Raw genomic sequence first — 71,262 nt, forward strand, 5'->3', positions numbered from 1 at the left:
CAGGTAGGCCGCGTGCAAGGCAAAAGCCCTACCCACTGTACTGTTGCTCCAGCCCCTGTACCATCTCTCTGGTCCCCGGCTTTTTTTTTTCCTCTCCCCTTTCTAGGTTCTCAGCTGGGTTTCTACAACAGAACATTAACAAGGGGAAAAAAATCACAGTTGGGCTGGAGCCATAGTACAGTGGGAAGGGCATTTGCCTTGCAGGCCACTGACCCAGGTTCAATCCCTGGCATTTCATATGGTCCCCGAGCACCACCAGGAGTGAGTCCTGAGCACAGAATCAGGAGTAACACCCAAACCTCACTGGACGTGGCCAAAAAATGAAAGAAAGAAAGAAAGAAAGAAAGAAAGAAAGAAAGAAAGAAAGAAAGAAAGAAAGAAAGAAAGAAAGAAAGAAAGAAGAAAGAGAGAGAGAAAGAAAGAAAGAAAGAAAGAAAGAAAGAAAGAAAGAAAGAAAGAAAGAAAGAAAGAAAGAAAGAAAGGAAGGAAGGAAGGAAGGAAGGAAGGAAGGAAGGAAGGAAGGAAGGAAGGAGGAAGGAAAGAAAGAAAGGAAGAAGGAAAGAAAGAGAGAGAGAGAAAGAAAGAGAAAGAAAGAAAGAAAGAAAGAAAGAAAAAGAAAGAAAGAAAGAAAGAAAGAAAGAAAGAAAGAAAGAAAGAAAGAAAGAAAGAAAGAAAGAAAGAAAGAAAGAAAGAAAGAAAGAAAAAGCAAGCACAGAAGTTGGTTCACATGTATGCTTCACCTAACTGTGGAGAAGCTCAGAGATGAAAACCTTAGAAGGCGTGGCTGGATCCGTGGCGTTTGTAGAACCAGGACTCCAAACACTTCAGCCAATTCCCCTCTAGGTTCTTCAGAGACTGCACAAACAAGCACCAGGCAGCGATGAGAAAATGAGAATTTCACCGATTGATGATTGCATCCCTGTGATGTATGTGGGAGAGACTGAGGGAAGCTGAGTAGCTCGCCTGGTGGTCTGAGACGCCTCGCTTAACTGAACTAACGCAGAAGACCACGGGAGAAGAAAAGAGCAGGACAGCGGGCAGCTGATCCGAGGAAGGCCCTGGGGAAAAACGCAAACAGACAGAGTCCAAGGGTCACGTGCACGCCCTGCGGCCACTCTCACACCTGCTACTGCCCGGTCCTTCAGTATGGCGGTGTGCACCGCGGTATGGCCCTGAGCACCGCCTCAGCCCAAACAGTGCAGCCCCCTAAAGCCCTGATATTGAGTCGAGGGGCCCTAGGTGCCTGCTCGGGGGAGCAGGGGGGTTCCCTTGAAACATAACAAAAGGCCAGGGCCAGAGCAATAGTATGGCGGGGAGTGTGCATGCCTTGCACGCGGCTGACCGGTATCCCATATGGTCCCAGGCATGAGGCCTGAGCACGAGAGCCAGGAGTAAGCCCTGAGCACCACTGGGTGTGGCCCCGCCCAAACCAGCAACCAACCAACCAAACAAAACTAAAAGCCTGTGGTTTTGAGTTCTCTGCTCTATTAATTACTCTTCCCAAGAGACAACCCTCAGGGGAACAGTAACATCTGTTTTTTCTTTTTTGGGGTCACACCCAGCGATGCACAGGGGCCACTCCTGGCTTATGCACTCATTTGCCTTGCACGCGGCCGACCCGGGTTCGATTCTTAGCATCCCATATGGTCCCGAGCACCGCCAGGAGTAATTCCTGAGTGCAGAGCCAGGGAGTAACTCCTGTGCATTGCCGGGTGTGACCCAAAAAAAAATTTTTTTTATTGAATATCCGTGATAGACCGTCACAAAGCTGTTCATGATTGGGTTTCAGTCAGACAATGATCCAACACCCATCCCTCCACCAGTGTACATTTCCCGCCACAAAGTCCCCCGTTTCCCTCCCACTATCCCCCAACACCTCATCCCGACCCCAGTCTCCTTCTATGACAGGCACTTTTCTTCTTTCTCTAGAAGGGACCTTTTGGAAGACCCACTGATATGCTGATGGCTCGGGGAGCCTGCTCCCTCTCTGCTTCTGCACACGTACGTCTGTTGTTGTCTTGGGGATATATCTGGTAGAGGTTGGGATTGCTTGGGGGCCATTCATGGCAGTGGCAGGAGACCACATGGTACAGGGGATTAAAACAGTCTCAAGTATGCAAACTGGGTGCACAGCCCTTAGAGCTATTTCCCTGACCAGGGGTGGGCATGGCCCAAACTTTTCTCAGTGGAGGAGACAAAGTCAAAATCTGCCTTAGAGTCTCATCTTTGCTTACCGTCCCTTCCCTGGTGACAATCCACAATTCACACCCCACCCCTCTTCCCCCACCCCTTCCCTCCCCTGCACATATCCCCACTGTTCTGGGTGACTTGCTTTGTTTTCTGTTTTGGGGGCCAACACCCCACTGTGCTCAGGGCAGGGCTGACTCCTGGCTCAGAGCTCGGAACGGGAAACGGAGATAACGAAGCGGGGAAGCTCGAGGCAGAGCCGCTGGGTGATCCGTTCTGGGAGATGGGCAAGGATGCACAGGCCAGACGTCATAAGAACAGGGCGAGAGGGCAAGGGCGATGAGGTGGCTCGAGCAGGAAGGGAACGGGCTCACGAGAACAGTTAGGAAATGCCTATATGGAGCTTGAAACAAATCGCATGAACGGACTGTCCCAGCTTTGCATGCCTCAGCAGCCGTGGCAGCCAGCACTGTGTATGGGAGATGAAGAACGTTTTCCTAGAAACGAGGTGGCCCGTGGCTAGCCTATAAAAGCTCTTCGTGTACTGCGTCCGAGGCTCATTCGGTTTCGGGAAAAGCCAGGTCAGCCCTCAGGCCTAGAAACCGAGTTGCCTCCCTTATACTGACTGTTCCTGGGTCAGATTTCCCTAACAAGATCGGAGATCACTCCTGGAGGGGTTCTGGGGACCATGTAGGGTCGGGGGGTAAAACCCAAGTGCCCTCCTGCTGTATTATTATAGCTCAGGCCTGTTCTGTATGTCTGAAGCCACATGGTGACTTAACCAGTCTTTCTGGAGTCCCCCCCATCCCCAGGAGACATGCATGCTATTATTAAGCTTCTTTTCAGTTTCTCTAATCAATCTCTGTAGCACTGTTGCACTGTTATCCCGTTGTTCATCTATTTGCTCGAGCTGGCACCAGTAACGTCTCCATTGTGAGACTTGTTGTTACTGGTTTTGGCATATTGAATATGCCACGGGTAGCTTGCCAGGCTCTGCTGTGCGGGCGGAATACTCTCGGTAGCTTGCCGGGCTCTCCAAGAGGGACAGAGGAATCAAATCCAGGTCGATTACTGGGTTCGTGCAAGGCAAACCCAGGTGCAGGGCAAACGCCCTACTCACTGTGCTATTGCTCCTATTTACCAGTCTAGAAGGTAGTTATGGAAGACTTCGTTTCAATAGCTAAATTACTATTAGCTCCAGATAATAATATTAAAGAGGCATATTTGGGGGTGAAGTTTTCGGATTCTATCCTTAGTCAAGGTTGATTTTTAAGACCTCTGTAATTCATACTGATTTTTTTTTTAAGTGGGAGGTACTGAGGGCTGACTCCTGCTCTGTGCTAGGGGGATCATTCACTCCAGGTGGGGCTCAGGCCACCATACGGGTTGCAGGGGTGTGGACCCAGGTTGGCTGCATCCCAGGTCAGCACCTTAAGTTCTGTACTGTGTCTCCAGTCCCACCACAATTAATTTTACCCATCTAAGAAAGTATTAAACGAGCAATGAAACAAAAAGCTTTTCGCAGGGATGGGAGATATTTTTACCAATTGCTTGACAGCAAATATGCATATACAGTCAAGATTATAAAACTAAGTATATACACTATACACGGACACATATTTTAAATAACCACAGTGGATACTATTCAAGTCAGACAACTCCTGTCGCACGTGTGTTAAAAGTAGTCAAGTGGATTGCTTAGGGGGGTTACCTGGGAATGGAAGACACTTGCTGCTTCTTGGGTTCTATCTGAGGTCATAATTCCTCTCCCTCGGGGAGGGGTTCTGTGCCTGGGTCAAGCAGGGTCTCTTTCGTGTGAAGCTTGCACCGGACCACTGAATTCTATCCTAGAGCTACATCCCTGGCCCCGAGGAGGGTTTCTAACGATGAACCCCTAGCAGAGAAGGGAAGAAGGGGCAGAAGGATGGGGAAAGAGCAAGGAGACCCAGAGAGTGTGGATTTCGGGACCCAGAAACCTAGGAAGATCAGAAGTACAATGGATCAAAGCCAAGCACCTTTATTCAATATGGGGCCTCATTACCTGTCCCCCCTTTGCCATAATCGCTACCCATGCAGGAAAAAAAAGGGCAATAAAGGCGGTCCAGGCCAAGGAGGGTGTAGGAGAAAATGCAGAGACTGCATGCTTTGTTGGAGGGGATCAAAGTCAGGGCCACCTACACGTCAAGCCCTTCAAGAGCTGTTACCGAGGGCTATACCCCACACCCTGAAGTTGCTTATTTTTCAACCGCAGGAAAAGCACTCATAAGGCAGAAAGCAGCGAGCTGGGCTTCCAGGCCTGGCTTCTAGAATGCGGCTAAGAATCTCCGTGTAGGGGCATGGTGTGTTCTCAAAGTGAGATGATGCCAAGTAGGAGGGAAAGATTCGTCTGTCAGGACCTCAGGGGGGACTGGCTCTGGAAAACTACCATGCCATCCCCTGAGCATTGCCACCTCCCCCTCTCCGGCACTGAACTTGACCTTCTGGATTTTACCTTCTTCTCTCCAGACCCTCTCCCACTCCTCACCCCACAACTGCTGAATTCAGAAAAGATTTAAGAGAAAGGAAAGGAAGGGAAAGGAAGGTAGGGAAGCGCCCAGATTATGGGAGGGGTCTTCTACACTAAGCAGGATTTCCTGTTTTATCTTGTGATACTTTTATTTATTTATTTATTTATTTATTTATTGGTTTTTGGGTCACACCTGGCGATGCACAGGGGTTACTCCTGGCTCATGCACTCAGGAGTTACTCCTGGCGGTGCTCAGGGGACCATACGGGATGCTGGGAATGGGACCCAGGTTGGCCATCTGCAAGGCAACCATCCTACCCGCTATGCTATTGCTCCAGCCCCTTGTGATACTTCTCATGCCTAACTTTGCTTGCGTCTCCAGGACCCCTGGTGGGCATTTGATGATCGTATCCTACCTACCACCTGGTAGGGTGTGGGCGGCCAAGAAATATTTAATGAAGCTGAATGTACCCGATCGCTCACCCACGTCACCAACATCAAGGCCTCTGGCCAAGGGAAATTTATGGAGCTGAAATTAACCCAGTCGGTCACCCATGTCCCAAGCACCAAGGCCATATCTGGGTGGGGTTTGGGGACGGGGGGGAGGGGGGGGAGAGTTGTACCGGAGAAGGGAGGTGGTGCTCAAAGGGAGGTGGTGCTCAGAATCTCTGAAAGAAACCTCAAACGCATCTTGCAGTCAAAAAAAAAAAAAAAAAAGGAGCCTCCAGCATACAAACCCCACTGGCCGGATCCGAAAGCCAGTGCATCACCGTCGCCTTTCCGCCTCTTCAAGTCGGGGCTCCCAGCCCGCTGCTTCCCCCGGGGGAGTCGGCCCGTGAGAAGAGAAAAGGAAACGAATTTCTAGGAACCTCGAGGTCGCGTCGCGGCGAAACAGAACCGAGAGAGCCAGCGCCGGGCGCCGGCTGGGCTGAGCGTCCCGCGGACCCCGACCCTCCGGGATCTGATCTCCGGGGGAGCCGCCCCGTCCAGGTGCTCTTCCCGGTCCCCGGCACCCGGGCCCGTCCCCCGGGGCTCGGGCTCGCACCCGCGCGCAGCAGGGCTAAGGAGGGCGGCGGCGGGGAGGGCCGGGGGTCTGCACCCCGCGGCGACCACTCTCTCCGCCGCGACGCGTGCAGGTGGGGGACCTCGCCGGCCACCCCGGAAGCCCCGGGAGGAAGAGGAGGAGGAGGAGGAGGAGGAGGAGGAGGGTGGGGGGAGGCAGGGAGCCGCGGGAGGTGTGGGTCGGGCTGTCCGGAGTTGCGCAAGAGCCCCCGGCCGCCAGCTCGGGGCAGCAGTCCCCGCGCGTCCCGCCCGGCCCCAGCCCGAGGAGCGCGCGGCCGCCGCGCCGTCGGGGGGTGGGGGTCTTCCCGCGCGCCCCCAAGCCCCGAGCCCGCCCGCCCGGCCGCTTTGTGACTTCACGCGTTTCGCAAGCAGCCCGGCTCGCCGCCCCGCAGCCCCGGCCCGCCCGCCTCGCAGCCGCCCGCAGCCCCGCTCCGCTCGGCGCCTCCCCGCCCCGTCCGGGCCGCCCCGGGGCCGCCCCCTGCGCGCCCCCCGCCGCCCCCAGGCCCCGCGGAGCGCGGCCAGCCCCCGGCGGCGGCGGCGCGATGCTGTGTTTCCTCCGAGGCATGGCCTTCGTCCCCTTCCTCCTGGTGACCTGGTCGTCGGCCGCGTTCATCATCTCCTACGTGGTGGCCGTGCTCTCGGGGCACGTGAACCCCTTCCTCCCCTACATCAGGTGAGCGGCTGGGGGTGGGGGTGGGGGGCGTCGGGACCGTCGGGGGGAAACAGAGAGAGTCGGGTTGGGAGGAGTCCAGGATGGGCATCGAACGCTCATGAGCTCTGAATCTCCAGAACACCTGCTTGGCAGATTTGGGGGGGGGTTGGTTTCGTTTAAGGGGTGCTCAGGGGTCACTCCTGGCTCTGCACTCGACCCCCCGCCCCGCCCCCCATCCCGCTCTGTGCTGGGATGCTGGGATGGAACCCTGGTGGGTTTCGTGCCAGGCAAGTGCCCGACCTACTTGGTCTCTGCTTTTTTATTTTTCTTTTTGGGTCACACCCGGTGATGCTCAGGGGTTACTCCTGGCTGTGCACTCAGGAATTACCCCCGGTGGTGCTCGGAGATCATATGAGATGCCGGGGATCAAACCCAGGTTGGCCGCATTGCAAGGCAAACGCCCTACCCGCTGTGCTATCACTCCGGCCGGAGTTAGGGTTTCAAGACACAAGGAAAGGGACTGTGGGGAGGTAGCCCAGGGGGTAAGTGAATGCTTAGCATGCGGGAGACCTAGCTCCACTTACTTGGTTCTGAGCATTGCTGGGAATTGGTCCCCAAGCACACAGTAAAATGAAGACACGAGAAGGAAAACAGCAGGCAGAGTAGGCCCAAAAGCAGCTCAACAGGGTGATGGTTTTGCCTGTGCAAGGAGTGGCCAATGCATGGATGGAACTTTTGCATCAAGGCCCCAGTCCCGGGCTTGGTTCCCATCTCTGTCCCAGATGTCTTCAACTTGCTTCTCTTTTCTGAAGTGGAATGGATCCTCTAGGCAGAGAGAGCGCCACTCTCTTCCTGCCGTGCCTTTGATCCACAAAGTCGTCATCGCCTGATGCAGGATTATTTGAGTGTCAGGAACAGATAGCCCTTGATAGCACGCTGACCAGGCCCTCAAGAGGTTTTCTTAGGGGGCGGGTGTTGTGAGAACTTCAGAAGTCGGGAAACGAGTTGAAAGCAATGAGCGAGCTGACAGCCCCTTTGTGAGATACCCAAGTCACAGACATACGGGGAAGGAAAACTGAGCAAGGGAAGGGACCCTCAGGGAGAGCAGGCTGGTGGAGGGCTGCCTGGTGGCGGTGACAGACACAGGTATTGCTTGTCTGCTTTTGCAGAGCCTGAGGGCGCCAGCTCTGTGTGTAAGAGCACTTGGAACCTTTGCCCTTCTCAGGAAGCCCTTGAAGTGAGGTCGCCAGTGAGTCGGAGAGAGATAACTAACAGGCAGGCAGGATGCAAAAAGCATAAGGTGAAGAGAACGACAGCAGGTCACGCTCCTGGCCCAGAGCGGCCTGGCCCAGAATTCTCTGCCTTTGGTCCCCTCTCTTCTGAGAACTGATTTCAGTAGCTCCCCCACCTCCCCGCCAACTCTCTGGCCACTTCCGGCCTCCTTCCTGTGTCCTAGCTTCCAGGTCACCCTCCTTCTCCTCGCCTTTGAGCTATGCTCTGCCAGAATGCTTGTCCCACAATCTCTAAAATTTATCTCGTACCTTCTTTTGTTCACATACCGCGACCATTTCTCTCCCAGTTGCCCCATGGTATAGAAGTCAGTGTTGCTGACGTCAGTGTTGCTGACGGCCAATTTTCATTTTTCTTTCTTTTTTTTTTTTCTTGGTGACCTTAGCTGTCCTGGGGATCATGCATGTGTGGGGATTCATTCACAGCAAGTGCTCCAGCCCTTTAAAGCATCTTTCCTTCTATCCCCCACTGCAAGTTTCATTTTTAAAAAATTTTTTAAATTGTTTTTTTGGGGGGAGGCCACCCCTGGTGGTGGTCAGGGCTTACACCTGGCTCTTTGTGCTCAGGAATCACTCCTGGCAGGCAGAGGGGACCATATGGGGTGCTGGGGATCAAACGGGGGGGGGGTGTTGGCCATGTGCAAGGCAAACACCCTCCCCAATGTATTATTACTCTGGCCCCGGAAGCTTCATTCTTAATCATTCTCCTCGCCACCTATTACCTTCTAATAAGCTATTAGATTTACTTGTTTATTATCTTAACTACATCTCCCTCCCTGGAAGATTAGATCCTCAAAAGCTCTCATCTGTTGAGCAGTTCTCTTACATGTGGGTGGGGAGCTAATTGGAATCATCGGGGCTTGCTTTTGCCGGGCAGACCATATGGGGTGCCAGAGAGGAAAGCCCCCCAACCCCTGTACTATATCTCTCTTGGATGAATAGTTCTTGGCCAATCACTGTGGGCACTCGTTCTTTGCTTTAGGGAAGGGAATATCTCCTTAGGGACCCCTTCCTCTTGGAAAGTCTTTTTACACAGTGGCATTATTCAGCCAATCTGTTATGTCTTCAGCAAGGCAAAGCAGGTTAAATGAGCGCTATTCCGTTTTAGATAAGCGGTCCTTGGAGAGCCCCCTGGTCCTGTGTGATATTCAAACTGGTTTCCTTCTTGGCTATTCTCTCCTGGAGACGTTGTTGTTCTTCAGTGCAAGTGTGGCGCTAGTTCCTTGATTAGAAGGATGCTCCATCTCTCAAAGAGAACAGACACCCAAATTAAAATTGACCCGTGTCCTTTTCCGTTTCCAAAACTGGCAGAAAACCAACTAGTTGATCGCACAACTCTATTGGTGAGACACTGGGTAGCAAACTCTAATTGCTACTGGGAGTGTCAATTATTTGAAAGCTCTGGAGGGATTTTAATCTTCTTAAAATTGAATATATATATGTATATATATATATATCATGGCATTGCTTTTAATAACAAAAGATTAAAGACAGAACAAATGTCCGTTAATAGCTGACTGGCTAAATAAATGTGGTTTATCCGAAGAATGAATCAAGTGACAGTTCTTTCTATATACTTTAAATTGGTACATTGATATAGAAAAATCTGGGGTTGGGGGAGTGTAGTTCAGTGGTGGTGTGCAGCTTTACACTGCAATCTGGGGCACACTATCATATGATAGCAAAATGCAGACAAACTCTGGCTTCTCGGTGAAGTGTATATATAGGTTTATATCTGCTTGCATAAAAAAACTACTTGATATGGTTTATCTGTGTAATAGAGGGAATAAATAGTCTTGATCAGCTCCATAATTCTTTTATTTTTTTAAGTCTTTTTTTTTTTTTTTTTTGCTTTTTGGGTCACACCTGGCGATGCACAGGGGTTACTCCTGGCTCATGCACTCAGGAATTACTCCTGGCGGTGCTCAGGGGACCATATGGGATGCTGGGAATCGAACCCGGGTCAGCCACGTGCAAGGCAAACGCCCTCCCCGCTGTGCTATTCCTCCAGCCCCCAGCTCCATAATTCTTAAAACGAACAGAAATCTTAAAGTGACTCATATACTGGGGCTGGAGAGATAGAACAGCAGACAGGGTGCTTGCCTTACCTGACTAACCTGGGTTCAATCCCCACCACGCCACATGGTCCCCTGAGCCCCACCAAGAGAGATCCCTGAGTGCAGAGCCAGAGTAAGCCCTGAGCACTTCCGGCTGTGCCCCTCCCCACCCCCAGATATATATTAAAAAAAAAAGATTCAGGTTCTTATTTTCTTTCAAGGAGGTACATCCTTTTCCCATTAACTGTTTTTTGATATCCCTTACTTATTGAACATTTTTCTTTTGAAAGGAAATATGAACAAGTTCATTTTTTGCAGAAGACGTTTATGACCTCAGTGTTCCCCGAGGCCGTTCAGAATCTGTGTGCAGGGATATGCTGATGGTGCTTACAGTGGCCACTTGCACAATATGTCAGCTCTGTGATGGTAAAGCCTTAGAATTACTTCTAGAATTTGTTTGCTGCCCCAACCCCGGCATCTGGTGCCAGACACATAGTATATGCTTAGTAAATCTTGGTTGAACGTTGGCTGAGATATGCACACCACAGGGACAAGAAAAAACTCCCCCTACACCCTGTTTTGCCTCTCTTGTCAGTTCCCTTCTCTGACTGTTGGGCAATACAGCCACGGCCCACTGCTCCTGAAATTTGGTTGTGGTTCTAAACGATCTTAAGCTCCATTTCCCTCACTTTATGAAATCCTCCATGTTTTACAAGATTTATAATTTCACTTTGTAGTCAGTTTGGATATCTACATTTGTTAATCCTAGTAAGATAGGAACATAGTATTGTAGGTCTCAGAAACACCTAACTTTTTTATTTTAGTTTTTTTTTTGGTCACACCTGGCAATTCCCAGGATTACTCCTGGCTCTGCACTCAGGATTTCTCCTGGCAGTGCTCGGGGGACCATATGGGATGCTGGGAATCAAACTCGGGTCGGCCACGTGCAAGGCAAATGCCCTATTGGCTATGCTATTGCTCCAGCCTCAACACCTAACTTTAAAAAAAATATGTATTTATTTTTAATTAAATCACCTTGAGGTACACAGTTATAAAGTTATTCATGATTGGGTTTCAGTCATATAATGTTGCAACTCACGCCCATCGCATTACCAGTACATTTCCCACCACCCAAATCCCCAGTTTCCAGTGCCCCCATCCATGGCAGGAACTTTTCTTCTCTCTCTCTCTCTCTCTCTCTCTCTCTCATTCCTTTTGCAGTACAGATACTGAAAGGTTATCGTGTATATCCCTTTAACCTACTTTCAACACTCAGTTCTAAGAACAACTCACTTTGGGGTAAACTGCCTGGGTTAGAATTCAGTTCCACCTGCTTTTGGACTTGGGGTCAGGTTCCTTGCTTCTTTTTATCCTTTCCTCCTTGTTCATGATAGCATTTCTTGCATGAGTTAACCTACAAACTCGCCTAGAAATGATTAACACCCTGGTCCGAGAACACACTCGTAGTGAAATTCTCTGTAAGCTTTTGCTGTGGAGCGGCCAGTCCATACTGATCTGTGTAGACACATGTGTTAGTTAGGGAAGAACATTTGGGTGTGGGCTAATTTTAAGAATTATCCGTGTGTGATAACACTGATTTATGTCACTGCAATGTGAGTAGGCAATGCTTGGGGATGGGCAGGACTGGGCCCCACCGGCAGTGTGCAGGAACTATTTGCTTAGGAGCGGCCCATGGACGTGCTCAGGGGACCATAGGTGGTGCTGGGGAGTCCAACAAGGGTCCCAGCCAACGCCCCAGGCAAAGGCACAGCCTTACCTTTTATACTCTGCCTCTGGCCCATGAATGCTTTTTTTTTCCTTTTTGGGTCACACCTGGTGGTGCTCAGAGGTTACTCCTGGCTCTGCACTCAGGAATTACTCCTGGCGTTGCTCATGGGACCATATGGGATGCTGGGAATCGAACTGGGGTCGGCCGCGTGCAAGGCAAATGCCCTACCCGCTGTGCTATGGCTCCAGCCCTCCCCCCCTTCCGTGAATGCTTTTCCACACTTCTTCCTAAGTATATTATCAGACCTCACCCATGACCCAGATGCTTGACACCCTGCATGCTGTTTGTTAGTCCCCAGCCCCCACCTGCGCACACACACACACACACACACACACACACACACACACACACACACACACACACCCTTTGTACTCTCCCCAGCCTCGGGCAACCTTAGTTTTGTGGCCCCAATCCAGAGATTTGTTTTCAACTCTTCAGGGTTGAGGGCTCCTTTTTATCAGCCGTGGGCTTATGTGTGAATACAGCGAGTTTTCTTTCTTCCTTTTGTGGTGAGGGGGCACACTCGGTGATGCTCAGAGATCAATGCCTGGCTTATTGCTTGGGAGGGGGGGTGGTCACTTCTGGTGGTGTTTGGGGGATCAGGAGTTGCTGTGGCTAAACCCCGGGACTCTGGTAGGCCAAGTCCGCACACGAGCCCTTTGCTCTCTCGCCCTGGCCCCAGCTCTGGCTCTCAGCACCAATCTCAGTCAACCTGTGAATTGATAATCTCGCCCACCGCAGTGTCATTTCCTACCTGAAGCTCCTGGTTCTTGTGCCCGCCTACTCCTCTCACCTGCTCTCTCGCCTGCCCGCCAGGTACCAGCTGTGCTTGCTCCTGGCTGTGCCAGTTGTTTTTTGAAAACTGTAGTCCTGTGATTTATCTCAATATACAGCAAGTGTTGGTCTGTGAATACAAAAACAGAATGGTTTTCTTCCTCCCCTCCCCCAAACTTTTTTGGTACAACATCCAGTTGTACTCGGTGGGTTTCTCTGCAGATATGTGGTGCTGAGAGTGAATTTGGGCCTCCTGCATGCCAGTCACGCATTCCAGCTTTCTGAGCTACCTCCCAGCCTGAATTCAGGATTACCATGTGGGGAGGTGGGCTTTGGGCCCGCTCCTGGAGGGGTCTAGGGAACCAGAGAGGGGGCAGTGATTGAACACAGGTCGGCTACATGCAAGGCAAGTGCCCTGTACTATCTCTCTGCTTCCCGGATTGTCATTTTTTTTTTTTAAAGGAAACTGGGTAGAATGCTTTGGAAATATTCAAGAGAGAAGTTTTGTCAAGAATTTGAAACCTGTGATGTAGCAATGTGATATTCTTTTTTTTTTTTTTGTCTTTTTGGGTCACACCCGTCGATGCACAGGGGTTACTCCTGGCTTTGCACTCAGGAATTACTCCTGGCGGAGCTGAGGGGACTATATGGGATGCTGGGAATCATACCCGGGTTGGCTGCATGCAAGGCAAAGGCCCTACCCGCTGTGCTATCACTCCAGCCCCGCAATGTGACATTCTTAAATCATGAAGACCAGGAGAATGTGGTACTCAGTTTGATATAAAATTATCCTTAAGCTCACCCTCTGCAAGCTCTCAAGAATTCTCCCTGTACCACAACACTTTTCTCATCTCAGAAGCAGCCTTAGGACATCTCAGAACGGATTGCTATTTGTTTGCCCCGGAAAACACTATGCCATCATGTCCAGCCAGTGGTGCAAATCTCTTTTACTGAGTCACAGTGAAACACACAGTTACAGAGCTGTTCATGATCAGATTTCAGCCATACATGATCCAACACCCGTCCTGCCACCAGTGTCCATTTCCCACCACCGATAACCCTAGTTACACTCCTGCCCCCCTCCCCCCACCCTTGCCTACCTGCCTCTATGACTCTATGGCAGGTATTTTCCTTCTCTTCCTCACTCTGTTGTCTCTGTCTCTGTCTCTTTCTGTCTCTGTCTCTTGGTCTCTGTCTCTGTCTCTCTTCCCTCACCCCCCTTCTGGGCACTATAGTCTGCCATATAGATACTGAGAGGTTGTCAGGTTTGTTCCTTTACCTATTTTCCGCACGCAGTTCCTATCCAGAGTGATCATTTCCAGCTAGCTTAGTCATAATGGTCCCTTCTCTATCAAGTGGTACAAATCTTTATGAACTTCACTTTAAGAACTCTGAGGGCACTGTGCCAGCAAGCAGGGTGTGCCTGTCCCAAAGCCACCAAGTCTCTGAAGGTTGGCCCTCTGCAGAAGCGATGGGTGCCATTCTGGCCTCACAGTGATGGGGTCAGTGGGTGGGTGCAGGACTGGTGGTGCAGAAAGCATGTGGACATTTTTTTTGGAGAAGAAGGGGTCACATCTGATGGAGATCAGGGCTTACTCCTGGCTTTCTGCTCAGGGATCACTTCTGGGGTGCCGGGATTGGCTGCATGCAAGGCACGCTGTACTCCTGCGTCGGTCCACTTCACTCTTTATAAGCATGCTGTGCTGGGGCTGGAGCAATAACACAGTGGGTAGGGCATTTGCCTTGCATGCGGCAGACCCGGGTTTGATTCCCAGCATCCCATATGTTCCCCTGAGCACTGTCAGAAGTAATTCCTGAGATGCAGAGCCAGGAGTAACCCCTGAGCATTGCCGGGTGTGACCCAAAAAGAAAAAAAAAGTACACTGTACTATAGTACTATAGCATAGTACAATACCTAGACACTCATCAGTCTAGTGTCTTATTCAGTCGGAGTAAAAGGCAGGCATGCCGTTAAACATTAAAGCTAGAAAAATACCCATTTTGTAATGCCAACATGTACTTTAAGTTTTTCTTCAACAGAGCAGGCTCAAATTAGTTAATTCACAAAAACAGAGTAAGAATTGAAAATCCTTTTTTTTTTTATAACTCTGCGTGCTGTTTGGTGTCTGAGCTCCTGTGTCAGCTGTCGATATATAATTTATTTCTCCTTTGTTTCACTTTTCTTCTCCTCCTCTTCATCTTTCTCCTTCACGCCCAACAGTGCTTCAGCCCATTGAGCTCTGTCTGTTTTCTAAGTGGGTGAGCTTTTGTATTTGTATTTTGGGTGGTAAAAAGGATCTAACCTAGGGCTTCATTTGTGCAAGGCAAGTGCTTTACCACTAAGCCACATCCTTAATTCACTTTCTCTATTGTCATTTAGCTATAGGAAAATCATTTTTGTTCCCCCCACTAGGTTTCTTTCTTTCTTTATATTTTGGGGCCAAGCCCGGAGGTTCCGGGGCTTGCTTCTGGCTCTAAGCATAGGGATCAGTCACTCCTGGCGGGCCATATGGGATGCTGGGGATCAAACCTGGGTTGGCCACGTGCAAGGCAAACATCCTGCCTGATGTACTATTACTCTGGCTCCCCCCCCCACTTTTTCTTTGATTTCTAGTATTGGATATGCCAAAAACAGTAACAACAAGTCTCACAATGGAGATGTTACTGGTGCCCGCTCGAGCAAATTGATGAGCAATGGGATGACAGTGACAGTGACAGATCATACCCAGCAGTACTCAGGGATTATTCCTGGTTACACTTGGTGGGCTTGGGGGACCATATGGGATGTCAGAGATCAAGCCTGGATCAGCTGCATGTAAGGCAAATACCTACCCGTGATACTTTCACTCCAGGCCCTTCCCCCATTAAGTTTCATAATACCCTTTTTCAGTTTTCCCCACTTCAGTTTTATTTTGTCTTGGGGCCACGTGGGCTGTGTTTGGCGGTGTGTGGGGGGGTGGTGGTCTACTCTCAGAGGTACTGGGGACCCTAGTGCCAGGGCTCAAACCCTGTATCCTACTTGGGCTCGAGTTTCTTTGAGTCACTCCTAGCCTGTGGCAGCCCTCTTTTAAATTTTTTTTTCAATTTTATTTTTTGCTTTTTGAGTCACTCTCGGTGATGCACAGGGGTTACTCCTGGCTCTGCACTCAGGAATTACTCCTTGCGTTGCTCGGGGAACCACATGGGATGCCGGGGATTGAACCCGGGTCGGCTGCATGCAAGGCAAACGCCCCGTCTGCTGTGCCCCGAATTTTATTTTTCTAGAATGGCATTTTTATTTAGTATGTTTTAAAGTTGACTTTCTTTCCGCATTGTGGTTTGCAGAGCTTCCCTCCACCGTCTTCACGTCCACACCAGCCTTAGCCACTGTCATCATTTGGCAAGGCTTCGAAATAGCTTCCTAACCGCCGTCTAGCTGGTGCACACTTTTCCCTGTATAACTCTTTTGCAACATCCTTCCAAACATCAATCAACTTCATATCACTTTCCGGCGCTCAGCCGCCCACCATTTCCCATCCTGCTTAGCATGACATTCATTCCTCACTGTGACTCATGGGCTCTGTGTGACCTCCTTCCCCTCTGCACTCTGGCCACACTTCCCGACCGTGCCACACCCACTTCCTTGCATTCCCTCCCAGATTGCTTGCTCACTGAGACTTTGCATGTGGCTGTTTCGCTGCTAATGTTTCCTGGCCAGCTCTTGCACTTCACTCAGGCCTTACATTCAAGAACCTTCCCCAGGGAAGGAGAGGGTGGGGGCAATTAATTGCCTTATATGCAGCATATCCTGGTTCAGTACCCAGTACCACCTAGGGTGCTCCCAGGAGTGATCCCTGAGCACTGCTGGGTGTGACCCAAGCCAAAAACAAGAACAAAAATCCCCACCAAAGCAAAACGAAACTCAGTGACTACATCAAAAAGACACTGTCCTCTTGCCAGCCTTTTCTCCTATCCCCCGTGACTCCTGCAGTTCTTTATATTGCCCTGTTTGTTCTCTTTGATGTCTTCATGACTCCGTTCACTGTGTCGATGGAATTGCTTGTTACATGGCAATCAGAAACTGTTTTTTTTTTTTGTTTTTTGTTTTTTTTTTTTGCTTTTTGGGTCACACCGGCGATGCACAGGGGTTACTCCTGGTTCTACACTCAGGAATTACTCCTGGCGGTGCTCAGGGGACCATATGGGATGCTGGGATTTGAACCCGGGTCGGCCTCGTGCAAGGCAAACGCCCTACCCGCTGTGCTATCACTCCAGCCCCCAGAAACTGTTTTGGATCACTGCCTCTTTACATGGTCAGCGATGGGGCTGCCTCTTCTTCTTCTTTTTTTTTTCTTTTTGGGTCACACCCAGCGATGCTCAGGGGTTACTCCTGGCTTTGCACTCAGGAATTACTCCTGGCGGTGCTTGAGGGATCATATGGGATGCCGGAGATCAAACCCGGGTCGGCCTTGTGCAAGGCAAACGCCCTACTCGCTGTGCTATCGATCCGGCCCCAAAGCGATGGGGCTTCTTGAAGGGAGTGACTTAGGTTTCATCCGAATCCTCTGGCATAGTTCTGGACACACAGGAGGTACTTGGCAATTAAAAACCTTTTGGTTGTATGCGTGGACTGAGCGAGGACCGATTGCATGTGAGTCGCATGAGCAAAGAGCAAGTTGTTTGCATGTATGAGTAAGAAATTCTTTTGGTTTTTTTTTTTTTTTTTGCTTTTTGGGTCACACCCGGCGATGCACAGGGGTTACTCCTGGCTCCACACTCAGGAATTACTTCTGGCAGTGCTCAGGGGACCATATGGGATGCTGGGATTCGAACCTGGGTCGGCCACATGCAAGGCAAACGCCCTACCCGCTGTGCTATCACTCCAGCCCCTTCTTTTGGTTTTTAAACCAAGCTCTCCATTTGTAGGAAGCTTTTTAAAAAAAATTTAATAATAAATTTATTGCTCTAGTTGCTCTAGTTTTATACTGCCTCTCTAAGAGTAATCACCACCAAGTGAAGCTGCTAAGGTTTATTAAAAAGTATTTCAGGTAGGGCGTTTGCCTTGCAAGCAGCCGACCCGGGTTCAGTTCCCAGCATCCCATACGGTCCCCCGAGCACTGCCAGGAGTAATTCTTGAGTGCATGAGCCAGGAGTAACTCCTGTGCATCGCCGGTTGTGACCCAAAAAGCAAAAAAAAAAAAAAAAAGAAAACAATAAAAAGTATCTGATAAAATATATATTGCTTTTTAAAGAATTGGTTTAAATTTTGTGAAGATAAAGCAAGTAATTTTACTGGTGTACTAAGTGTTTTAGATTCTAAGTTATAGGTGAGTCTTCTAAGCAATGAATGGGACTAGGAATTGAGGTAGCTAATAGATGCAGACTAGGCAGGCAGAATATTGTGATTTTCGTGTCTCAGCAAACTCAGATCTTTGGGGAAGTGCTTACATCTGCATAGAGATCAACTCTCAACAAAGTTTTATATCATTAAACACATTTTCTTTGTATTTTTATTACTCTGAGAATCAAGTAATCATGCACCGACTTAGCCTTCTATCTCAGGCTGAAGAAGGGTGTTAGATGAACAACTTGACATTTAAAAAAAATTATTATTAGTTAATCACCACGAGGTAGTTAGACTTACAAATTTCCGTGCTTGCATTTCAGTCATACAATGGTCAAGTACCCATCCCTCCACCAGTGGCCATTCTCCACCACCAATGGTCCCCGCATCCCTCCCACCACCCCCACCCTGTCCCCCCTCCCCCCACCCGCCTCTGTGGCAGGGCATTCCCTTTTGCTTGCTCTCTCTCCTTTTGGGTGTTGTGGTTTGCAATAGAGGTATTAAGTGGCCATCGTGTTCAGTCTATAGTCTCCACTTGGCATTTTTCATGTTCAACTTGTAGAAATGAAAACATAAGACATATACATGAGCTTACACTGGTTTCCTAAGTACCCCCTGCCCCGGAAGTCAACTGTGTACACAGAAGCCCCCCAGTAGCTTCTGTAAATCCCATGCAAATGAGCAGCATGTTCTTCCCCTCTTGGCAGTTTCCAGAAAGTTACCAGTTTACAAGGAAACAGGAGGTGGTGGACGGACAGCTGCAAGGCCAGAACGATGCTGCTTTAGTCACGTGGTGGAGCTGGGTGGGGAGACTGTTACCAAGTGCCTGAAGTCGGCTCCCTGGTACAGCTGTGTCAGCCCACGACTGCCACCTTTGCCCTTGCACTATGAGATTACTGAATTTTACTTTATTTTTTTATTTTTTTTAAATTAAAAAAAAATTATTTATTTATTTATTTTTTTGCCTTTTGGGTCACATCCAGCGATGCTCAGGAGTTGCTCCTGGTTTTGCACTCATTGCACTGGCAGTGCTCGGGTGACCATATGGGATGCTGGGAATTGAATCTGGGTTGGCAACATGCAAGGCAAATTCCCTACCCGCTGTGCTATTGCTCCAGCCCCCTGAATTTTACTTTAAAAGGCACCCGTTGGATCTCTTAGTACCTCTTAGTATTATGCCTACCCAGATGCAGCCTTAGGTTGCATGCTTGATGCAATATTTATTTATGAGATAGTATATTAACTTTGTGATTGGAAGATTTAACTTTGTTTTAAGTAAGAGAGCATTTTAATTTTTATTCTTAATAATAGGCAACCACTACCAATCTTAAAAAGTCATTGTATATATATGCATATATGTACATATGTATATTGCTTTTTTGGGTCACACCTGGCAATGCACAGGGGTTATTCCTGGCTCTGCACTCAGGAATTACCCATGGCGGTGCTTGGGACCACATGGGATGATGGGAATCGAACTCGGGTCGGCCTCGTGTAAGGCAAATGCCCTACCCTCTGTGCTATTGCTCCAGCCCCCTATTTTTTTTTTAAGCAAAAGTTTTTAGAAGTGTCAACATTTTATTTCTGCTTGGCAAGTTTCATTGAATATAATTAAGGGACAGGGTCACTTAATGAAAATAAATCCCCAAAATAATTCTGCCTGATGGGTTAGGTAATGGGTGATAATGTGTCAAACACACAGTAGGTATCCCCTGAATATTCTTTTTGAAGAGTGGATAACCTTTATGTAGTTATTAGTAGAGATAAATAAAAACATTTAAAAGGCTGATTGCATTATCTCAAACATTTGGTATGATTGCAGTATATTCCTAATTTCCATTAATTTTCATGGTGTTAATTCGGTCCTATATATAGCTATGAACGTGGACACATTGGAACTCATGGGTTGATTGTAGGTGTTGTAGAATAAGGAATCCTAAGGGGAAATCAGATTTACATTTTATTGAATACTTGTGAAAAACACCTTATAATTAAATGACGGTGTTAGAGAAGTTGTGAGGTCTTGCCTTGTTTGTTCCTTCCTGGGATACAGAAAAGGCAACGGTGACCATATATCATCCCCATGAATTAGATTCTGGCCATGGTGTGCTTAAACCAGCTGGTTTGTGCTTCTTTTTTTGTTTTGTTTTGTGTTTTGGGTCACACCCGGGGTTACTCCTGGCTTGTGCACTCAGGAATTACTCCTGCGGTGCTCAGGGGACAATATGGGATGCTGGGAATCGAACCTGGGTCAGCCTTGTGCAAGGCAAATGCCCTACCTGCTGTGCTATCGCTCCAGTCCCTGTGCTTCTGAGAGCTAACTGCATGCATTTCTTACTGTGTTCAGCCACCCACATTTTGATGGCTGGAATTTTGACATACCAAGAGTTTTTACACCATGAAAATTGGTCTAGTCTAGTCTAGTTCTTTGCTCTTCCCCGCCCCCTCCCCAACTTTTTTGTTTTTATAGGTAGAAGGGAGCAGAGATAACATCACTATCATCCCTGTCATCCCATTGTTCATCAATTTTCTTGAGCGGGCACCAGTAACGTCTTCATTTGTCCCTGTTGTGTCCTAGTGTAGCCCAATGGCATCTGCTCACCCAGGAACATGAAGGGCACGTTGTTGTTACTGTTTTGGGCATGTCAAACACATCACAGGTAGCTTGCCAGGCTCTGCCATGCGGGAAATGCTGTATTACATATGATAATGGTTAGTATCAAATATTGAGGCAATCAATAAAATATGCCTCTAACAAAGAAAAAGTATGAGAGAGGGTATAAGAAAACTGCAATCAAAGATCACGGGACTGAACAGGTGACCTGAAGGAGGGTAAATTTACATGCCTTGACCACATGCAAGACAAATGCCTTACACGCTATACTATCTCTCCAGCACCACTAATTTAAACTTTTGTAACAGCAGGACAATGTATTCAAAACTAGACTATACCATTGCATACTTAACTTTCCCTGATAAACATGTGGATGTAACATGAGACATAAAATGATACTGGTTGTTGCAAGTTTGTAGATGATGGCCGCACTTAATAGGTTGTTGAACTAATTCTGATAAGGTGACTTCTCATTGGTTTAAGGATCTGGTTTTGGGATGGTGATGTGGTTATGTCTCAGTTTGGTGATTCGGGTTAGGGGTTGGCATCCATGACTCCATTTTGATGTCAGTCCACTACTTAATAGCTCTGGACCTTGAACAAGTTTTGTAACTTCTCTACTATCCAGTTTTTTTTCCCCTTAGTAAAATGGGGTTGCCAGAAGTCTTACCTAAGGGTTTTTGAAAATGAAATGAAATGATCTTGGGGAAGATCCTAACAATGGTTGATATGTATAGAGCAAGTGCTCAAGAAAGTGTTATCTTTGAAGTCAGGTATTTTTTTTTTTTAGTACCACTAATCATTCATTCAATGAATACGTAGGTAATGGCTATTTGTAAAGCACATTTGACTTTGCCCAGGTAACTTTATTTTAGTTTGAGTTTTGGGGCCACACCTGGCAGTGCTTAGTTAGCTACTCAGTGCTCAGCTACTCCCAGTTTTGGGATTTGGGGTGGGGGGGGGTCACTCCTGCAGTGCTTGGGGACCGTATGATGCTGCAGATAAACCCAGGGTTCCTGCGTGCAGAACTCGTGCTCCAGCCCTTTGAACTCTCTCCCTGACCTACGTGACTCTGCCTGTGCCATTTTACATGCCTCGATAAACCGTGATAAGGTACATTCTGAAATTCTAAGGGTTCAGATTTTCAGATTGCACACTTGAACTCAGGTGGACCTTTGAGAAATCAGAGCCCTTGGCGTTCTTCTGGGTTTGCTGTCAGTGCACAAAGAACTTTAGAAGCTTGTTTTCTGCTTCTCCAGTTAGTGAGTCTCTACCCCTTGCCCCCACTTGGATTTTCTGCCCCTCTAAATCTTTCTCGCTCTCTCTGGCCAGAGCAATAGTACAGTGGGTAAGGTGCTCGCTCGCTCTCCTCTCTCTCCTCTCTCTCTCTCTCCTCTCTCTCCTCTCTCCTCTCTCTCTGTCTCTCTCTGTCTCTCTCTGTCTCTCTCTGTCTCTTCTCTCTCTCTCTCTCCTCTCTCTCTCTCTCTCTGTCTCTCTGTCTCTCTCTTTCTCTCTCCCGTGTTTTGAGCCACCTCTGTGATGCTTAGGGTTTAGGACTTCCTCCTGGATCTGAGCATAGGCATTAATCCCAGTGGTGTCCAGGGGACCCTATACAAGGCAACCCCCCCTTGCCCCTGCACTGTACTCCGGCCCTAGGGCTCTTAAGAGTCTTGTATGAGACCCACCCGGGCTCCATCCTTGGCCTCTGTATGATCCTCCCAGCCTGCCAGGAGTGATCTGTGAGTGCAGAGCTAGGAGTAAGCCCTGAGGGTCGCTGGGTATCCCCCATCCCCCCCCGGACAACAGCAGCAACAAATAATTTTTTTTTTTTTTTGCTTTTTGGGTTACACCTGGCGATGCACAGGGGTTATTCCTGGCTCATGCACTCAGGAATTACTCCTGGCGGCGCTCAGGGGACCATATGGGATGCTGGGAATCGAACCTGGGTCGGCCGCGTGCAAGGCAAACGCCCTCCCTGCTGTGCTATCGCTCCAGCCCCAGCAGCAACAAATAATTAAATAAATCCTATTTCCTTCCCTTTCTCCACACACTGGGGTGCTATTCCTTCCTGGCGGTAGCTCCCTCTCAGACAAGTGTCCCAGAGAGCTACCACCCCCAACCCCCTCCTCCCCTGGTGCACACTCTGAAAGGCCTGGGGGGGGTGCCCAGGGCTTGTGAGGGGAGCCGACTCCCTGGTGGGAGACGTTACGTGCTGGCCTCGTCCTTGGTGCTCTCGAGGTCCTTGTGCCGCTGAGATTGGGATCCCCGGAACCGAGGGGCTGCTGACCCTCTTCAGACTCCTCAAAGGTTAAGTGTTCGCCCGATGCGAAGGCCCTTCCTCCCTGCACGCACAGGTTCTTGTGCGGTTCTTCAAACACTTCGGAGCGGGCCTTGGCCACCGCCCGGGTTTCGCAAGACGAGCCTCTCAGCTCTTTTAGAACTTGGAGACGCCCCTGGGTCTGAGGGGTCGAGAGCTCCGTGGCCGTCAGTTTTCCACTGATGCTTCGTGCGAGCACTTTGCAAATGGAAACATTTCAGTCCGGGGGGGGGAAGTGGGGGGGACAAGGGTGAAGGCACTTGCTTTGCACTCAGACACCACCGGGAATGAGCACAGCCAGGAGTAAACTCTGAGCACTGTTGGGTATTCCCCCCTGAGTACCCCCCGACATCCCGCCAAATACCTTTCATTTTGGCATAAATGACTCGAAACAATGCTGTTGAAGACAACTTTTCAGCAAATTCAATTCATTTCTATGTTGCTGTATTTGTTATGTCCCACCTAGAAAATGTTTTATAGAAATTACTTTTTTTTTTCTTTTCTGGGTCACACCTGGTAGTGCTCAGGGGACCATATGGGATGCCAGGGATCGAACCCGGGTCAACCACGTGCAAGGCAAATGCCCTACCTGCTGCCCTATCATTTCGCCCGCCATCAATTTTTCTTTTATAGTGTTTTTTTTCTTTGGGAGGTGTCTTTTAAAAAAATATTGTCCTAGGACCTATTACTTTTAATTGAAGTATATCTCTGAATAGGAGAGAGTAAGTGAATTTTTGGTAAGTGAATTTTTAAAATAATAATGACAGAAACAAGTTTTCACCTAAAGGGTGTTTTGCCAGAGAGCATCATCCTGAGAAGAATTGATTTGTATGTGTAACATGTGTTTTTGAAATGTCTCCTTTGTCTTTGGACCTACTAAGAAGAACACATTTTGTGTTAACTCCTAAAATTATTTCAATCTATAGTTTATTTTTTACCATAATTATGGAAATATACAATGGTATTACATCAAGATCTTTTTTGGATTTTAAAATGATAAAAAATGGTCACTCTGGATAAGAATTGCATGCTGAAAGCAGGTAAAGGAACAAAAATGATAACTTCTCAATACCTGTATACCATATGTGTGCGGCGGCAGGGAGAGAGAAAGAGAGAGAGAGAGAGAAAGGAGAAAGGAGTTTTTAATTGAACCCAGGGCTTTATATATGCTTCCCATGCACTCTCTCCTTGAGCTGCCTCTTCAGCCCCTAGATTATTCTGATTTCTAAACAGACATACTCAGTTCTTTAAGCATGACGCATGACACCAAGTTTATCATCAGATTTGATCAATCTGAGAAATACCACTACCATTCACTTTTTTTGGGGAAGCATGGGAGGGGTTGTACTCCCAGCAATCACTGTCACTGTCACTGTCATCCCATTGCTCATCGATTTGCTCGAGCGGGCACCAGTAATGTCTCCATTGTGAGAATTGTTGTTACTGTTTTTGGCATATCAAATACTCCACGGGGAGCTTGCCAGGCTCTGCCAGGCTCTGCCGTGCGGGCAGGATACTCTCGGTAGCTTGCCAGGCTCTCCGAGAAGAACGAAGGAATCAAACCCAGGTTGTCCGAGTGCAAAGGCAAATGCCCTACCCGCTGTGCTATCGCTTCAGCCCAATCTATCATGGTAGGAAAATTAATAATTTTAGGGGTCGTGGAGTAATACAGAAGTTAAGGCGCTTGCATGGCATCTGGCTGACCCTGCTTCAGCCCCTAGAACTGCATAAGGTTCCCCGGACATTGCTAGGAATGACCCCTGAGTACAGCGCCAGGAGTCTAAAGTCCTGAGCACCACCCAGTGTGGCCCTAAAACCAAACAACATACATAGATATTTTTTTCCTTCAGATTTTTCAGAGCTCAAATGAAAACATTTCAGAACAAAATCAGGCCAATTCAAAGTGGCCAAGAAGAATCAGTGTAAAACTGCCTGATTCGATGCCATTTACAGACCTGAATTCCTTTTTTTTTATTTTTTTTTTTGCAGTGTTGGGGATGGACTCCGGGGCCTGACCTAGGCAGTGCTCTGCCCCGAGCACGTCCCTGCCCTGAACTGAGTTCCTTTATAATAATTCAGACATTTCTTCTGTTTCTCAGCGATACAGGAACAACGCCACCAGAAAGTGGTATTTTTGGATTTATGATAAACTTCTCTGCATTTCTTGGTGAGTACAAAATAATGACTATACATTAAAAATTCAGAGCCACAAGCCTTTATAGTTTATCTAATTTAGAATGTTATTCTTTTAATTTGTTTTTTAATCAGTTTTTTTTTTTTCTTTTTGGGTCACACCTGGCGATGCACAGGGGTTACTCCTGGCTCTGCACTCAGGAATCACCCCTGGCGGTGCTCAGGGGACCATATGGGATGCTGGGAATCGAACCCGGGTCGACTGCGTGTGTGCAAGGCAAATGCCCTCCCCGCTGTGCTATCGCTCCAGCCCCTTTAATCAGTTTTTTTAAGAGTTGTTTTTGCTTCATAGCTCATTGAAGCAAAAGTTTGTTTTTTTTTTTAAGTAAACCTTGACCCCTCTGCGGTCTCCCCACCCACAGGGACATATTGGTACAATTGAACCTGCAGAGAAATGCTATCCTCTATAATTGCCGTCACATCAGGGCTTACAATTAATGTGTACATATGCATATATTTAAAATATTTATTTTTTTATGGTGGGCTACACTCAGTGGTATTACTCCTCACTCTGTGCTCAGGGCTCACTCCTGGCAATGCTGCAGAGACCAGCCCTATTAGGTGCCAGGGGTTGAGCCACGGTCAGCTACATGCGAATTAAGTGTCTTACCCCTTGTACTATCTCTCTGCTCCTCAGGTGTGTATATTCTTTCTTTCTTTCTTTCTTTCTTTCTTTCTTTCTTTCTTTCTTTCTTTCTTTCTTTCTTTCTTTCTTTCTTTCTTTCTTTCTTTCTTTCTTTCTTTCTTTCTTTCTTTCTTTCTTTCTGTCATACCCACTGATGCACAGAAGTTACTCCTGGCTCTGCACTCAGGAATTACCCCTGGCGGTGCTCAGGGGACCATATGGGATTCTGGGACTCAAACCCGGGTCGGCCGCGTGCAAGGCAAACGCCCTACCTGTTGTGCTATTGCTCCAGCCCCATTATGTATACTTTTAAATGAAACTTTTGCAACTAGAGTTTTGTCCTACTTTGGGAAACTAAAATGATGAGACATTCAAAGTTATGTATGGCCAGAATTTTTTTTTTTTTAACTTTAGTCAGTAATCTGCAGGCTTTTGAAATGGACTTTGGATGCTAGTTGATTTTTTTCTTTTTGCAATGTGATTTATGTCTGCTTGCTCTTGCGGGGGCCAAAGATACCTTCTGCATAATCGAGTGATTTTCAAAGCATGCTTTGCGGAAACTTCCATGAAAATCATCTCGGGGGGGGGGTTTGGGTGGGGGCACGGCAGGGCTAGAGCTGTGGGCTGGAGCTCCTGTTTTGCACACAGGAGGCCCTGGTTAGGCCCCCAGCATGAAACGGTCCCCTGAATACTGTGGTAGCAATTCCCCAGCACCTCCAGGAATAACCTCTGGGAGTAGCCCCTAAACTCTGCCAAGGTATGACCCCAAAGCAAAAAAAAAAAAAAAAAAAAGCTAAACAGAAGATGGTGCCCTGGGTGCTGCTTACAATGCATGTTCTCAGGCTGGCATGGCTCTCTGGAAGGGCACATGGGGTAGATGCCCAGCATCACTGCAGATTCCGGGCTCCACTGTGGATCCACTCACTTAGCACCTTTGACAAGGCACCCAAGAGTACACATGGGGGAAGAAGCGCCCAGGGTCCTCGGACACTCACTCAGCCTTGCTGACCGCTGGCGAAGGTGTCTCTCGCCTGCCGAGAGCAGAGGGATGGCAAGGTCAGAACAGCGCGTCTCCAGCTGGGGGGTGAATATTCTTTTTCCTTTCAGCTACTCAGAGAGGCAGTTGATGGGTTGCAGGCAAGGACTGGGACATTGAGGCAGGTGTCGGGTTGAGAGATGCGTCTCTTAGCCCTTCTGCAGCCCCCTGTCCTGCTCAGTAGCCAGGCATTGCCCTGCCCTTGTTGCCGACAGATTCTGTGTTGTCCACTGGCGTGGGTCGGGAAGAGAAAATGTGCTGGAAATCTTCCTGAGTCACCCGGCACCTTTGGCATTTGTTCATCCTACTTGGTTTTGAAGGACTGGAGTGATAGCACAGCGGGTAGGGTATTTGCCTTGCACGCGGCCGACCCGGGTTCGATTCCTCCGTCCCTCTCAGAGAGCCCGGCAAGCTACTGAGAGTATCCCGCCCGCACGGCAGAGTCTGGCAAGCTCCTCGTGGCGTATTGGATATGCCAAAAACAGTAACAGCAGGGGCTGGAGTGATAGCACAGCGGGTAGGGCATTTGCCTTGCACGCGGCCGACCTGGGTTCGAATCCCAGCATCCCATATGGTCCCCTGAGCACCGCCAGGGGTGATTCCTGAGTGCATGAGCCAGGAGTGACCCCTGTGCATCGCTGGGTGTGACCCAAAAAGCAAAACAACAACAACAACAACAACAACAACAACAAAAACACAGTAACAGCAAGTCTCACAATGGAGACATTACTGGTGCCCACTCCAGCAAATCGATGAACAATGGGATGACAGCGCAGTACAGTGCAGTACTCAGCTGAAAGTCTCCGTTGGTCTGGAGAGATTGTACAGCAGGGGAACGTCCTTGCTTTGCAAGCAAGTGACCGGGTTTAATGTCCAGCACCACACATGGCACCCAAACCCCCATCAGGAGTGATCCCTGAGCATAGAGCCAGGAGAAAGTCATACCCACCACAGGCTCTTGCCTCCCACCCCTGCCCGCTCCACCCCCTACCAAAATAAAAGTCTCCTAAAGGACTACTAGTTGTGATCTCCCAGAGTTTTGGAGGCGAAGTAGGAAAAGCCAAAATAGGAATGCCTTGGGCAGATAGTTCCCAGGGTTGCATGCTTGTGGGTGCCCCGTGCTTGATCTTTGGTGCTGTCTGTCTTGGGTCACTTCAGGGAGGGGCCCCTAAGCACCACTGAGTGTGGCCCCCAAACAAAGCAAAAACATACCAAGGCAAGAGTTCATTTTTTTCTCATTCATGGATGATACATACGGGTTTTGCTTCTCTTCAAGCCAGGCCAAATCTGACATGATGGTTGTCACACAGTCTGGTGTGAGATAGTGCCGGTGTTTGATTTCCAAGAGTCTCAGGGTGCAGCCTTGCAGGCTTGGAGTGCTAGTGGGTTTTGGCTACACAGCACCGGAGCTGCATCCCTGGGTCCGCACAGCCAGCCACCGGCCCGGCTGGCTGAGACTCGGGTGGGGTGGCCCTTGGGCTCCCTCAGCACTTGCTAGGGAGGCCTCCACCCCCACCAACTCTCTGTCTGTGGATCTCCAGCTCACAAGTGTATTATAATCCAATCAATTCAATTCCTAACGTTACACATTGAGAATATTGTGGCAGGGGTGAGGGGAGGTACACCCAGTGATGCTCAGGGATTATTCCCGATTTTGCACTCAGAAATTACTCCTGGTGGTGCTCGAGGACCCCAGGGGACATTGAACTCAGGTTGGCCTCATGTAAGGCAAGCACCCTCTGTGCTGTACTATCTCTCCAGCCCTGACACTATTTTTTTGTTCATTTGTTTGCTTTCTGGGTCACATCTGGGTTACTCCTAGCTCCTCACTCAGTAGTTATTGTAGCTGGTGCTTGGGGGAACCGTATGGGATGCTGGAGACCAAACCCGGGTCAGCTGTGTACAAGGCAAGCACCCTACTGACTGTACTATTGTACCATCGCTCGGGCCCTCCCAACACTATTTTTGACTTTTTGTGGTGGTGGTTGTTTACGGTGCTGAAATGAGCATTCTGTAAAATGTGTCTTTGCATATTTAGATGCGTTTTTCTAGAAGACACATTTATCCAGTTAAAGGGAATTCGGACCTAAAATGTTGATACCTATTCACTCATTCTACATTGCTCTGCTCTGTGTATCGTTGGTGGCAGGCTCTGTACTCTTGCTTACTGCTGGCTGGTGTCAGACTGTTGCTTGGGGGTCACTCTGGGTGTGCCAAGCACACACTCCCGCTTTCCAAACACACACTCCGATCTGCTGAGCTATATCTACCATCTCTGATACACCCCCCCCCATTTTTAAACCAAATCATTCTTCAAAGCAGTATTTCTCCTTGGAGAAACGTACCTGTAGTGTTCTCACTTCAGTCACAACAAATCAATAGCCGTTAAAGAACTAAACTTACCAAGCGAATCTCTACTAGGATTCAGTCTTAGGAAAATCATTTTAAAACCTTAGCATGGAGGGCTAAGTGTTTGCCTTGCTCACGGCCAACTCCCTCAACTCCAGGCACTGCATGTGGTCCTCCGAGCACTGCCAGGAGTGATCCCTGTGCACAGAGCCTGGAGTAAACCCTGAGCACTGCAGAATGTGGTCCCTCTCGCAAATAAAAACAAACGCCCGGGACTGGAGCAATAGTACATCGGGTAGGGTGTTTGCCTTGCATGCAGCTGACCCGGGTACGATTCCCAGCATCCCATATGGTCCCCCGAGCACCACCAAGAGTGATTCCTGAATGCAGAGCCGGGAGTTAGCCCTGAGCATCGCCGGGTATGACCCAAAAAAGCCAAAAAGCAAAAAAACAAATAAACAAACACCTTCTCCCTTGTGCACACACACACAAAACAGCAGAAAATTTATGTGAACTAACAAAAACTCCAGAAGCCAATCAGGAAATAATAGACATATTTGGAAGATTAAAACATTGAAACTTTTGGTAACGGGGAGAAAAATAAATCCAGCTAAAGAAGAGAAATAAGCCAGGAAGAAAACCCTTGTAATATTTATTTAGCATACAGTAGATTACTGTACTTAATTATAAAAAGCAACTACACGTTAAAAACGAATAGAGAAATTCAAGAGAAAAAAGAGAAGTCTAAAATGTGCAGCTTGCCAGCTGAGATGTGGATGGAAGTTTCTCCATTTCACTGATGATCAGGGAGACCAGATGAAACCAACCTGCCCCACTTTTCGGCCCCTTTATTTCATTCGATTGGCAGCTGGAGGCCAGAATGGCGGCCAGGCCCTGCTCTGGGAGTATAAATCCCTTGGAGAAATTTGAAGACGTCTGTTTGTGTGTGTGTGTGTGTGTGTGTGTGTGTGTGTGTGTGTGTGTGGTGCCAAGGATGGAACCCAGATCCTCCACCTGCAAGGCATGTGTGCTGAACCACACCCTGACCTTTCTAACGATTTTATTTGTTTTTTTTAATTTATTTTATTGAATCACCATGTGGCAAGTTACAAAGTTCTCAGGCTTATGTCTCAGTTATACAATGCTCAAACACCCGTCCTTTCACCAGTGCCCATATTCCACCACCAAAAAACCCCAGTATACCTCCTGCTCCCCACCCCTCCACCCCCGCCTGCATAACTGATAAATTTCACTTCATTTTCTCTTTACCTTGATTACATTCCATTTTTCAACACAAAACTCACTATTGTTGTTGGAGTTTCAACACACAACTCACTATTGTTGTTGGAGTTTACCCCGCAAAAGTACGGCCCTACTGACAACATTTGATAATTAGTTTTCCATTGATGAAATGAAGAGATATGAAGTTGCGCGGTCGTCTAATGATTTTATTTGTACGTTCACCTTTTTATTTGCTTGGTTTGGTTTACTGTATCTTCATAAAATGATTTTTAGGAACTAGTCTTCTCAAAGCACCTAAAAGTCTGCTGAATGCTTTCAACAAAACCATCATAGTGCTTATTCTTCTCTTCCTCCCGCCCTGCCTCCTGTCTGGAATCGAACCCCCAGTGTCTGGAATGTTATACCTGTACTTTACTGCTGAGCTCAGCCCTGTCTTAGCCTATTTTTTCACTGGAAAAAAAAGCAAGTAGGGGCTGGCAAGATAGCACAGCAGGTAGGGTACTTGCCTTGCACTCAACTGACCAAAGTTTGATCCCTGGCTTCCCACGTGGCCCCCAGCCCCACACCAGCCCACTAGGAATGATCTCTGAGCACGGAGCCAGGAGGAAGCCTGAGCCCCACCCACCAGGTGTGGATTAAAATAAAACAAAATAAAACAAAAAATAGCAAGAGGGCAGTGCCTATAAATATATAAAAATTATATGGTCCAATTTTCTGTACAGTGTGATACAATGTACCATACAATAGCATTTGTGTGGAAAGGGTATCAACAAAGTGTGTGTATGTGTGTATGTGTGAGAGAGAGAGAGAGAGAGAGTGTGTGTGTGTGTGTCCCGATCACATAGAGTGGACATGTGAGGAGGACGGACAGGGTGGACTGATAGAAAGACAGTTGCTATCTGGAAATAGAGAATAGAAATGTCAGTGGAGCAACTCTAGATTGTTCTTGTGTTTTTCGTTCTAAAAAGTAAGAGAAAGTTCGTAACAAAAGGACACATGCAATGGTGAAATTAATCAGACGTCTTTCTTTCTTTAGGTGCAGCCACAATGTATACAAGATACAAAATAGTAGAGAAGCAAAATCAAACCAGCTATTTCAGCACTCCTGTTTTTAACCTGGTGTCATTAGTCCTTGGACTGGTGGGATGTATCGGAATGGGCATAGTCGCCAATTTTCAGGTATGACCCGAGGCTTTCCATCATTGGGGGGCGGTGAAGGGATCAGAGGGGCCTGGAGCAGAGAGGAAACGCGGGAGATAATGCTTGTGCCCCTAGAGTTGTCACATAGTTGAGACACTTGTAAGGACGGGGATAGTTGGGGGCCAGGGAGATGGCTCAAAGGGCTGGGGCACACGTTTTGCATACTGGAGCCTTGGGCTGAATCCATAGCCCTGCATGGTCCCCCCCTAATAAGTACTGCCAGGGACAACCCCCAAGCATCACACCCAAAGTAGCTGCTTCACGCTGCTGGGCACAGCCCCCAAACCAAACCAAACCAAAATGGGTAGATTCCTATTTAGAAGCCAACTTTGGCTGTGTGAAAGTTGGCCTTGCCTGGAGTGGTAGGATGTATCTTTGCACAGGGGAGTGGGGGGGTGGGGAGAGAGAGAAAGAGAGAGACAGAGACAGAGAGAGACAGAGAGACAGAGACAGAGAGAGACAGAGAGACAGAGACAGAGAGAGAGTGGGAGGGAGGGAGGGGAGAGGGAGGAAGGGAGGGAGGGAGAGAGGGAAGGAGGGGGGAGAGAAGAGAGGGAGAGGGGAGAGGAGAGGAGGAGGAGAGGGAGAGAGAGGAGAGGCAGAGACAGAGAGAGACAGAGGAGACAGAGCCCTGGTGTTGGGTCCAAAGAGCAGCATGGGGCAGCTGTCTTTCACAGAAGGGGCAGAGGACTGAGGCGAGGAGGGCATTTGCTCAGTGTCACTGGCAGAGCCCCAACACAGCCCCGCTGGAGCCAGTGGGCTCAGATGCCGGCCGGTGTGGTCAAGCCTGATGTAGATCCATGTGACTAGGGCTTGGGACGATCCTGCCTGGTTTCTGGCTTCGTTTGAATTTGTGGATGTGGCCCCATGTGTCCCTGGAGATGGGGTTTAGCTTGGAAGCAACCGAGCTGCATTTCCCATAAGCGCTCTTGATTTTTTTTCTTCTTCTTCTTTTTGGGTCACACCCGGTGATGCTCAGGGATTACTCCTGGCTCTGCACTCAGGAATTACTCCTGGCGGTGCTCGGGGGACCCTATGGGATGCTGGGAATCAACCCCGGGTCGGCCGTGTGCAAGGCAAACGCCCTCCCCACTGTGCTATCGCTCCAGCCCTGACGAGCTCTCTTGAGATCGGACTCAGCCCTCCTCAGCCGACTGGGCTTTGGCAGGTGCCAGGGAGACCCGTGCTTTCGGGCCCTGGGGTGGGGGGCTTTGGCTTGTTGTGACCTTGCTTGTCATGTCACCCCTCTCTTCCTGGCCACAGCAGAGGGGAGACTACTCCTCCTTGAGGATTTTCCGTGTTGCTTGACGGGATTCCTTTCACTTCCTCCCTGCCAGAGCTGGGGAGATTTTGCATGATGTACATTTTCATTTTTTTTTGTCTTTGTCTTTGTTTTTGCTTAATGCCCAACGGTGCCTGGAGGCTGTTCCTGGCTCACTGCTCAGAGAACCATGTGTACTGGGGATCGAACCATGGTCTCCTGCCTGCAAAGCATGTGCCAGACAAAATTAATAAATGAAAGCATTGACGTTGCTTGGGGTCCTCTTCTGATGGTGCTCAGGGGAGACCAGGTGGTGCTAGGGACTGAGCCGGGTCCTGCATTCAGTCCCTGCACTCCAGCCCCCTGAGCTCTCTCTCCTTGCCCATCATGTTGATATAGATAAATACATGACAAATATACATGCATGTATGTACACATATAGATACATATATGTGTGTGTGTGCACGTGTGTATGTGTGTGTTTGTGTGTTTTGGGGGCTACACCTGGACTTGATCAGGGACCCGCACTCCAGAATCACTCCTGGCAGGGCTCAGACCACTATTTGGGGTGTCGGGGCTCAAACCTGAGCCAGCCACCTGCAAGGAGAGTGCCTTTCTCTTTCTCCAACACCCATTATGCCAATATTTTGTTAAAACCATAAAGAGCAGGCTTTAAACTTTTGGAGGAAAATCCACTCATTGAGACGACTGAATTTTGGATTTCCTTTAAGTTCTTCCACGACATTCCAGGATTAAATGCTCCTAAGACCCAGACATTTAAACTTCCTCAGAATCCAAGTGTTTACTGTGTCATCATTCTCATAAAAAAAATTCACAATGGCTTCTTTGTTTGATGTCTGTAGTTCATTTACGTTGTGCTGGGGAGAGACCAGGTTGAACTATTCCCCGGAGAAGCAGCCGCCGTGGGAGGGCCAGACGGAGCCCTTTTCCTTGAGTTAGAAGAATCAGTGTTAGCGCCCCTGGGAAACTCCCAGATATAACTCAACTGGTGAGCTGGGCTGGCCGCCTCTTGGCGCTTCTTGGCGCCTCCTCCTCAGTTCCTACTATCAAAGCTTTATGCCCCACGCACTCCACCCGACTCCTGACACAAACGTTTTCTATTTGAAAAAAAGACATAGTTTCCAAGTTTTAACCTTTTATCAGCACCTTGGTTTTCTCTATTTTTGACTATCCAATGAACAGTTTCAAAAGAAAAAAAAAGAAAGAAAGAAAAGAAAAAAAGGAAAGAAAGAAAGGAAAGGAATCCCAAAAGCATGGCACACTTTCCTCTTTGCTTTCTCTAAAATCCATGTTCATGAACCATTTTCCTTCCGAAAGATAAGTTTGATGGCCAGGTCTGTCCTCTGTGTTGATAAAGACCCCGTGAAATTAGAATTGCTTCTAATCAAGGGGCCTTTAGTGTTAGGGTCTCAGGAAGTTTACAGATTTAGATCCTAAAAGGAGGGCCAGAGAGACAGCTCGTGTGTGTGTGTGTGTGTGTGTGTGTGTGTGTGTGTGTGCTTGTGTGTGTGTGTGTGTGTGTGTGTGTGTGTGTGTGTGTGTGTGTGTGTGTGGTGTGTGTATGGGTATAGTTCGGTACAGTTCCCCAAGTACTTCCATTTGCAGAGCCCGAAGTAGCCCTCAGCTCTGCCTGGGCCCCAGCCCCCAAACCCCCTCCAAACACATCCTGAAAGAAATGCTGAATGGGCCACCCCCCCCTGAAAGTAAATTCCCTGGCAGAACTAGAGGAAGGAAACAAAATATGTAAATTCAGGATGTTGCTTTACATGGTGGGCTAGGAGAGCAGAGAGTGGAAAGTACCAGGATATTCGCAGGAAGTGCTCCAGAATGAGTCATTCGAGAGGATCCCTGCCTTGGGTCTGTCCCTGGCCTGGACGGGCTTTGCAGTCAAGGGTGAAAGACTTTATTTTTCTTCACTGTTCTGTTCCTATTTCTCCTTTGTTTAGTTTCTGGTTCAAGATTTTTTTCTTTTTGGGTCACACCCGGTGGTGCTCAGGGGTTACTCCTGGCTCTGTAGTCAGGAATCACCCCTGGAGGTGCTCAGGGGACCATATGGGATGCTGGGAATCGAACCCGGGTCAGCCGCGTGCAAGGCAAATGCCCTACCCGCTGTGCTATCGCTCCAGCCCCGGTTCAAGAAATTTTTTGCTGTTAATTTTTTGTTGTTGCCAAGGCCACACCCTCTGGTACCAGGGCTGGAGCCTCCCCCGTGTATTAGTTTGTGTTCTGCCACTTGAGCCACAGCCCTGGCCCAGTTTTCAAGTTTATGGAGAGATTCGTGACATAAAACAGTATCACCATCCAAGCTTACATGTACATCTTGGATGACTGCAGGTATATGTCGAGAGGTGTGATATGTGTACGTGTATACTGTACATGTATACATGTCAGCTGCATGGCCAAGGCCATACCTCCTGTACTCTCTGTCCATCCTTCCCTCCAATTTGCAGTTTTCTCGTGCTGAGCACTTTTAAGATGACACAGCCGAGTAGTGTGGATGTGCATTTGCTTTGTGAAATGCACAGTACCGTTCTGTAAACTAGTTCTTGCCTCGGTACTGGCCATGGCACCCTCGGAAGCAGGCCCCCTGTGATTCCTCGTCTCTCCCCTTGCTCACTCCCTCCTTGGAGCCACCAGTCTGTCTCTGCGCCTCTAGCAGTTCACGCTGGAGTGTTGCTGCTGGCAGCTGCCATTGGGGGGGGAGGTACTCTCTCCCCCAGTGCTCAGAAGTTCTAGGGGCCACTCCCAGCAACTCTTGGCCAACTGAACTGGCCCCAAGAATTTCAGTGGAAGAATCGGAGGAGGTTCAAGTGCCCCAGGACTATATCCTGTGATGTCAGGGATGCACCCTGGGTGGGACATGGTGTCATTAAGGCACACCAGCTGCAGCCGTATCACCAGCTTACAGACACCGAGGCTTGTCTTTGTCTGGCGTAGTTCATTTAGTGGGATGCCCTCATGGGCCAGGCCTGCGGGAATGGGAATATTCCCTCCTTGACTGAGCGATATTCCTCGGCACACGAGTGAAGAAAGGCATTTAGGCCAATGATATATACTGTGATGTTGGCCCCTGGGCTTGATAGTAAGAAATAAATCTAAAAGCTTTGGGGCTTTTGCTGCAGTTCTGGGGATCGAACCCAAGACCTGTGGCATGCAAGGCAAGTATTCTACCACTGAGTTACACCTTTGATCCTTAAACTGCTCCTCCCCCCCCACTTCTGTGCATGTGCGTACGTGCATATGTGTGTGTGTGTGTGTGTGTGTTTTAAATTTAAATCTCCTTTCCTACATAAAAAATAGGATAACACTGTGGTGCTAGGGAATCCTGGAGACCCAGAGTGAAGAAAAGCCAGGGAGGGGTAGACAGAGATTAGAGGCTGACAGGGACGCAGGGACGTGGGGCCCAAGCCATGTCTTTAGCATGATACTTGCTCTGGTCCCTTTGCAAAGCTGCATTTTCAAGTAGGAACAAAGTAATTTTGTTGCTGTTGTTTTGACGATTTATTGCTGTATTTTAAACCTATCTCGATCTAACAAAAAACAATAGTGTACACAATTATTGAGTGCCACACGGTGGGAAGTTTGTCCCGTCCTTTAGAAGGGCTGTTTCAACATGTCTTGCAAAACTGCTTTTAAGGCTGTAAATTCCTTAAGCTGTTGCCCGTCTGTCAAATTCTGTATAGTTCCTTCAAATCTGAGGGGAAAATCTAGCAGGATAGAGTTCTTGGGGACACAGTAATTTCATGGAAAGGGCAATGTGATGCTGGAAGGGAAATATCTGTCGAACACGAAATCCAGTTTTTTTTTTTTGTTTGTTTTTGTTTTTTTTGCTTTTTGGGTCACACCTGGCGATGCACAGGGGTTACTCCTGGCTCTGCACTCAGGAATTACCCCTGGCCGTGCTCAGGGGACCATATGGGATGCTGGGATTTGAACCCGGGTCGGCCGCGTGCAAGGCAAACGCCCTACCCGCTGTGCTATCTCTCCAGCCCCTCCAGTTATTTTTTTTCCTTTTTTTGCAGACCCTTGTCTCATGCAATGCATGCAAGGATTGCGCTTGACCGTTGAGTCACATGCCAGCCCCGTGTCACCCAGGAGTGGCCAGACATGGTCCTTGGCCAATCAGTGAGGGAAGTTCAGGGTCAGCTGCAGACACTGTCCACCCAGAGCCAGTGAGGCGCTGCCTGACCTTTGCAGATGGTGTGGGCCAGGAAACTGAAGTTGCTTTTGTCTGGCCAGAGCACGCTTTTCCTTTTTCCTTTTTTTAAACTTGTTTTTTATTTTGTGTGGGGAGGTCACCCCAGGCCTCCTGCTTGCAGGGGCTCCAGCTCCCCAAGTCTTGTCTCTGCCTCACGTCATGTCTCAATCAATGCCCAGAGGAAGAGTCGGGAATTTCAGTCTCCACTGGCCAGCCAGCCAGACTCAGAGTCCCCTTGACCCGGCTGTCCGCCTCACAGGGGGGGCTCACCCTGCCCTTCCCCGGGTGCCCCGTCAGCTGTAGAATGCCCGAGCCGGACAAGCCTCTCTGCATTTCTCTCAGTCATCCTCAGCAGCAGCTGCGGCAACATCCCAGGCCTGGATTGTGTATGTGTGTGTGTGTGAGTGTGTGTGTGTGTGAGTGTGTGTAAGCCCCCTCTGTGCAGACACACTCGCTAACAGTACCAGCTGCGGCAACATCCCAGGCCTGTGTATGTGTGTGTGCGCATGTGTGCACGCACGTGTGTGGGTGCGTGTGTGTGCATGTGTGTGTGGAAGCCCTCTCTGTGTGGACACACTCACTCACCTGGTGGTGTATGTGTGTATGTGTATGTGTAAGCCTCCTCTGTGCAGACACACTCACCTGGTGTGTGTGTATGTATGTATGTATGCTCGTGTGTGCGCGTGCGTGTGTGTGTGCATGCGTGTGTGTGTGTATGTGTGTATGTATATGTGTAAGCCCCCTCTGTGCAGACATACTCGATAGCAGTCACAGCTGCGGCAACATCCCAGGTTTGGTGTATGTGTTCGTGTGTGTATGTGTGTGTATGTGTGTGTGTAAGCCTCCTCTGCCGACACACTCGCTAGCAGTCACAGCTACGGCAACATCCCCGGCTTGGTGTCTGTGTGTGTGTGTGTGTGTGTGTATGTAAGCCCCCTCTGTGTAGACACACTCAGTCACGTGGTGTGTGTGTGTGTGTATGTAAGCCCCCTCTGTGTAGACACACTCAGTCACATGGTGTGTATGTGTGTGTGTGTGTGTGTGTATATGTGTGTGTGTGTGTGTGTGTGTAAGCCCCCTCTGCTGACACACTCGCTAGCTGTCACAGCTACGCCAACATCCCAGGCTTGGTGTCTGTGTGTGTGTGTGTGTGTGTGTGTGTGTGTGTGTGTGTAAGCCCCCTCTGTGTAGACACACTCAGTCACATGGTGTGTGTGTGTGTGTGTGTGTATGTAAGCCCCCTCTGTGTAGACACACTCAGTCACGTGGTGTGTATGTGTGTGTGTGTATGTGTGTGTGTGTGTGTGTGTGTGTGTGTGTAAGCCCCCTCTGTGCGGACACGCCCGCTCGCAGTCACCGCCCCGTTTGTGATCTTCCCTGTAGGAGCTCGCTGTCCCTGTGGTCCACGATGGAGGCGCCCTTTTGGCATTTGTCTGCGGTGTCCTGTACACGCTCCTGCAATCCATCATCTCCTACAAGTCCTGTCCCCAGTGGAACAGTCTTGTCACGTGCCACACGCGGATGGCCATCTCCGCTGTCTCCTGTGCTGCTGTCATTCCCAGTATCCTTTTCGGTTCTCAGGCTCACCCCGTCCCAGCCCCTCTAGCCTCCCCCGCCCACCCAAAGGAAGCGCGGTAGCAGAGCACCTGCGGAGCATGCGCAAGGCCCCCACTCCCATCCCAGCCCTTTCTGGCTCCTGAGCATCTTCCTGGGCTGACCTCTGAACTGCCGGGTCCACACAGCCGGGCCAAGCATCTCCAGGTGCTTGGACGCCCCTGACACCCCCCTCCCTCACCACTGCAGCGGGTCTTAGCTTTCACAAGCAAAGGATAACAACCAAGTCTCCACACGCTTTGGACGAACAATTGGGAGGAAAGTGAAATTCATTAGAGAAAAAAAATTTCACTGTGATCTGGTTGGATCAGAGGAGACTTTGCAGGGGGGAGGGGAAAGGGTGTGAATGGAAGGTGGAAAGCTTCAGAACTCTTTATTCTGTTGACAGTACTTGCTCAGGGTGAGTTTCGGGAGCCCTGTGCAAATGTTTAGTTTCCTTTGGAGTGCTTGGGTTATGGCCCCCAATATTGATACTGCGCTTAAACCAACAGCCCTGAGAAGTGCCAGGCTGCTGGCCCTCCCCTCCCCCGCGGGCGGGGAGAAGATGGCTTGATCTACTCAACCCTGTGGAGGTTTTTCCGATCCCCTCCCCTCCTCACCCCTCCCTTCCCTCCCCTTGCCTCCCCTTCCCTCTTGTTGAGGAAGAATTCTGGGCCTTTGCATATCAAGTCTGAGCTCTCCTGCTGAGCTAAAACCCCAGCTGCCCAGTGCCTAAGAGATTTTTTTTTTTTTAATTTTATACCATTTATCGTTCAGTCTTTTTTTTTTTTAAATATTGGTTTCTTTTTCAAACTGAAATTTTTACTTCCTTTTCTAATTTATGAGAGGGAAAGTCGGAATGTCCCGTACGTGTAAGTGCACTTAGAGAGGAAGGCTTTGCCTAGTTTCAGAGCAAAATGCTACTGGAACTACGCTCTCAAGATCTTGTTGTTCTCCTTGACGAACTCCTGAATTGGGCAGCATCCTGCAGGCAGACTCAAAGGAAGTCTGAGGGGCTGTATGAGTTAGGAGACTTTTTTTTTTTGGAGGGGGGGAATATTGGGGACCACATATGGTCAGGGGCCATACGGTGCCTGGGGTGGGGGGTGCTGGTGGATCTAATGGGGGTCAGCTGCGTGCCAGGAAGCAACTTCCCCGCTGCACTGTCTCTCTGGCCCCAAGATGAGCAATCTTTGCAGAGGGGGCTGGATAAGGAAGAACAGTCAGAGAGAGCAGGCTGGTGGTGCACGGCCACCACCTTCCGTAGGGGGTCTCGGGGCCTCAGCCCAGGCCTCAGAGTGTAGTCCAGGTTGGGTACCACTTCCGGGAGCTAAGTGGGGGTGCTGGAAGAGGTGGTGAAGGTAAGCCCCATATCACAGGGGAGTCCACTTGGAGCCTCTGCTGTCTCTTTGAGAATTTTCAAGAGGCTGTTACCAATGTTTTTTAAAAAAAGAAAAAAGGGGCTGGACCAATAGCACAGTGGGGAGGGTATTTGCCTTGCATACTGCCCACCCGGGTTCAAGTCCCAGCATCCCATATGGTTCCCTGAGCACCGCCAAGAGTGATTCCTGAGTGCAGAGCCAGGAGTAACCCCTGTGCATTGCCGGGTGTGATCCAAAAAAAGAAAAAAGGGGGCTGGAGCAATAGCACAGAGGGTAGGGCATTTGCCCTGCACGTGGCCAACCCAGGTTCGATTCCCAGCATCCCATATGGTCCCCTGAGCACTGCCAGGAGTAATTCCTGAGTACAAAGCCAGGAGTACCTCCTGTGCATCGCCAGGTGTGACCCAAAAAACAAAAAAACAAAAAAAAAAAAAAGAAAAGAAAAAAAATTGCGCAGGCCTTCCAGGGCAGAAAAGTCCCGTCTTTTGAAATACCATGTGTTGTGAAATCAGCTGCAGTAATTTTTCAAAAAACGGATGAGGACCCAGAGCGGTTGTACAGTGGGTAGAGAGCTGATGGCCGTGCACACGGCTGACCTGAGTTCAATCCCTGCACCCCTTATGGTCCCGCAAGGACTGCCAGGAGTGATCCTTGAGCACAGAGCCGGGAGTAAGCCCTGAGCACTGCTCAGCGTGACCCCCTCCCTCCAAAGGAAATAAAATGACAATCAAAGAGAAAAAGGGGGCGGGTTACAGGCAGACAGGAACTGTTAGGGTGATTTATGAGCCGAGGCTGAGGTGAGCCATAGAGAAGTCAAGCTTGAGTGATCATTCCCGAGCTGGTAGGTATAAAACGCTGCATTTCTCTTTTAGAGTGGAAGCTGTCACTGTCACTCTCATCCTGTTGCTCATTGATGTGCTCGAGTGGGCACCAGTAACGTCTCCATTGTGAGACTCAGCCCCTCCCTCACGGCCTGTGTGTGTGAACCGGAAATCAATGGCTGGGTCCCAGGGGACACAGGCTGCCCTTGCGGGAGGCTGGAGGCCCGTTCTCTGGGAACTCACTTCCCCGAGCTGCGGGAGGGCCCTATCAGGGCCTAGTCTCAGACCTTCCCAGGGGACAAGTGTTAGAGTGACGTGACACACTCAGCTCACGGCCCCACTGATGAGCTTCTCTCCTACGAGACTTCAGTAAGGGAAAAAAAAGTGCAAAAGAGAAACTTACTAGCATGTATATTTATCTATCAGCAGGGGACTCGGGGTGTTGTGGGCTCACCCCCAGCAGTGCTCAGGGCTCACTCCCCACTGCTGAGCAATCACTCCTGGACGGGGCTCGGGGGACCATATGAGGTGCCAGGGATTGATGCGAGTTGACCACCTGCAAGACAAATGCCTTACCTGCTGGACTGTCGCTCCGTCCACACCCCGCACCCCCATCTTTGCCAGTTGTAGTTGTGCTTTTCAGGGGGTCCCACGCAGCAGGCTGGGTGTTAAGGTCCCACGCTCACTGCCGGGGCCTTGCTCGACATACGGGCAGCATGAGAGATCAGAGTCATGGCCGGCTGATTGCAGGGCAGGTGCTTTCATCTTTGGGTTGGGGGCCACACCCAGCAGTGCCCGGGACTTCCTGCTGGGTGTGAGCTCAGGGATCACTCCTGGAGGGCTCCGGGTAGTACTCTGGGGCGCCGGGGGTTGAACCCGGGTTGGATGCACTCCCCACTGTCCTATTGCTCCAGCAGCAAGTACATTTTTTTTTTAGCCACCCCTCAACGCTGTCCCTGTCATAGGCGCACCATAATTTTATTTTATATTGCTTGTTACCAGTAAATGGCTAATAGAATAATCATAAAACATTTCCATAGAAGAAAATTTGTGAAAATTGTTGTATCTCACCACGGGGACCTTATTAAATCTTTGTCTGAGTTTTACTAAGCTGTTATTGCTAGTTAAACCTACTGTGCTGATGGTTTTGTTAGTTGAGATCGATTGGCTTCTGCATTACATTCCCATCCACCCTGTGCTTCTTCTGCGATGTTAGTGTAGTAGGGTTTGGAGATGTCCATACAGGAAATCCAGAACATTTAACCGGGCAGTTCGGAGGAGGTGTGGTGGCAGCTTCAGGCCATGGGAATGGCTGCCAGGACTTTGGCGGGGGGGGGGGGGGGGGGTGAGGGGGTTGGGAGGGGGGTTTAAACATAACGGACTCACAGTTGGAATCCCTAATGCTTATTTTTCCACCCTCCAGCTTCTGCTTTTGACTTCCTTTATATAACTTTATAGGATCAGAAAGGCGGTCACCACTCCGTGTAGAAACATTTTTGGTTGTTTGTATGTTTGGGGATCACATCTGGCAGTGTGCAGGGAGCACTCCTGGTGGGAGGCTCACAGGACCATCTGGGGTGCCAGGGATCAAATTTGAGTCTGCAGCATGTAAGGTAAGCACCCTTCCCACTGTGTGGTTTCTTGGGCCCATTACATTTTTCTGGAACAGCACCTCCAAACTCTACAATACTAACCTCCCAGTAGGAGCACACAGGTGGGATGGGAATGTGAGTGACAGTTAATGATACTCTAGGATGCTCCTGAAATGATAATCGCGTGTCTGTTCCACTCTTGGCTCATGCCGCTCTCCTGTGGAAGGCAGAAGAGAAGGGTGGAGGAAGCTCTGGTTTTAGCGCTGGTGCCGGAGGCTGCTGTGGCCCTGGGTGGGGGTCCCTGCGTCTGATCCTTTCCGGTCTGCTCACGAGGGGGTTGCTGGGTCACATGGCTAACTCTATTTTCAGTGTTTTGAGGAACCTCTGTATTTTCTCCAGTGCCTTAGCTCCGTTTTTCTTTCCCAACCGTGCACGAGAGTTCCAATTCGGGCGCTTCCTTGCCAACACTTCCTGTTTTTCTGGTTGGCGGGGGTTTTAGTTTGTAGCTGCAGTGGTGGGGGCGCACATCCAGCCATTGGGGGGTGCGGAGCATCAAACCTCTCTGCTGTGTGAGCTGCACCCCCTCTCTCCAGTGTGTTTGCGTGCGGCTCCCTGGGCGGCGTGAGGGAACGCGGGTCTCCCACTGTGGGATGATGATGCTTTCTTGCCAACCAGGGGACATGAACTGCACGTGAATGTGAAATCGTCTTTCCCTTCCCGCTTTCCTTAACGTTTCCCAGTGATTGCCTGCGCATCGCTCATTTCTATAACCAAGCTGGAGTGGAATCCGAAAGAAAAGGTAAATCCGCCTCCCTCTGGTCACTGCGCCTGGTCATGGGACACCGTGGCCGCCCTAGGTAGGCTCCTTGGCGTCACTCGGCACACGAGGGCACACCTGTAAGTTACTCTCTGACTAGGGAGCAACACCATATCCGCATCCGCTCGCAGGGTAATTTCCTTCTGCTGTGTGAACTGAAAGATCCCCAGAATGGCTCCGGGGATGATGTTCAACTTATTAAACTTTTGCCTCTCTGCAAACATCTGTGCATTTGCAAAAGAGGTTGGGTGGGGAACGGAGTGATAGTGTAGTGGGGAGGGCATTTACCTGCATGCAGCTGACCTGGGTTCGATCCCTGGCATCCCATATGATTTCCTGAGCACTGCTAGGAGTGATTCCTGAGTGCAGAGCCAGGAGTAACCCCTGAGCCTCGCTGGGTATGGCTCAAAAAGCAAAAAAAAAAAAAAAAAAAAAGGTTGGGCGTTTTCAGACAGGGAGCGAGGTGGCGAGGTGGGCGGAAGGGGCAGGTAAATCCGCCTCCCTCTGGTCAAAGAGCAGAATTTTTCCTCAGAGGGGCCGAGCCTGAATTGTTCCTTTCAGCACGAGGCGATGTCCATCTGTGTGGCCTGGGATGCAGGGGAGATGTGTGCCCGGATTAGCCCCAAGCGAGGCAGGGATGTTAACTGGCTGTTAGTCAGAATGGCTGAGCGAGGCTGTGGCGACGTTAACACCCCCTCCCCCACCCTCCCCACCCTGACCAGGATTGGCCTGCATGCAGTCACAGCAGAATGTGTCATGGGCAGCATACCTGAGCAGGGAGAAGAAGGGAGCATGAGGGATAGAAACAACATTTTTGGTTTGTTTTCATTTGTTTCTTGGGCCACACTTGACTATGCTTCGGGGTCACTCCTGCCAGTTCTGGGGATCAAAACAGGGCCAGCTGGGTGCAATCAAGCGTCCTACCTGCTGAACTGTCTCTGCAGCCTGATTGGCAAGCTTGTCTCCCCCTGCACCCCTTTAGACATGGGTGAACCGAAGAATTTGTTCCCTTGACCGGAGATTGTCCCTGACCAAAGTGATTTCCTATGGGAGGTTCTGGTGTTGACGGTGAGGGTCCATGAAACAGGATGGAGAAGCTCCTGTACAGACTGGGTTGAATCCATGGGGCTACGGTGAAAACTGTAAGTGGGGGGACCTTGCCATGAGACTTAGAAGAAGGCAGAAGTGACCAGGAACAGAGAACGGTTGGGAATATGTTAGGAACACGGGGTAGACCCAGAGCCGGCCTGGTGAGGCCCCTCAGAGGCCGGGGCAGTGATGGTCACTTCTTCTTTTCTCTCTATGGGGGCCCTCCCAAGCACTGTTTGGGGGTGCAGGGGCCACTCTTGGCAATAGTTAGCCTCTGCTTTGGGGTGTTGCTGAGGACGGGGGTGCTGGGCCTCAGGGCCTCCCGAGATTCATTCTCCGGCCCTGAGCATCCTACCCGGAGTGACCGTCATTTTTAGACCAGCTGCCACAATTCTCGGAGCCCCGTGTTCCGAATCTCGGGCCGGGTGGGGTTGCTGCTGTTTATCAAGACAGTTTCAGGGCCTGGAGTGATGGGGTAGGAGCTAAGGCTCTTGCCTTGCCTGCCTCCAGTGGCTCCTGTCACATCCCTGGCACGGCAGAGGCCCCCGTGAGCACTGCCAGGGCTGGCCTAGACTCCTCCCACCAATCAGCTTTAGCTTTTTTAATTTAATTTTTTTTTTTTTTTAGCAGTTTGGGTCATACCTGGGGATGCTTAAGCCCTACTCCTGCACTCAGGAGTCACTCCTGGTGGTGCTCGGGGCACCATATGGGATGCTGGGGATTGGCCACGTGCAAGGCGAATGCTCTACCCACTGTACTATCGCGCCAACCTCACCAATCAGCTTTTAAAAGTGAAATGAGGCAGTTCCCGTGCATTGTACCGAGAAGCCAATGGCAGGGGCTCCATTCAGCTCTTGCTGAGGCGTTGAGAAGAGAACGGGTGATGGCTAGAGGGGGCTGCGGGATCAGAGAAAGGATTTTTCCAAGATGGAAAATGATAGCGTCCAGGGACAGCCCAGCAGAGGCGGAAGTTTTCAAAATGAGATTCTTCTCCCCTCGCGGTGCCCCAGGTGTAGTTCGCTCTCCCACCACTGGAGGGAGACCTTCCACCACAAATAAAGCCTCTCAGTCTAGGAGCCGCGGTCCTGGGCATGTAAGACTTGTTCCTGTTTGTTGTTTTTTACTTTCTACTGTGAAAAGTGGCTGTGCCTCAGTGCTAAAGTGCACGCCAGCCATGCCTGAGGCCTGGGTTTGATCCTTGGCACCTCCGAAAACAAACACAAAAAAGTGAAAAGTACCTGGTTTGCTATTTCCTCCCCGAGGGAGCAATGCCATCTCATCCCTTTGACGGCCGGCTGTGCCCCACTGCCAGTGACTGCAAAGGAAACTCTTGATAGCACAGACTAGGACTATCCTTCAGGAGCTGTTCCAGACGCCCCAGCATGCTCTAGGGAGCTGGTTTTCATGACCCTGCCCGGTGGTGAACACACACATACACGCTGCTCATCGGGTAGCACTTTAGCCCATCGATTTGTTGAGCGGGCACCAGTAACGTCTCCATTGTGAGACTTGTTGTTACTGTTTTTGGCATATCGAATACACCACGGGGAGCTTGCCAGGCTCTGCCATGCAGGCGGGAGACTCTCGGGAGCTTGCCGGGCTCTCCGAGAGGGACAGAGGAATCGAACCTGGGTTGGCCGTGTGCAAGGCAAACTCCCTACCTGCTGTGCTATCGCTCCAGCCCTGCTATTGCTGCAGCCCAGCTCATTGGGTACAAAAGAATAAAAGCCCCTGTTTCAGCACCGTGAAGCCCTGGGCAGGGAGTGAGGGAATTAGGGTGCTGCTGTCTCCCATTTCCCAGTCAGACGAGAGCTTCAGGGGTGTTCACACGTGAGGTAAGGTGCACTCCTGGGTTGGTGCTCTTTCACTCCTACCACCCGAGGCCATCGCCTGCAAGGCTGAGTGTGTGCCTGGCACGCAGGACTCCTGGATTTGGACCCGGTATCGTGGTCCTCCAGGCACCCTTAGGAGTGACCCCCAAGCAGGGAACTGAGAGTGGCCCCTGAGCAGCACTGGGATGTGGCCCCCAAACCTAACAATGAGTAAAACACCTTCCCGCAGAAGTCCACCCCCCCCCCCACCTCGCGATTTGCTTTTACTTCCCTAAGCAGCTTCATTGTCCAGGGATGCTACTAGAGCGTTGGTCTATGGGTCTGTTCATGCAAGAGGTGCCTGTGTTCTTGGTACGGGTGGGGCCACACCCAGTGGTGCTCAGGGCTTCCTCCTGGCTCTGCACTCGGGGATCACACCTGGGGGGGGGGCTCAAAGCACGTTATGGGATGCCTGGTGGGCCGTGAGAAGGTGCACTATCTCTCCAGCCCCGAGATCATTAAGGATGATCTGAATTCTGTTCCAGAATCCAACAGTCTGTCCGTCTTCCTTGTGAAGGGACTGGGGCTGGCACACAGTAATCCTGAAAATCATGAATAGCTTTGTCACTCACAGTGATTGAATTTTTAAGAATTAATTTAGATAGAGAGGTGGTGAGCTCCTCCCCTCCCCCCCTCTGTCAAGAGGTCACGACCTCCCTAGTATAGTAGAGGGGGGAAAGCACAGGGGTCATGAGCAAAAGCTCTGGTTGGATCCCCGGCCCCATATTTGGCCTCCGAGCATGGCCTGGAGTGATGTCCCTCAGGAAACCTTGGTGGCCATAAACTGGAGCAGAACCATGAGCCATCTCCAGAGGCCAGCCGTGCCACACCAGCTTCCTCTTGCTTGAAGCAGAGCAGAGGGAGGGAGAGCAGAGCCATGAGGTCGTTATTGGGAAACCGTTCACAGATGACTTCCTCCACAAGTCCGCTTTGGCACGGAGACTAGAGTTAGAATGCAGTTGTGATCTTTTTGGTTGGTTGGTTGATTTTGGACCTAGATGGTGTTTAGAAATAACATACTTGCTCGTATTCTCTGCTATACATTCTCCATCCCTCTCTGAGAGCCGGGCAAGCTACCGAGAGTGTCCCGCCCACACAGAAGAGCCTGGCAAGCTCCCCGTGGTGTATTCGATATGCCAAATACAATAACAATAACAGTCTCATTCCATTGACCCTGAGAGAGCCTCCGATTATTGGGAAGGATGAGTGAGGAGAGGCTGCTAAAATCTCAGGACTGGAAAGAATGGAGGAGGTTACTGGCGCCCGCTAAAGCAAATCAATGAACAATGGGATGACAGTGATACAGGGATACAGGGAGATGGGCTGGCGTGATAACACAGCGGGTAGGGCGTTTGCCTTGCACGTGGTTAACCCAGGTTTGATTCCTCCATCCCTCTTGGAGAGCCCGGCAAGCTACCGAGAGTATCTCACCCACATGGCAGAGCCTGGCAAGCTCCCCGTGGCGTATTCGATATGCCAAAAACAGTAACAAGTCTCTCAATGGAGACGTTACTGGTGCCCGCTCGAGCAAATCGATGAACAACGGGATGGCAGCGAGACAGTGCTACAGGGAGATGGGTCAAAGGGCTGAAGTGTTTGCTTTGCATTTAGGTCTCCAAGTCTCCATCCCTGGCACTGCCTGGCACCCGGAGCATTGTGGGCATGACTCAAAAGCCAAGAAAGATTGGCTGGATTTTCAGATTGTGTCAATCTTAAACTCAAATAGGATCTCTCAACGCCTCCCCGGGGTCGTATTTTCCACTTGGGGAGTGTGGAATCGATGAAGGAGACGCAAGGCCTTCCTCCCTGCACTCTCTTTGCAACCACAGTTTTCATTGATCTCCATGAAATGCCTGCAGGCAGCTGACACTGGAAACTCGGATAAAAACATTTTTTTTCTATTTAAATTAATTTTGAAAAATTGAATCACTGAATTGCAAACATGATTGAGTTTCAGGGTTACTGTGTCCTAACCCCAGTCCCTTCACCAGTGGACTGGAATAAGGACAGGTCATTAGAATATGGAACAGAATTCAAATCATTCTTCATCTCGGGGCTGGAGAGATAGACACTTGCTCACAGTCACCCAGGCTCCCCGCAAGGCACTTCAAGTCCCACCAGGAACAATCCCTGAGTGCAGAGCCAGGAAGGAGGAAGCCCTGAGCACCACTTGCTGTGGCCCTAAACCAGAAAATCAACCCCCCCCAATAATTCTTTTTTTAAAAAAACAGTAAACAAATTTATTCTAAGATGAAATCTAGTATATTCTCTTAGCAGTACAATTATATATTAATTCAATATATATAAACATGAATATATATGTGAATATATATGATTTTTATATATGAATCACCATCAGATACACGATTACAAAATTGTTCCTGAGTGGGTTTTGGTCACAAGGACGTTCCAGCATCTGTCCCTTCACCAGTGTACATTTCCCACCACCAATGTCCCCAGTTCCCCCTCCCCAGCCCCTCCCCCCTCCAACTCACCACCTCAGCCTGCCTCTATGGCAGGCATTTTTCTTTCTCTCTCACTCTTTCTCTTTTCTTCTGGGCATTATAGTTTACCGTGCAGGATGCAGAAAGGTTGTCACGTATATCTTTACCCTTTTAGCGCTCAGTTCTTGGCCTGAGTGATCATTTCTAACTATCCTTGTGCCAGTGGTACCTTCTTTTCCCTAACAGCACCCCTGCTCCACACCCTCCACTTGCCCAAATAATTCTTAATCTTTTCTTCTGCTTCTTGCCTCCAGGAAGGTGGAAGGACTTGACCGAGTTATCATTTGCTTTGTGATCTTGTTTTCCTCCTGATGAATGTTAAGCACAGCTGTTTCCTGAACTCATTTGTTTTTTGTTTTTGTTTGGGGGCCACACCCAGCTGTGCCTATGGGGATCAATCCCAGTGATTGGGATTGGGGGGGTCAGGGCACTATGTGTGGTGCCAGGGATCGAACCCTGGTCAGCTGTGTGCAAAGCAGATACTGAACCCTCCCCTGATTTCCAAATCTCTTGGTCCCTGACCTGATTTTTGATGTTTTATTTATTTATTTATTTATCTTTTCTTTTCTTTTTTTCCACACCAGTGGTGCTCAGAGGTTAATCCTGGCTTTACGCTCACGGATAACTCCTGGAGGGGCTTGGGGAACCATATGGGGTGGTGGGGATGGAGCTCGGGTCAACTGCATGCAAGACAAGCATCCAACCTGCTGCGCTATTATTGCTCTGGCCCCAACATTTCTCTCTTTCTTTCTTTCTTTCTTTCTTTCTTTCTTTCTTTCTTTCTTTCTTTCTTTCTTTCTTTCTTTCTTTCTTTCTTTCTTTCTTTCTTTCTTTCTTTCTTTCTTTCTTTCTTTCTTTCCTTTCTCTCTTTCTTTCTTTTAAAAAATAACTTTATTAAGTCACTAGTTACAGACATTCAGTACCCAAACACCAATCTCACCACCTTTACACCTTCCCACCACCATTATTTCCAATTTTCCCAGCCACCCCTGAGCCTGTCCCTATAGCAGGCCCTCAATAATTTATTTTACATTGCAGGTTATAAATAATTTGCTAAAAGGATGATCAAAGAATGTTTCCTTAGAAGAAAGTTAGTGAAGGTTGTTGTGTCTCGCCATGGAGCCCTTAAGTCCTTGTATAAGAGATGACGAAGATGTTGGTACAGGCTAAACCTTCTGTGTTTATATTTTGTTAATCGAGATTGGTTGCTTTCTACTTTACACCCCATCCAATCTGGTATGTTTCTCCTGGTTAATCATTGTCATAGAGTTTGAGATCTGGCATGGTCGAAATCTCAACCATGTGCTCCAGGGGTGGTCCAAACATTTTTTTTTTTTTTTCATTTTGGGTCAAACCCGACAATGCACAGGGCTTACTCCTGGTTCTGCACTCAGGAATTACTCCTGGAATGCTCGGGGGATGCTGGGAATCAAACCTGGGTTGGCTGTGTGGGAGGCAAACGCCCTACCTGCTGTGCTATCGCTCCAGCCCTGGGTGTCCAAAACTTTTAATCGGGTGATACAGCTGGAGTTAAATTCATAACTGACTGTCAGCTTTGGGGCATGTGCATGACTACCCGGCTTCCAGAAGTACAGGGAGATGGGGCGAGGTCACCCATCCCTCCTCAACATTTTCTACAGTAACAGAGAAACAGACTCCAGGGGATTGACACTCCACCAGCTGCCACCCTCCCTCTGCAGGGGTCCAGGGCTGAGTAGACCTTGCTAAGTGTGTGTTCAGCTTTGGGGTTCTTGTTCCCAACAGTGGGGGGACCAGTCTTGTCTCCTGTGGACTCCCTCTGTGGAGACTGAAAGGCCACAGACCTCACCTGGTGTAGACAGAGGGATAGAGACCAAGTAAAGAAACAGGAGACATGCCCCAAAGTAGAGAGAGAGTATGGGGAATATTGTCTGCCACGGAGGCAGGGGGAGGGTGGGAAAGGGGGGAGGGTATACCGGGGATATTGGTGGTAGGGAATGTGCACTGGTGGAGGGATGGGTGTTTGATCATTGTGAGATTGTAACTCAGACATGAAAGCTTGTAACTATCTCATGGTGAATCAATAAAATAAAATAAAAGAAACAGGAGACATGAATTGGGATGTGCTCCTGGGCAGACCTTACAGCCCTCCTGTGAGGTTGGGTAGAGCTTGGGAGGGACCAAGCAGGATTTTTAAGTTGTCGTGGGTGGGAAGGGAACAAGATGGGTGGGGTGGGCTTGGACTGGCCTTCGGTTACCTGTAGCGGGTGGATATAAGGAAGCAGGGAATGCAGCCTGGTGGCTACCAGGCACCAAATGGGCCATGGAGCCGGTAAGTCCAGCAGAGCGATCTTTGACTCCACAAATGCTGTGTCACAGCTGGCAGCTGTTCGGTCCCCGAGCAGACCCGACAGAGAGACCGGTCCTGCTTCCCTGCCTCTTAGCCATTTGGAAGTTATTCAGGTGGCATGTTTAAAGCCAGAGCGAGTGGAAGTGAGCAGGATCTTCCGGAATAATTGTATTCACGCCCATGTTGTGGGGCGGGGGGGGGGTGGGGACAGGGGCACCCCCCGAATTGATGTTGTTCTATTTGTTTTTGCCATATTTCCTGCAGGGAGTTGGTTGATGCCCCCTGGTCTGCTTATTCCTCTGGGCGGGTCTGCAGTTTCTGATTTCAGTCTTGTTCCCACCTGAGTCTGAGTCAGCGAAACGGTCTCTTTGTTCTTGCCATTAGGATTACATTTATCACGTCGTGAGTGCCATCTGTGAGTGGACGGTGGCCTTTGGGTTTATTTTCTACTTCCTAACATTCGTCCAAGATTTCCAGGTAATCTTGTTCACCTCCCTTCACATATTAGAAAGGGTCGGCAGAATCCATTACCAATGCACAAAAAAACTGTGTTTGAAAACAAAAGAAAAGCATCTCTCTCATTGGAGCTCGTTTGTTTGGAAAACTTGTGAGCCTTTTGTATGACTTGGTTTATTTCCAAGGGCAACACCCCAGGGCAACCTCCCCCAGCAGAGCTGATCAGGAGAGATTCTTTTTGTTTGTTTTTCAGTGGGGGGGAGGGGAACTATACCTGGCAGTGCTCAGGGCTCAGTCCTAGCGGGCTTGGGGGACCATATGTGGTACCGGGGGTTGAACCCAGGTTGGCCACATGCAAGGCAAGTGCCCCACCTGCTGTACTATTTCCCCGGCTAAGATTTCTAACAGTTTGGTACATCCCTTGTCATTGGGTGCTTAATATCATATGTCCTAGTTCTTTTCCTTTTTACCTCTCTTTTCTTTGTTCCATTTTTAAATTTTTCTTTTTCTTTTCTTTTCTTTTTTCTTTTTTTTTTTTTTTTTTTTTGCTTTTTGGGTCACACCCAGCGATGCACAGGGGTTACTCCTGGCTCTGCACTCAGGAATTACTCCTGGCGGTGCTGGGGGACCATATGGGATGCTGGGAATCGAACCCGGGTCGGCCGCGTGCAAGGTAAACGCCCTACCCACTGTGCTATCACTCCACCCCTATTTTAAATTTTTTGTAATGGTTTTCTTTTGGCAAAGGTCTTACCTTCTGTTTGAACTAAGCGTTTTTCTCTCTCTCTCTCTCTTTTTTTTTTTGAGTCATACCCAGTGATGCTCAGGGGTTATTCCTGGCTCTGCACTCAGGAATTGCTCCTGGCGGTGCTCATGGGACCACATGGGATGCCAGAGATTGAACCCGGGTTTGCCGTGTGCAAGGCAAACACCCTCCCTGCTGTCCTATCACTCCAGCCCCTGAACTAAACTTTTTATTGATGTTGTGGTTAGTAGGTGGAGTCATAAATAGCAGGTGCCAAGGGTGGGACACCTGGGCCAGTTCTGGTGGTGGGGGGTGGGAGAAGAGGCATGTGGTCTCAGGGATGGAGCCCAGGATCCCACATAGATAAGGTATGTGCTCTACCCCATAGCTACATCCTAGGTCCAGGAAATATTTTTTTTTTAGAAGCTTATTATTTAAATTTCTTATTTTTTTTTAAATTGTTATTTGCTTTAGTTTTGGGACCACACCAGGTGATGCTCAGGGGTTACTCCTGCTCTGCACTCAGGAATTACTCCTGGCAGTGCTCAGGGGACCACACGGGATGCCAGGAATTGAATCTGGGTCAACTGCCTGCAATGGCCTACCTGCTGTACTATCACTCCAGCTCAGTTTACTGTTATTTTTGTGCTATTTGTGCGATATTTGTGCTGTGCTATTGCTCCAGCCCCTGGATGTAGTTTTTAACTGGGACAAGACTCATTGCTAGAACACTAGCTTTGTATGTGTGAGGCCCCAGGTTCTATTCCCAGCACCACAAGAAAGTTTTTTTTAAAAAAATAATGGAACTTTGGTGTGTCATCTGGAAAGAGAACTCAATGAAAAAGAGAAAGAGAGCATAGGCTTTACATGTGGGAGGTTTGGTCCCTGTCACTTCATGGTCCCCTGGGCAAGGAGGAGCTAGCAAGTCCTTACAGCTGTGACTCAAACATCTTCATCCATAAAAAAGAAAAAAAAAAAGAAAATAATAACTTTGTGTGCGTATCTGTTTTTTTTTTTTTCTTTCAAGAGTGTCACTCTAAGGATATCCACAGAACTTAACGATGACTTTTGAAGAAACCAGAGTGACAGCTCAGTGAAAGTCATAAACAGCTCTCAGCCTGGCCCAGCGGACAGCCAGCCTTTCCGGCTGTCCTGATCAGGATGCCTCTGCTGGCTCTCCAGGACTTGCATCTCATTAGAATTCCCACTAGGTATACAATTTCCAAAGGTATGTCTTTCCGGGAGAGCTGTGCCTAATGCACAGTAACCACGATTTTCATAGTTTTCTCAGTAGAGCACTTTGAGGTTAAGAGATGCAACCCCGAAAAGAAAAGGTGTTGCAGAAAATGGAGAAACTCTTAATCTCAGTACAGATGATTTCCACACCCCCTCTACCTTTGTGTGTGAGTGATTTATGAAGATGCACCAAAATGAGGCACTCACTAGAAAACAGTAGTAGTAGAATCAAGGAGTGTGTGTAACTTTCGAGTTCAAAGAATGAACTGTCTACTTTTCTATCACGAGAACACTGATTAAATCCTGATGCCAAGATTCTGACGCTGGAGGGCCAAGATGAACACTCACCAGGAACTCAGCCAGATGATTGGAGGGAAAGGCCTTAAGGTCACGGGAGACCTCCGTGTGCCTGTGGGTGAGACATAAGCACAGAGAGACCCAGATCGGACACCAGAGGCCTGACCCCACCCTGGATGGAGGGGCTCACAGCACACGTGCCCAACCTTCCAAATGTGCCTTGGTCGGGGGGCACTTGGAAGCCAGGGAGGTGGGCTATAGTCAAGGATGCCCCTCAGACACCACGGCTAAGCCCTCCTTGCTGGCGGCCAGTGTACCTCCAGTACCCTGCCCGACTCTGAAGGAGACACTCCCCTGGCACCTTCATTTACTGCCACCAAACACGTGGAAGAGGACCATGGTCTGAGAGAGCAGGCAGGGAGGGGTGGCTGCGGGGGCGGGGGGGGGCAAATACTTGCATCAAAATGTCAATCAAGAACCCCTTTTCACCCAAATCACACATGACCAATGAAAAGCCAACTCATCCTAGCTGGAGAAGGGCCCTCCCCCCCCCCTCACACACACACACACACACACACACACACACACACACACACACATCCCCTGAAGCCCCAATTGCTTAAGGTTTAGGCTTGAGAATTGAAAGAACTTGCCTTGTAGACCATCCCCCTGAGATCACAGATTGTGTCTGGCCAAGGTGGCGATCTGACTGTGACCTGAAGGGCAGAGGGCAAAGGCCATGCAGCCTCCCGGGGGGACAAGGCATGGAGGGAACCTGAGTGTGGTGAGCGCCTGAGGGCTCCCATCCCTGGCGTGAAGACTCAGCTTCCGGCAGCCTCCTTTGTCCCCTGTAAATACTTGGCCATGAGGAGGGGACTGTGGCCGCGTCTATTGGAACTTGTCTTCATGCTGTGGATCCTGTCAAAGCCCTGGAACCGAAAGGACTGGTGAAAGCTCACGAAGCAATCTGACCCTCCCCAAAGGAGGAGCAAGGAAGGACGGATGCCTCTTCCCCGGGGCTGCAGAGCCAGGCATGGGGGCCTGGCCACAGCTTGTGATGCTTTCGTCCTTGTTTGTCCACCTCTCCCTGAGAGGTCAGGCCAGCAGCTCCTCGAGGGCCAAGTGTGGGAGGGTCAAGTATTCGTCCTTGTCTCTGCAACACCAGCCTATATTCTCTGGGTATGCAGTAAGTGCTTAGCAGATAGAGTGCGTGCATGAGTGCGTGAAGAAAGGACAGAGGAAGGATCTTTGTAGCTTTGCATAAAGAGGATATTTCGGGTTAAGCGATAGTCTTTACCACCCAGGAGCGTAACTGACGTGCTTTGTGTACTGTAAATGTTTCAGTTTGGGGCTTCACCAGTCTCTGAAAACTCTCTTCAGCCTGGACAGTTCCTACGGCAATTGTTACGCAGGCTAGGCAGAACGGTCCACCTGGCTTGGCAAAGCGAGAAGGGCCAAGGTCACTGTGCCGGCCGAGGGGGCCTCTCCACCCAGTCTCATCCACATCTTGGCATTGTTTCCGCTTTCCACCAACTTGCATTTCCTTGGACCTCATAGCTTACAGACTAAAATAAAAGAAATATTTTTTATTTTAATAAGTTATGTGTCTCTCTCAAGATGACTGTTGACCGAGCGCCGCTACAAAGTACGTGTTTGCAGGAAATGATTCTGACTCTACGTGCATGGTTCAAATAAAGGCATCATGAAGCCCAGATTTGGGGGAACCTGGGTGGAGGGGGGTGGGGTTGGCCTTGTGGAACGCCCTGAGGGTTGAACTAGGGGATTCTGCACTCAGGAATTACCCCTGGTGGTGCTCAGGGGACCATATGGGATGCTGGGAATCGAACCTGGGTCGGCCACGTGCAACCCCGCTGTGCTATTGCTCCAGCCCCAATGAACTAGGGGATTCTGTATGCATCACATGGTTCCCCCCCCCCCAAAAAAAAAACAACTACCACCCGAGCTGGGAGCATCCCCTGAACATCCCCAGGTGTAGCTCCCCCGCTTCAAATCTCTACAGAGATGGACCCTCAGGCCCACATGAAAAACTGCAGGAAACACACATTTCAGCCTGGTGCGGCAGAGATTCTTGAACATTCTTTTCAGCAGTTTGCACGAGGGGTCAGAGTGGTCGAACCGTGAGGAGGGTGCTTTGCTTTGCATGCAGGCAACCTGCGTTTGATCCCCAACATTTCCTAGGGTCCCCTGAGCCCTCCCAGGAGAGTGATCACTGAGCACAAAGCACAGGCGTAAGTCCTGAGTCTACCTAGGGGTGTCCCAACAACCTAAATAGAAATAAAAGTTTGCACTGTCTGCTCTACATCACTAATCATCAGAGAGATGCAGATCAAAACAACCATGAGATACCACCTCACACCACAGAGACTAGCACACATCCAAAAGAACAAAAGCAACCGCTGTTGGAGAGGATGTGGGGAGAAAGGGACCCTTCTTCACTGCTGGTGGGAATGCCGACTGGTTCAGCCCTTCTGGAAAACAATTTGGACGACTCTCAAAAAATTAGATATTGAATTCCCATTTGACCCAGCAATACCACTGCTGGGAATATATCCCAGAGAGGCAAAAAAGTACAATCGAAACAACATCTGCACATGTATGTTCATCGCAGCACTGTTTACAATAGCCAGAATCTGGAAAAAACCCGAATGCCCCAGAACGGATGACTGGTTGAGGAAACTTTGGTACATCTATACAATGGAATACTATGCAGCTGTTAGAAAAAAGGAGGTCAAGAATTTTGTAGTTAAGTGGATGGGCATGAAAAGTTTCATGCTGAGTGAAATGAGTCAGAAAGAGAGAGACAGACATAGAAAGATTGCACTCATCTATGGTATATAGAATAACAGAGTGGGAGACTAACACCCAAGAACTGTAGAAATAAGTACCAGGAGGTTGACTCCATGGCTTCGAGGCTGGCCTCACGTTCCGGGGAAAGGGCAACTCAGAGAAGCGATCACCAACTACATTGTAGTCGAAGGCCATGTGGGGGAATGGAGTTGCGGGCTGAATGAGGGCTAGAGACTGAACACAGCGGCCACTCAACACCTTTATTGCAAACCACAACAGCTAATTAGAGAGAGAAAACAGAAGGGAATGCCTTGCCACAGTGGCAGGGTGGGGTGGGGGGGAGATGGGATTGGGGAGGGTGGGAGGGACACCGGGTTTACGGGTGGTGGAGAATGGGCACTGGTGAAGGGATGGGTTCCCAAACTTTGTATGAGGGAAGTATAAGCACAAAAGTGTATAAATCTGTAACTGTACCCTCACGGTGATTCTCTAATTAAAAATAAATAAATTAAAAAAAAAAAAAAAGTTTGCACTGTCTTGTGGAGAAGGCCAGCTCAGATTCACTGAGGAACACACGAGGGCATTTCAGCGCCTCAGGCAAGCGAGAGTCATGTGCCAGCGACTCCCTCGGTCTCTGTCCTTTCCCAGCTCTGCTTCTGTCCGGTGCCATCTCCCCAGACAGCTGCCCTCGCCCCCCTCACCGGCCCCCAAGCCTCCATGAGGCTGAAACATTGTCTCAGAGCCCCTCGTCTGCAGCCTGGATGCAGGAGACTCAGTAGCCCCCTGCAGAGCTGTGAGTCAAAACTGAAATGCATGAGTTTGAGGGGCTGGCTTGGACCCTCTGTCCTGTCCCCGCAGTGGCTGTGAGGACCCAGGCCCGAGAAAAGGCCCCCTGGTCACCATACCCAAACCACAGAGTTGGTGTGGAGTGCGAGTTGTTTCTCCACAGGGTGGGCTGGGACTAGACCCCACGACAGCCCCGAGGCTGCAACTCCCACCATACAACTCACATTTCTGCCACCCCCAAAGCCCACCCAGTTTGTCTCGGAATCACCCACATTCTTCTTGCTGATGGCGCTTTGGAGTTTAAAAGAATAAATGTAGGCCATGCCAATAAGAACGTCTTCCGTTACGTTCCCAGTTATGCTCAGACTGTTTTAAGGTTCCTCTGTGCTTGCTGGTTCTTCTTTAACTGCTGGTGTGGGTCGGTTCCTGGTCACTTCTTGGGAAGGAAACTGAGGCAAGGGGAGGCTCCCTGACCCTCCAGAGAATCAGCTGCTAATGGGCACCAGATGGCAGACTGGGCCTCTGGTTTCTCTGATCCCATGTCCAGCGCGTCTCTAACAAACACCAACAGAGGATTCCACAGGCCTTGTGTTTCATAAGCCGAACAAGTAGTTGGGGTGTCTGTGTTTTGGTGGGGGGGACTCTGGTCTCTCCCCAATGGCAGTACCCCAGGTTTCCACTCCTTCCTCTTGGAGACTCGGTGTTCTGGTGTTTGGGCCCGGAATGAGGAAGGATGTGGGGAGGGACCCTCCTGCCTCTCCCTGACCCTGGCATCTGGGAAGCCCCATCATCTCCCCCTTCACCCCGTGGGTCTGGATCACATGGCCACTTTCTCAGGACCAGAGAGGCCTGTGTCTCTGGGTGGCGTTTTCATTGTTGTCAGTGACCCTACACTGAACACTGTCACCCATAGCTTACTTTATCACTCGGAGTTGTGACAAGAGTATAATAACACCTGGTCACTTTTTTGTTTGTTTGTTTTTGGCTTTTTGGGTCACACCGGCGATGCTAATATCCGGTCAGGGGTTACTCCTGGCTTTGCACTCAGGAATTAGTCCTGGTGGTGCACAGGAGACCATATGGGATGCTGGGAATCGAACCCAGGTCGGCCGCGTCAAGGCAAAGGCCCTACCCGCTGTGCTATTGCTCCAACCTGACACATGGTCACTTTTTAATAGGAGGAACTCCCTGTAGACACCGCAGAGGGCTTTCTGGGGGTCTGTGAGGCCACTTCTGGCCATGAGCCCACAATTGGGGCCGAGTGTCAGTGCTGCAGTGCTGCTCAGGCCCAGAGGGGCTGTGGACGGGCCCTAGGCCTGTACTCAGTGATCCCCGGGGGGTCGTGTGCTGGGACCCTAACTCAGGGCCTCGGGTGCACAAGGACACCTGCTCTGGCCTTGCTCCAGGGTTGCTGCTCAACTCGTCTGAAGAAGGAGGAGCCTCAGGTCTGCGTGACATTTCTCTTCTCTAGCCCCCACCTCAGGTTTGGTTCGGGCTGACCTGCTATGGGGAGGGGACAAAGCTGGCACAGACCAGGGTAACTGCTGACCAGAGTGTCGTTGCCTCTGCTGGGCTGAGTCAGGCCTGGTCGGGAGCTGGGCTGCACAGCGAGGAGTCTAGTGCTCTCCCTACCACGGGAGCTATCCCCGACTACAGACGGTCTCTTCCTCACTGGGATGCAGGGTCTGATTTTGTTTTGCTTTGGTTTGGCAAGAGAGTCTCTTGCCTCCGCACCTGGCTATCTTCACTGGGGTCCCTCGGAGGGGATGGGTTTCAGTTTCCCTCCCCGCCCCGACCAGGGCCCTGGCGGCCGAAGACCTCCAGAGCCTAGCCACAGCCATGTTCAAGGCCCCTCTCCACACGTTCAGACGAGCCTCACGCATGAAGGAACCGGCAGAGGAACCCAGGTATGTGGGACCCGGAGCTGAGATCTCCAAGCCTGCTTGGATCGGCACTGGGCCTCTTCCACCCAGATCCCGCATTTTCCAGTAGCTTGGCAGTCACACCCAGGGACTGCCTCTGGTGCCGTGTAATCCCACCAACGGCCAACATCCAGAGACTATAAAACCAAGTTCCCGGAAGCGTGACATCTTATAGCCTAGTTCTCCCTCTGGGAGAACCTGACAAGCTACTGAGAGTTTCCTGCCCACATGGGAGAGCCTTGTAAACTCCCCGTGGTGTATTCATATGCCAAAACCAGTAACAATGATGGGTCTCATTCCTCTGACCCTGAAAGAGCCTCCAATGCGGCATCATTGGAAAGGACAAGTAGAGAGAGGCTTCTAAAATCTCAGGGTTAGGACAAATGGAGATGTTACTGAGACTGCTCGAGAAATTCGACGATCAATGGGATGATGATGATGATGATGATGATGATGATGATGATGATGATGATGATGATGATGGTTTGGTTTGGGGACCACACCCAGCATTGTTTGAGGCTTGCTTCTGGCTCTGTGCTCAGGGCTCAGAGCTTACTCCTGACTCTGTACTCAGCCATAACTCCTGTTAGGGCTTAGGTAACCATATAGTGCGAGGAATCAAACCAGGGCCAGCTATGTGCAAAGCAAGTGCTTTACCCACTGTAACATTTCTCTGGCCCAAAAGTCATTTCTTAAAAAGTCTTTGTTTATAAGGGCTTTGGGGCTTCATCTGGTGGTGTTCAAGGGCTGCTTTGGGCCCTGTGCTTGGGGGTCACTCCCAGTGGTGCCTTGAGGACCATGCAGTGCCTGGGGTGAAGCTGGGATCAGCTACATGCAAGGGGAGTATCTTAACCTCTGAATCATCTCTCTAGTCCGCAAACCAAATAGTTTTATTGTCCTAGAAATCCTTTGTCTTTTCCAAAAGAATGATTTATGTGGGATTACCTATGGAAAGTCACCAGCTATTTCAGGGACATCAGTTTTAACCACAAGGCCATTTCTCCAAGTGCTGGGTCATTGGGATTTATTAACTTGATTGAGCCCCTACCCTAATCAGCCACCTACAAGACTGGGAAGGAGTCAGCCCCGTCAGCCCATTTGTTCATGAAATTAATGAGAAAGGAAGGCCTCTGGATTTGAGGTGGGGACTTGTGGATTTGATGGTTTTGAGGATTTGAGGTGAGGATTTGAGGATTTGAAGTGAGGATTTGTGGATTTGATGGCTCAGGCCAGCACCAGCCCAGGGCCAGCTAGATCCAGGGATTTCCAAGAGAATTTTATATCAGCCAGGGATGAGTGGATGAGTTCAACTGTCAGCTCTTGTAGAGATTTCAGGTCTTTTTTTGTTTGTTTGCTTGCTTGCTTGCTTTTTGGGTCACACCCGGGGATGCACAGGGGCTTAGTCCTGGCTCTGCACTTAGAATTACTCCTGGCAGTGCTCAGGGGACCATATGGGATGCTGGGAATTGAACCTGGGTTGGCCACGCCCTACCCAGTGTGCTATCGCTCCAGCCCCGAGATTTCAGGTCTTGAGGGATGAAATGCCTCGATGGACAAGCTTAGAAAAATGTGGATATCATACCTTTGCTTTCAGAGTTATTGAGTGACTGGAGAGATAGTACAGCAGGTCGGGTGCTTGCCTTTCATGTGGCCAACCTGGGTTTGATCTCTGACACCCCATGTGGTCCTTCAAGGACCACTAGGAGAGATCCCTAGGTGCAGAGCCAGGAATAAGACCTGAACCTCACTGGGAATGGCCCCCAAACAAAGACAAAAGAAGCACACACACACACATACACAAACCCAAAAAGTATATTTGAACCGGGCCTTTTAAGACTGCATCTGTATTGGCCACCATCCAGATGGCATGTCCTTCTCTTCCTGGAGGGAGCATAATATGACACTCACCATAACCATGCCACTGGACCCCATGCCAGGTTGTTTCACCCGGGGCACCCCAAAGGGGGGGCGGGTGAGACCCCTCCACCCCAAGGGACTCAGCTCCAGCAGCTGAAAATCTCTAGAACTCAACTGTCACCATGCTCACGGCTGCTTCTCCACACGCTTGGGCCGAGCCTCACCCACGAGTGAACTTATTCCTGGACCACGCAGCTGCATTTGCAGCCATGCACGACAATTCATAGGACACACCCTACCCATACTCCAAGAGTACCACGCCACACTTAATGGGGTTCAAAGCAGGAGGCAACCAACCTTGAGGGAAATTTTTTTTTTACAAATATATACATATACAGATGCATATATTTTTACATATATATAAATATACATTTTTACAGATTTTATATATATCACGAAATCCCCGTTAATCGTTGATTTCTCGGGTGGGCTCAGTAACCTCTTCATTCGTCCTTTCCCTGAGATCTTAGAAGTCTCTCTCGGCTCGGCCCTCTCAACGATGTCGCACTGGAGGCTCTTTCAGGGTTAGGGGAATGAGATCCAACTTGTTACTGGATTTAGCATATGAATACACCATGGGAAGCTTGCAAGGCTGTCCCATGTGGGCAGGAAACCCTCAGAAGCTTGCCAGTTTCTCCCAGAGGGAGAAGTAGGCTACAAGATATAGCTTCTGGGAGCTCACCTTTAAGTCTCTGGATGTTGGCTGTTGATGGGATTACACACACCTCGGTTCCTCTGCTGGTACCTTCATGCGTGAGGCCTGTCCGAACATGTGGAAAGAGGCCTTGAGCATGGCTGTAGCTAGGTTCTGGTGGTTTTTGGCTGCTGGGAGCTCTGCTCGGGGTGGGGAGGGAAGCTGGAGCCTATCTCCTCCGAGGGGCCCTGGGGAAGATAGCCAGGCGTGTGGGCAAGAGACTCTCTGGTTTGTATTTGTCTGGTTAATATATATATATATATATGTATATATATATATTAACCAGACAAATATATATATATATATTTGTTAAAGGCTCAACATTTAAAAACATGTTAGTGATCCCTTATAGAAGGGCTTAATGGCCCCTAGTGAAATACAACACCCTTCACACTCCTCTAATACTTTTTTGTAGCAGTTTTTCATAATTAACGATACAAAATATATTATTTTTGGTTCTGTTTTTGGAGGCAGGGATTGGGGTTCAGGATGGAAACATCCAAAATATGGTGGTGGGAAGGTTTAATGGTGATGGGATTGGTGTTTGAATATTAAATGTAATCAAATATTGTGAACTACTTTATAAAATAAAAAAATTTATTTAAAAAGACTGTGTCTGTGGGAAGTGAGGATTGTACAAAGGTTACAAGAGGTAGCACAGGGCTTAAGACCCTTGCCTTGAATGCAACCAAACACAATTTAATAGTGGGCACCTTGGATGATCCCTCTAGCTCTGCCAGGTGTGACCTTGAGCACAGAGCCAGGAGTAAGTCCTGAATCCCACCCAAACTCCCCATTCCCTCCCCCATAATCCTGGAAGCAATGTGCTATTGACTTGGCCAGTGGCGTGACCGCTGTGCATGTAACCTTGATGGCATGTACCGACACGGACACGGACTTCATTTCAGTCTGTCATTTCCTCTTAATACTCGCGTAGCCACTGCGGTGTGTGCGAGTTCCCTCTCCCGGCTCTGGCCAGAGCTTCTTCTGCTCCACTGCACTTGGAACCTGTAGGTAGGAGTCACCTGGAGAGTGAAACCGGGAAACTCCCAAGGCTTCCTGGCCACGAAAAGCGAAGGTATGTGGGAAGTTGATGAAATAATTACCTCTTGTTGACATGGCGTGGGGGTAGGCAAAAAGTGAAATGCGTTGGCATGTGGGAAGAGAGATTAGTCAGGATGGCGTCCTGGTCCTCTGATTGACCTGTCTGGCCCGACTGGCTAAGGACTGTCACGTGAGCCCCCCCCTCCCCACCCAGCACTGGTTGGGAGCCCTAAGGGGGAAAAATAGTGTCCAAGTAATAGTGTCCTTCCACCAGCTGGAGGAAGCAGGTTATTGACTAGAACAAAGAAGAAAGCAGTGCAGAGCCAGGAGTGGCCCAGAAACCAAACACACGAACAAATGAAGAATAAAACAAATGGAGAGTGAGTGGAATCCCAAGACAGTAAAAATTATAGAGAACCCCGATGGTCTTAGGGATCCTGGATCCAGTTATCCCCGGGCCCCACTATTAGCTCTCAGAGTCACCCCTAAGAACATGGTAAAATCTTGCAGTAACAGTGGGGCCACCAGCCCATGGGGTGCAGGGTACAGAGACAAGAATACCCCGAAGTACAGCACAGAGGGTAGGGCAGGTATTACTGAGTGATGACAATGAGACCATCATGGTCCCAATCGGGAATTTTCCAGAAGTTCCTACAGATAGCTAGGAGGTAGATGGGCCCTGAGCAAGAAATCTCCATGACTGTTCAGTTTTTTTTATTTTTTAAAATAAATTTTATTGGATCACCGTGAGATACAGTTACAAGCTTTCATGATTACATTTCAGTCATGCAGTGCTTGAGCACCCATTCCAGTATGCATTTTCCACCACCATTGTTCCCAGCGTCTTTCCCACCACCCCCACCTCATTCCAGCCCCTACTTCTGTGGCAGGTATATTCCTTCTTATTCTCTCTAATTTGGGGCATTATGATTTGCAATACAGATACTAAGAGGCCATCATGTTTGATTCTTAGTCTACTCTCAGCACACATCTCCCGTCCTGAGCGATTCCTCCAACCATCACTTACTTAGTGGTCCCTTCTCCATCCCAACTGCCTTTTCCCCCAGCACATTAGGCCGGCTTCCAAACTGTGGCGCCATCCTCCTGGCCCTGACCTCTACTGTCCTTCGGTGTCTGTCTCATGTTATGCTGCTTTATATTCCCCCAATGAGCGCAGTCATTCTATGTCTGTCCCTCCCTTTCTGACTCAGTTCACTTAGCATGATACTCTCCGTGCAGCTCCATGACTGTTTAAACCCGAGCCTAAAACTGGGTCCATGCCAAGAACTGGTAGAATTTGTGGCATCATGGCAAGTTGGGAAATGGGACCCAAGAGAAGCCACTGGGTCGGGGGGCTTCCACCGCAGCTGTGTGGAATTTAGTCCTCTTGGTGAGGAGCAGAGCCATCAAGAGCCTGCTGGAGTTCGCACAGCTGATGGGAGGGTGTGCAGGCCGATGGGGTAAGATAAGGGCTCCGGGCAGCTCCCCTTCCTGATGCTTCTCAGGTGGGTAGTTCACACGCTAAATCCTGAAACTCCTTGGAAACCCCCTCTGCTGGGGTTTCCACCAGGCACTTGCCTTGTGTTCAGTCAACCCAGTTTGATCTCTGGCACCACATAGAGGGCCCCCTGGAGTAAGCTCAGTGCACCGTCCGGTGTGGCCCCAAAACAAAAAGGGCCAGAGCCAGAGCACAGTGGATAGCATAGTACTTTGATTTCAGCACCCCATGTGATACCCTGAGTACCGCCAGGAGTGATCCCTGGGGCGTGGAGCCAGGAGTAAACCCTGTGCACTGCCACATGTGCCCCCTCCCCACCCCCAAGAAAAAAGGAAAAAGAAACCCTCTGCAGGCTGCACCAGATGTTGCTGGTGTCCCTCCCCACGCCCAGAAAGATGAGTCCATCCTTGGAGGCAATGATTTTGAACTTGCTTCAAGCCCAAAGGCTTTGATCCAACAGGGCAGGGTAATTAAAACAAGGCTATCAGACAAGCTGTGGGTGGCAGACCCGTCTGCAGAAGGAACAGGGCCGCTGGCCTGACCCCCAGGAGGCCTCCAGATGCAGAGGGCGTTGAGCAGAGGGTGAGGTGGTAAAAACCCGGCTCTAGAAATGGTGTGGCACCCTAAACAAAAGCTTCCCCACCAGTGACCCCCTGAAGGAGCGTCTGCCTCTCCCCGATGCTTCTCCTGAGTCCTCCAGGCCTCACGGACCCCCTTGACCTTCATTTGTCCTCATCAGCCAGAGCACACAGCTGGCAGCTCCCAGAGTCTGTCTCCTCGCACTAGTCATCCCAAGTCTTTTTTTTTTCTTTTTAGGTTACACCCAGCATTGCACAGGGCTCATGCACTCAGGAATTACTCCTGGTGGTGCTCGGGGGACCAGATGGGATGCTGGGAATCGAACTCGTGTTGGCCCCGTGCAAGGCAAACACCCTACCCACTGTGCTCTCGCTCCAGGCCCTCACCCTGAGTCTTGAGGGCTCCTACGTCAAGTCTTTGGCACCTGTGGCATGTTCCTTTGCAGCTCCTCTCAATACCTGGCCTTCGAAGAGGCATCCTGGTTACTTAAAACACCCTAACATCTCAAATTTACACCAGCCTCCATCCAGACTGTAGCTGACCCATGCGAAGGAAATTGATGCAGATAGTTCAATGAGTGAAGTGGCTGTTTCATAACTAAGTTGAGTTGGCATTGAGGGGTTGGACTGGAGAGAGAGTAGCAGGTAGGAGGCACTTGCCCTGCACACAGCTGACTTGGGTCCTATCCCCAGAATCCCATATGACTTCCTGAGCACTGGCAAGAGTGATCCCTGATCTGAGAGCCCGGAATAAGCCCTGAGCACTGCCAGCTGTGATCCTAAAAATGTGTGTGTGTGTTTGTGTGTGTGTGTGTGTGTGTGTGTGTGTATACATGGAAAGGACTGGGATGTGACTCCAAGGGCCTGTTTCGCATGCAAGAGCCCGAGGTTTGATCACTGGCACTTCATGGTCCCCTGCATACCACCAGGAGTGACTCCTGATCACGGAGCTGCGAGTATCCCTACAATCCCACTGGGTGTGACCCCAAACCCAACCCAAACAAAACAAAAAACACACAAGAAAAATAGGTACCCTTTGTTGGCCCAGTACCACACTCTGCACCCCGCACCCTGCCCCCTATCACTCCCCTCAGTCCTTTTCCTGAATTTTATTACCTTGGATTTTTTTTTTTTTTAATGAAATCTGAGTGAAGGTGGAGAAAGTCTCTTTCTTCTGGCTAGAGTGATGTAGATGTCCCAGTAAATTCGTGAGCAATTGCGCCCCATAATTTTCACCATCTGGAGAAAGCAGATCATTAACTAGAACAAAGAATAAGATTGCGCAGAGCCAGGTGTAAGCCCTGCACACTGTCGGGTGTGGCCCGGAAACAAAGCAACCAACCACACAAAGGAAGAATAAGACAAATGAAGAGTGAGTGGAGACCCAGGACAGGAAGAATTATAGAAAATCCCGATGGTCTTAGAGATCCTGGATTCAGTTATTCCCAGGCTCCAGGCACATTCCTGTCTTGGTTTTTCGTGAAATCACATTATTCCTTAGAATAAACGCCCTCTTTTTCGTAAATGAATTTCAGTTAGGTCTCTGTCACTTGTAACCACACAAGTCCTAGCTAATACAGCACAGCCTGACTCGTGGTACACACAATAAAAGAGAATGGATGAATAAAACCTCATTAGACCCAGTTACAAAGTCTTGTATACAGGGTTTCTTTCCCCCCGAAACTTCCCATCCTTATTTGTGGTTTCATATTATTTTTATATTAGCATCCCTCCCCAAGCTAGTACAATACTGAATAGAGAAGGGGCAACTTTAGATGTTACGGTGATTGGTTTTTATTTTCAATGACTTTTTATCTGGGCACATTTCTGAAGAATCTCAGCTGCTTGGGGTTGTAACACCATCTGTTCATGATGGGAAACACTTGTAGAGATTTTGGGCAGTACCCCAGGCAATGGGCTGACCCCACGGGATGGCCAGCAATAAGCAAGGGTGAAGGGGTCCATGGCAAAGAACACAGGATGAGAGACTAATCTGTCCTTTGGCTTTCCCCAGCCTCAAATTGGTGCAATAGCCAGGTTCAGATGAGGTAACTTACAAAAACAGTGACACGACTTATTTGACATTGGGTGACCAGCTCAGCATCTCTGGTGACCATGTTTGTAGAACTAATCTATAGCATCCTTCCCAAGACAGGCTGGTTTCCTTATTGTCACGCAAATAGGCTGCGTGTGTTTTCTTCTTAGCACATTTGCTTACAGACTCATGGATGCCAAATACCTCCCTCTCTCTTACTTTGTTGCTTTCCGTGTGTATCAAACCAACCCTTCAAGGCCAGCACATTTACCTCCTTTAGAAACAACGTCTACGCTGCTGCACTTGGCATCACTGAGTCCAAGAACATCTAGTACGCATCCTGTATCTTCCCACTCCGCATTCCCAGAGGAAGCTCCACCAGCTAACCTCGAAGTTCTTTTCCCACAAGACTGGTGAGAACTTCAGCATTCTCAGCCTAGCACAGAGGTGGCCAGTAAACCCTCAGGACCTGGTGAAGGGCCATGAATCCCAGTCTCTCTCTTTGACCCATTCCCTTGTATTGTTCTTTCAAAGTTTCTAAATATGCTTGTCTTCCTTCTCCAACTGGGCTCTTAAGTCCCAGAGGAGGAGGAAGAGAATCATTATAATAATACTCATAGCGAGAACATTATCAATTGTGATGACAGCAGCCATGACAGTAATAATAGCAGCAGCGTATGCTTCCTTGGGTGGACACTCTGCTGACCAATCTCCATCAACTTCTAATTAACTCCTTAGGACAATCCCGGCAAGAGACATGAGTGCCATCCCCATATGACAGGTGGGGAGACTGAGTCACTTACTGAATTGATTTTTAAAACTAAAAATGATAAGGATTCAAGGTTTATGTTGTATGTTGTTATGGACCATTCAATCCAATATCACCCATCGTGATATCACCCATAGTGATGACAACAATATATCATCATTTAACATATCTCCTTTCATAGTTACCATGTTTGTGTTTGTGTGAATGTGTGTGTGTATACACACACACACACACACACACACACACCCCTGAAATCTGCTCTTGATAAATCTCCAATCTTTCCTGTGCAGGACTACACACTCATCTTCATGCTGTACCTTCATTTTCCTCCTTTGTAGACCTCCTCCTCCTCCATCACTGCAGCCTTGTACCTTTTTTTTTTTAATTTTTTATTGAGTCACCATGTGGAAAGTTACAAAGTTTTCAGGTTTAAATCTCAGTTATACAATGCTCGAATACCCATCCCTTCACCAGTGCTCATATTCCATCACCAAGAATCCCAGTATAGCTCCACCCCGCCCCCTCACACCCCTAACCCCCCCACGCCCCTAGCCACCCCCACCCTAAGCCCCCCCCCGCCTGTGTAACTAATAAATTTCACTTTACTTTCACTTTGATTGCATACAATATTTCAACAAAACTCACTATTATTGTTTGGAGAGTCTCTCCCCTAAAGTCAGACCTGCTGAAAAGGAAGCATTAGATAATTTGTTTTCCATTGCTGAGGATGAAGAGGTATGAGGTCGAGTGACCACACTTAGCGGCCTCTCAGTTTTGGGTTTCTGTAATTTAGTATTTTAGTAACTAAGTCCAGAGAGATATCTGCCAGAAGTTGCATCGTTGCCAACTTGTACTTCTCAGTTACATTATATTCCACATATGAGTGCAATCTTTCTATGTCTGTCTCTTTCTTTCTGACTCATTTCACTCAACATGATACTTTCCATGTTGATCCACTTATATGCAAATTTCATGACTTCATGTTTCCTGACAGCTACATAGTATTCCATTGTGTAAATATACCAGAGTTTCTTTAGCCAATCATCTGTTTTCGGGCACTCTGGTTTTTTCCATATTGTGGCTATTGTGAACAGAGCGGCAATGAACATGGAAATGCAGATGTCATCTCTACTATACCTTTTTGCCTCTCCGAGCCTTGTACCTTTTGATTAACTCCCTCACCTGCCTCCCTGGTAACCCCGCTCTACTCTGCTTCTACGCATTCTCCTTTTCAGGGTGCCAGAGGTGAGAGTCCAGCTTTTCTCTTGGAGTGTCACTGAGTATAACGTCTTCCAGGTTTATACATGCATTTCACTTATTTATTTGGTTTTTGGGCCACACTTGGTGGTGCTCTGCTCAGCCAGGTTTCTCCTGGCTCTGCACGCAGGAATTATTCCTGGCATTGCTCAAGGGACTCTATGGAATGCCGGAGATTAAACCTGAGTCGGCCGTGTGCAAGGCAAATGCCCTACTTGCTGTACTATCACGCCAGCCCCTCTCCATGTTATTTCAAATGCCACGGTCTTCTTAAGATTGAAGACGATTCCAGTGCACGTACATCCGTGTGTGTATGTCAGTTTCTTTATTCATTCACCTACGAGTGGACACATACTGTTTCCATATCTCAAGCCTTAAAGAAAGGAAGGCTTGTCCAAATGCACACAGAACTTGACTTTCAAATCTTTGCGCTTACCCCATGGGGTCTGCCAGCTCGCCCTTTGTATTGTCCAATTAGCAGAGTTGGGTGCATAATATTTATTGAATAGGTGCATATTATAAACCAATAAAGTTCTTCACAGGAGACGGATGAATTGAAAATACCAGAAGCAAAATCTCCTCCCCAAAGAGCTGGCACTTACTTGAAAGGGGCACACTGCATTTTTTAATATTCCGGCCCAAGGCAATGCTGTTTCCCACTTCCCCAATAAATCCCCTTTATGGCGACATAAATACAAACAGCCAGCTAGGTGGAAGCAGGGGCTGCCTGGTGAAGGCCCAGCGGTGCTGACACCACCCAGTCACTCGGGGCTCAGTTTCATAATTCTCAGGGCAATTCATTTGGACTCAATTAGCACTTCTCAAGTGTGTCCCCAGGATCACTCGACCTACAAGATGTTTGGGTAAAAAGTGGTTTTACTGTGAAGAGCTACTGGGAAGAAACTGCGTATCCCTGGGGACACACGCCCTCCCTATGAAAGCCTCGGGAAAGGCCAATAAGGCAGCACTTGCTTATTTAATGTTCACAACTCAAAGCTTATATAGCCCAGCATCTTCTCACCCGCCTTTGGTTTCACCTAACGACTTCGAGTCTCTAGGACTAATCACTCACATTGAGGGTGAAAAAGGATCCTTCCTGCATACCTGAAATTCCTGACGTCTGTGAAATAATTAATGCAACTTGATTATAAACTGCCCCTTGGTGAAGCAAAGGTGGAATTACAATTTGGCATATTTTTTTTTGCCCACTTTACTTTTTTTTAATTTTTAAAGTTTTATTGAATCACCGTGAGATAGTTACAAGCTTTCATGTTTGGGTTACAATCTCACAATGATCAAACACCCATCCCTCCACCAGTGCACATTCCCCACCACCAATATCCCGGGTATACCCCCCCTTTCCCACCCTCCCCCTGCCTCCATGGCAGGCAATATTCCACATACTCTCTCTCTACTTTTAGGCATTATAGCTTGCAACACAGACACTGAGAGGTCATCATGTTTGGTCCATTACCTACTTTTGGCACACATCTCCCATCCCAACCGGTTCCTTTAGCCATCATTTTCTTAGTGATCCCTTCTCTATTCCATCTGCCTTCTCCCCTATGCTCATGAAGCAGGCTTCCAGCTATGGGGCAATCCCCCTGGCCCTTGTATCTACAGTCCTTAGATGTCAGCCTCATGTGATGCTACCCTACACTCCACAAATGAGTGCAGTCCCTCTATGTCTGTCCCTCAATTTCTGACTCATTTCACTTAGCATAATACTCTCCATTCTGGAAAACAATATGGACAGTCCTTCAAAAACTAGAAATTGAGCTTCCACATGACCCCGGAATACCACTTCTGAGAATATATCCCGAGGATGCAAAAGAGCACCAGTAGAAATGATATCTGTACCTATATATACAATTTGGCATTTGTAAGATTTGTGTGTCAGAAAGTTTTAAGGGTATTGAGGATGTAGCCTATAGTCCATGAATTTCCCAAAATGCACAGTAGAGGGCACTAGTGGACCACAGAAATGGCCACAGAGCTCAGTCAGAAAGGACAGACCAAGTTGTAGCAAGAACAATTCCTTGCCCTGCAAATGGAAAGCTACTGAGGACCCAGCTCCTCTTTCCTCCCATCTTCTCTCCATCTCTCTTCTTGGGAGAAAAACAAATGGGGATGAATTAGGATAGAGAACGAGTGTCCTCTTGTGCCTTTACCGAGAGAAAAATCCTCTAAAGCACTTCATTGAACTGCTAGTCATTAGTTTTGTTCATGTCAGGGCAACTGCCTTTGGTAGTGGAGGTTCTTACTGAACTAAACATAGACTTATGGGTAATAAAAGAGAATTCTTCCCTCCATCTGTCTGAAAGTTAAAAAAAAACATACTGACGAAAAGAATAACAGATTTTGTTAGAACATAAATTTTTTGTAACGTAAATTTTCTCTACACTTTGGATTTAAGAGTTTTGTTTTTGTGCTTTTGATGTCCGGGCTGTGGGGGCCTGTGCTCCATCAGTGAACCACGACCCCAGTCTGGGCATTTTAATGATGTGGAGTCTCAGAAGGACCGGGG

The 71,262-nt window shown here is 49.1% G+C and overlaps 1 protein-coding gene across 1 annotated transcript; it reads left to right on the forward strand.

Annotated features, from left to right (window-relative positions):
- Nucleotides 1-6,297: 6,297 nt before the first annotated feature.
- DRAM1 (DNA damage regulated autophagy modulator 1) lies at nt 6,298-53,537 on the forward strand. The gene is made up of 7 exons (XM_055118541.1): nt 6,298-6,428; nt 24,670-24,737; nt 31,052-31,194; nt 38,079-38,256; nt 42,824-42,882; nt 51,078-51,170; nt 52,922-53,537. Exons 1-7 carry the CDS (start codon nt 6,298-6,300, stop codon nt 52,964-52,966), a joined length of 717 nt encoding a protein of 238 aa, XP_054974516.1. The 3' UTR covers nt 52,967-53,537.
- Nucleotides 53,538-71,262: the final 17,725 nt, after the last annotated feature.

Source organism: Sorex araneus, chromosome 10 (genome assembly GCF_027595985.1).
Source record: "Sorex araneus isolate mSorAra2 chromosome 10, mSorAra2.pri, whole genome shotgun sequence".
Taxonomy (NCBI): Eukaryota; Metazoa; Chordata; class Mammalia; order Eulipotyphla; family Soricidae; genus Sorex; species Sorex araneus.

What these genes read in the sequence shown, in the direction of transcription:
- DRAM1 (XM_055118541.1), top strand. Translation starts at nt 6,298, where the DNA reads ATGCTGTGTTTCCTCCGAGGCATGGCCTTCGTCCCCTTCCTCCTGGTG. An exon ending in CTGTGCTGCTGTCATTCCCA is followed by an intron (nt 38,257 to 42,823) that starts GTATCCTTTTCG and finishes AACGTTTCCCAG; the next exon opens with TGATTGCCTGCGCATCGCTC. An exon ending in CATTCGTCCAAGATTTCCAG is followed by an intron (nt 51,171 to 52,921) that starts GTAATCTTGTTC and finishes TTTTCTTTCAAG; the next exon opens with AGTGTCACTCTAAGGATATC.